Source organism: Ixodes scapularis, unplaced genomic scaffold, assembly GCF_016920785.2.
Source record: "Ixodes scapularis isolate PalLabHiFi unplaced genomic scaffold, ASM1692078v2 PGA_scaffold12__126_contigs__length_90152505, whole genome shotgun sequence".
Lineage (NCBI taxonomy): Eukaryota > Metazoa > Arthropoda > Arachnida > Ixodida > Ixodidae > Ixodes > Ixodes scapularis.
Genome location: NW_024609838.1, coordinates 18,529,471 through 18,601,559, shown reverse-complemented (window position 1 = coordinate 18,601,559; position 72,089 = coordinate 18,529,471). Strand labels below are relative to the sequence as shown.

General features: G+C 45.3%; 1 protein-coding gene across 1 annotated transcript; it reads right to left on the bottom strand.

Annotated features, from left to right (window-relative positions):
- Window positions 1-50,759: 50,759 nt before the first annotated feature.
- Window positions 50,760-69,549, bottom strand: LOC8040757 (glucoside xylosyltransferase 1). Its single transcript, XM_002401135.4, has 6 exons — window positions 69,133-69,549; window positions 61,382-61,529; window positions 59,592-59,723; window positions 56,312-56,501; window positions 52,290-52,606; window positions 50,760-51,446 (listed from the first exon to the last, which is right to left on the bottom strand). The coding sequence occupies exons 1-6, from the start codon at window positions 69,321-69,323 to the stop codon at window positions 51,273-51,275; spliced, it is 1,152 nt and encodes a 383-aa protein (XP_002401179.3). The 5' UTR covers window positions 69,324-69,549; the 3' UTR covers window positions 50,760-51,272.
- Between the last annotated feature and the right edge of the window lie 2,540 nt (window positions 69,550-72,089).

Sequence of the window (72,089 nt, the reverse complement as noted above, 5' to 3'; positions counted from 1 at the left end):
CTTGTAATCGATTAGCCACAACTGGCACAGAAAATTAAAAAAAATGTACACAAATTTGTCTCAACTGACCTACCACTCAAAAAACCATCCTGCAACGAGGTTATTTTGTGTCGGAAATAAAAGAGCATTCTCGTGTAGATGACAAGCTCGAAAACGTTCGAAAAGTTTTGATAATTTGTAACAAGGGACGCATCGCCGTTTTTTCGAATCGGATAGATGATCGACCTTTTACAAAGAGACAGAAACGTTCTCGAACTAAGAAAAAGTTTTAAAATATGCTCTAGAATCGGAACGAACAATCAATTGCATCCTTTGATAATAAAACTTGGGCTAAGCGCCACTGGAAAACTTCGGGTTCAGCTTTCTAACCGCTTCGGCTATTTCAGCTGAATCAACACGCACATAAGACAAAAGGTTATGACAGTATGTGAAACCGTCACCAGCCTGAAAAATTAGTTACCGACAGAAAGGTTTTTTTTTAAGAATCCGCTAACATATTTGCAGCCTCAGCGGGTGCAGATGGATAGCAAGGAGCATTATCTGACACATCACGCAGGCAGAAATTGCGTCGAGCCTCACAGTATGGTGTTTCAGAAACTTCCAAATCATTTTCTGTTGACAAATTACATTGTTTTCTATGCTGTCATAGTGTAGACGTTTATCACGCTTGAACAAGTCTTTCACCAAGGAACGATATTTGCTAAATTTGGTGTGCCAAATATCAGAACCGGTCTTTTTATCAAGTCGGTGAAAATGACCTTTTTTCCTTGGGTTAAGCCTTAGTTCTTTAGAAAAACAATTAGGGAATATCGACAGCTTGTTTTAGCACTTTTGGAATAACTTTGTCGATAACACTTCTGACGACTGTGGTAAGCGTCTCGGTAGCATGATTTACATTTGACATAGAAAGAGCACAACCCCAGTCAAAATGTTCCATAAGTCTCTAGAGACTTAAATAATCACCTTCAGAGAAGCAGTAATTCGATGCGTTATACGGAGCTCTCGGCATTTACGGTAGTGAAAACTCGACAGTAAAAGGTGGATGGAAACCATCAATTTGAACCAAGAGAGTCACAGCACGCTTTAGACTTAAAATTGGCATGTTACAAAGAGCAAGATCTAGAACATTTCCGGCCTTATTTTCGATCGTATTGTGTTGTTCACCACAGAAGTTTATAAAATATAACAAAAAATACGCCGCGGTTGATGTGATCGTATTGCTGTTTACAATTTCTTCAAACCAGTCAATACCTGGTAGATTAAAATCACCATATATTTGAACAAGACACCTTTCGAAATTAATTTGCTTACTAATTGCACCAAACTGCTTAATAAAAACTGTCCGGTCTGAAAGAGGCGGGAAATAATAAGCACCTATGAGGTAATTGAAGCCATCGCTGGCCTTAATTTCGACCAAAACACACTCAGAATAGGATTTGAGGCCAAACCTTCGATGCGAGACAACGGAAAATTCAGCCGCTTGCAGTAAAAACGTCGGTTGTAGCCAGCCATGCAGATAAGATACTGCTGCTTTCCGTAGAAGCGGACAGCAGACGTGCCGGAAACATCTTTCAACGGAGCACATCTTGACTAAAAATATTTATACATTTAGCAATCACTTTTAAAGCTGCAAAAGTGTAAGCACGTTTCAGTCGACTTCAAAGCAAAGAATAAGGGGTGCAGCTCACCTGAGTTCAGCAGCTTATTCTTATCTCAGATCCCTCACACTTTTCAGCATGCCATTCGAACTACGCAAAGAGGAGAATGTGGAACTGTTGAGTATCAATCCCATCTCTTACATGCTAAGCGAGCGCTCCCCCATCTGAGGTGCACACCCCCATTATTTGCTCAAAGCCCTGATACGTATGAGCAAGCAATTGTAACTACGCAAAATATGAAAATTTAAAGGTGTTAGGTATCGATCACAGTGCCTCTCGCACGCTAAGCGAGCGTCCACCATCTGAGCTACACCCCCTCACTCTCAGTTAAAATCCCTGATACTTATGAGCAAGCAATTGTCACTACACAAAATAGCAAAATTTTGAGGTGCTGGGTATCGGTCCCAGTGCCTCTCATATGCTAAATGAGCGCTCTACCATCTGAGCTACACCCCCTGGTTGCGGGTCGAGTTTTCCGCCTCTCCTGAGGATACATTCGACCAAGTACTACTCCAAATTTGCTCTTTTTGCTGCGTATGATGCTGCTTTGCAGACGGGCCAAAAGAATGAAGGTGGTTTGCTTGCATTCCACCACCTCTCGCATGTGAAAGGAGTGCCTAACATTTTACCTCCTCTATTTTTTGTGTGTTTTGTGATACGTATTGTGAAGGACTGGACTTCTTGGCAGTAACGAAATATACGCGAGCAGTATTACGCCCGCATTGAAGTCCTCACGAAGGTCCCAGGAGATTCCGGAACAAGCAATTTCTAAGCTGGTACTACAAAGCTGAGAATAAAGACGATCGCGGTGTTGCAATAGCAAAATCGCCTCAGCTGTTCAAGAGGAGTACTTTTTTTTCTACCGCCTTCTTAATGTGATAAGTTCAATTTAGGGAGTTCCAGCAATCACGCAACATGTTCACTCAACTAAATCGGTTCTTGATTATGACGGCGATTCGGGTGACCTCATGTATTTTACTACAAAGTCGATTTTACTCTCGGTTTTCTTATTAATATTAAAGCTTGGAAGGCTTTTTAAGGAAATCCCTTAATCCTAAATGGGTTTCCATTCATCCGTCCATCTATCCGTCCGTTCATCTTCCTGCTAAATCTAGCGAGGAAATTCACGTCACGGCCTGACATCACGTGACCTATATACCAATTCAACTTCCGCGCTACATTTAGCTAGAAAATTGACGTCTCATTATCCTCAACACCAACTTCGTTTTTTCCGCTAAATTTGGAGACTGAATTGGCGTCACGTGACGTATACACTAATTTATTTTGCTTGCTAAATTTAGCGGGGAGATTGACGTCCCTTGATCTATGTGGCAAGTTAACTTTCTTGCTGAATCTAGCGGTGAGTTTGATCAAATATATATTGTTCTTCAGTCCCTGAAACGGCAGTTTAAGGTCTCCTAAACATAGTGAAACGCTCGTTCCTTCAATTCCTAAATCCAGACATTATATATCTCTAAAATTAAAAGAAACTGCCATTTCTTCCTTTCTTTTGAAAGCTTTTTTTTCTTTCTAGACATCGTTTGGGACACTGGCCCAGTGTCCCAAGTGCCTCATTGCTTAGGTTACGTGTTAAATCATTTCGCTCACGTCATAGCGAAGTTAAATCTTCCCTCCTATTATTATTATTATCATTTTATTTTATTTTGTGACTCGTATGTCGTGCCACCTCGAACCAGTTTCCGCTTCGTGGCCACCGCGCGTCCCCACGGCGAAGACAAACGACGGTTTCGACGTAGACAAGGCGAGACACATTAGCGCAATGCGACTGTCCACTGTCGTTACAAAACCGACCCGAAAGCTTGCTAGCGACGGAACCCTACCACCGAAACACATTCGCGGCGCCAAATAGAGGGTTAGCGAGACGTCGGAATTACACATCTAGAGCAGCCTTCTTGTAGCTAATGTCGTTAAGTCTGTAGCGGCCAGTTTTGGAGGTCATGGTTTCACAAGGACCACATTTTGTGATATGTCTTCGTGTCCAGCAATAAAGGGTGATCAAAAATCGCGACACGCCCCTTTATCTGATGAAAATAGGGGCTTATCGCTATTTTAGTCATGTTTTTATTAGGAAAATGTGCTGTGGATTATATTTTTTTTTATCCGTTGAGCGCGTAGACTGAACTATCACCAGAGCATTCCGAACTAAAAAGAACACACTTTAGTTCCACTTTGGTACTCAGGTTTTGGTATTTCGTCTACTGTAAACGACTCAATTTTCGCGAGGACCTAATTTTCGCGAATTTCGCGAATCACCGACAATAACCGGAAAATAGGTCCCGCGCACAATTGGGATAAAATGTAAGCACATTGGAATCTATATTGAGATCCCACGGTGTCGTGAAAATTAGAACCCGCGAATTATTCCAAAACCAGTTTTCATCTAAATCGCGAAATATTGAGTCCGCAAAAAATAAGTCGTTTACAGTATTTTTTTTTCCTTCGCGAAAGCATCGTAAAATGTGCTTCTATGTATTTATGTTCCGTGGCGCAACAGAAATAATTTGAATGTCTTTCTACATTTCTTATTTTCTCATAACGCTTTAAATGGATGTCATCGCTGGAGGTCGCGAAAATCCGTGCGTTTGTGGTTTCTCTATCAATAAAAAGTTCCGTGCGATAATTTATCCCGAGAGCACATTCAATTCTGTGTTTTTACAAACATATAAGACAGCATATTCGGTCAGTTGGAGCACGTAGTACACGACTGCGAATAAATAGCTCGGTGAACGCGGACAAAGAAAATACGCAACCACGTACAGGACAAAGCTATGGTGCCGTGGTTGTGTCTCCTCTTTTCCGTGCTACCTGAGCTCCTCGTCTGGGTCCTTGTCTTCATGGTTTGCACTTCTTTTCTCCCTTTGACCTGTCTAAATAAATTGACACCGATTACTACTAATCCCGACTGTCCCGCGAGGCATATAAACAATGTGAGTCTATATTCACCGTAATTATCAAATACCGAAAATTTGCCTTTGAATTTTTTGTAAGCTCAAATGTTTGCAAGTTTGAAGTATAGCGCCACAGGTACTGCACAATCTTCACTTGCGATTCACAGCGACCTTCCGCTGTACTCAACTTTTAGGCGGAGTTGGCGTGAAACGATTCCATTATTCGCTTTACACCAAGTCCGAGCACAGCCGAAGCCACGAGTCGATAAAGCCACGCAAGCAGCACAAAATGTGCGTCGTAACGCCCCTTTACGCCTTTGTTGGTCCGGCTAAACCAATCACGGAGAAGACGTGATTGGTCGAGCCAATCACGCGTGATTGCTTATCGACTAAACCGATCACGCAACGACGTGCGCCATGACGGTTTAAGGCTGACCCTAATTGATTTGAACCGCCGTGTTGTAGCGTCGGCTGAACTCCTCACTGTTAAACGGAGTGTGACATTTTTTCCAGTCTATAATCTTTTTTTTTTTTTTTATATTCCATCTTTGCTTCGTTAAAGTAGTGTCTGACGAACCGATTCAGTTCCCGTTTTGAGCGAACTTATATCCGTTGGTGGGTATTGTGCCGTCTTTGCGTCGTGCCGGGCAACGGCGACGTTAAAAGTAACGTCGCGTAAAGCCCAAAACGGCTGCGGGTATCGAGACGCAAAAAGCCGATGTCGGCAGTTGGTGAGAAAGTTTGCCCCAAGGAGACCCCAGAGCCCCGAAACCCTCTCGAGCGAGAAGGAGGTTGACGGCGAACCGCGCGAAAAAGATCTTGCTTCACGGAAGAGCAGACAGTCCGGGGTTCGTCGTCGGCCAAAGCCACCGGGAACAAAGGAACCCCCGTCTATTGTTTGTTTCAACTCGGATCCGCACGCTGTCTTCTAGACTTCCGGTCACAGCACTGCGCAGCAAAGTCGTCGTGGTTTAGGAGGGCGAAAGTCGGGCCTTAACGAGAAGCTATAGTATTTGGTTTTTGGACGAACGACCAACTGTTCTAACCAGACATGTTGTTAAAATAGCGCTTGTCCGTGCTGCCATCTTCGTGCTGTCTTTGTTGTTCGCTTACGAGTTTCGTGATGACCAACTATTGTTTCTGAGAGAGTGGTACGAGTGTTACTGGGGTGCGGCATGGTGAAAACCAGCGCACAAAGGACGGGACGACGGGAGAGAACCACATAGAAAACACGATCGCTGGGTGCACTGGTTAACTGTCCGCGAGGAGGTAAACACATTGCGTCAGTAACTTGACCAGACCAAACTTCCAGCTAACACAACAAGGCTGGAGGGATAGGACGCTGCTAAACCCCAAAACATCACTCATACAGCGATGTCTCTAACGGATCGCCGTATTTTTGGAAAAGAAGTGCGCGGTTAAACACGGCCGACAAGGGCGACGAGGCAAGTCATGTCACGATTCCCATTCCCTCTCCTCTTCGATACGTCCCGTCGAGCTGGTGAACCGAAGCGAAGAGGAGAGAAGCGAAGCCTTTTCCTTTCATTCTCAAATGTTCCAGAACGACAATTACGCCATAGCCCTCGCTTGATCGTGCCCTCCTTTTCCAAAATTGCGGCCTTCAGTTTGAGATATCGGTGTATGAGTTGTTGTGGAGTTCGTAGCATCCCGCTCAACGCTTCTGCGGCCTTATATAGCGAAATAAAAATTTCGATTCAGTATCCCTTTAAGAAGCTTTAAGCTCCATGTAAACACTGGTGACAAAAAGTAGACGGAGTTCACCGACAAATTAAAGTGTGTTGTTTCGGTCTGCAAAAATTACAAAGTTATTACTTGTTCTGTACCAAACAGCAAAAGTTACAGATTGACAGTAAAATATTCGCCAAGCAATTTTCTTCATCCTGATGCCACGTTTGGTTAGTTTGCTGTATTGACCACGCAAACCCTGAGTTCTCATTCGTCGTACCGACTTCAGTGAGTTGTACTGCATCATGTACAATCGACCGTGTTGAGAAGCCCTCTATTAGTATTGTGTAGGGCACATTTTTTAAACTTAATTTCTACTACAGTTGCGATGGGTTATACTCAAGAAACTCGGTTTATGTTTTTTGTTTGGAAGACGGCGTGATCGGAATATTTTGTTTTTGTATAAAGTTATTATGGAATTCTAGACTCGCCTGTCTTTATAATCTCCCTCTGTTTTCACGCCCCATATCGTACCGGCCGTAATAACAGCTTTCTCTACCCGCTTGCGCTTTTTTCTACATCTATCATGAGAATGCAACTTGAATTTAACACGTGTGTTCCCAACTTGAAAATATTTTTTTTTATGTAACAACATTTTGACGTAAGCTTGATGGTATATTACTTACGTAGTTGAATCTCTCTTTGTGTTCTTTTTGTTGTAAGATTTATGAGAACTATGAGTTATGAGTTTAAGAGTATTTAAGTTATGTTATATTTGTTGTATACAACACAGAAGGTTATGAGCTGTCTGAGGTCACGTCGCAATAAATATTATTAGTTATATTATTAGTGTCACGAGTTAATGATGAGTTACACACGTGAAATCGATGATATTTGAGTTAATAAAATTGCTCATATTTTCCGTGTTTATCATTAACGATTTTATAACGCAACTCTCTTCTGCTTTTTCCTCAAAGGCTCTTGCCGCGAAACTGACTTGAGAGAGAGAATCTTGCGAGTTCTACTTTGCGAATTTTGCAGAATATTAGAAGTTAAACAAATGAGGGAAAACCCCTCGTACATATTTAAATAATCGGTGACAAAAGCTAGTCATGTCAATTTCTCCACAAACACTGATTCATTTTCTGTGAAGTGGGGAATTTTGGGACGTGGCTATGAAACAAACCCAGGGGCCTATTATTCTTGTGAACGCTCCACCTGATGAGAAAATAAGACAGGAATTATACACATTTTGTTTGTTATGTACGCAGGAAAAGTAAGGTGGGAGCAGATTGTGCAGTGGCATAGCTGAAAAAACCAAAACGGCTTTGAAAATACATATAGCGCAATTTAGGATGGGAGAAGAACATGCTAGAGAGCACGTTCTGTTTTACGGTTATTCAGCAGAAATATACGTTTGTTTATTAATGTTTAGCCCTTTGCTTCATTTACAGCTCAAACGCCTTAAACTTTCTGCCAATGCTTTTGTTTACTATTTGTGTGTTTTTTTTTTACTTATTCACTATCACGTATAAACAAACTAGTGAATGTTTCCTATAAAAATTCATAACAAAAACAAACAAAAAAACAAACAGAGGTCTTGTGGTTACGCGAAACTCACGTGTGAGTAAGTGCGGGTATTTTACTTACCTCACTTTCTATAACCAATGCCTGGTTATAAAACTTACCATTTGCACGATGAAGTTTGCTTGTCTTTGGACTTAGAAACTTGTCAAGGTCCGAACCTGTGACCTCTTGTCGAGGAAATAGCAAGTAATACGGTGAGACCGCCCGCAAGTGTGTCTACCCAATTTGTAGATGCAGTTCTTATTCAAATTGATTGCTTTTATACGTAAGGGAACTACAAAATGCCAATTCAACTAAAATCATTTTATCTTCGACAACCTGCCTCTCTCCGCTCGCCCTTTCCTCCAAAAAGAAGCCTGATCTTAAAAAAAAACCAATGATAGCATTAAGCCTATTTAATGTATTTTTGACATAATAACGAAAAACGCCATAGCACTCGTCATGCCAAAACGCTCGTTCAGCGACGTCCAAACTCACCATGGAAGTCCCCGCGTTAACAACAAACACAACTGACTATGGAAACCTGTTTTAAACGCATAGCACCCCTTTTGCGCGTCGCGCGCGCAATTCAGTCTGCTTTCCTGACACTCGAGCTCAGCGCCAACACGACCAAACAGTTCGAAGATATTCTCTCTTTTCTACGGCACAATCCGAAACCACCTAAAATATTCTGAAAGAGTTAAGGCCTGCGAACTTCCTCTTCGTTCTCCTTGCAAAGGCATCGCATATTTTGAGTTGGTGTGGTTAGGAATAAGATTAAAAATCGAGCTACGCCTGTCCTTTCCTGCATGAGCACAACAGACTGAAAGATAATTAAAAACAAATTAATAAAGTAGGTGTAAGGACTAAAAAAAAAAAAAAAACACGTTGGCGCAGAGCGCTCGTGTCTAATCTTTGGCTTGGCGCAATCTCACTTTGACGACGTCAAAAATTTTATACACATGGGTTTGACTATACTCTAGGTGGTCTCGTTCAGACATGGTCTATCTCGCTTCTTCGCAAATCTCTTTCCACATTTCGTTTACTCTTTCGTTGTTTCGCCTGAAAAAGGGGAACAGACAAAAAAAGGTAGAGAAAAAAACATAGCTATATACTCGGCTTGACCTTTCGATAAACCGTCACTCACGCTACGGGCCATCCAAGCCAATATGCTACTTCGTGAGTTTCACGTGACGTCACAGCCACACGCGGGCCGCGATTCGGTCACATGACACTTCCGTAGCGCCGTAGGCCTGTGTGCACTAGAATGATGACGTCATCACAGTGACCTCGACCGAAGACACAGGGGGTCTCAAATAGCGTCCAGGCTCTTTAAGTCGACCGCAAATATCGGTTATTTAACCTATTGTGCTAGGATTGGATGCAGCGTTACCCACGGCTGGTGCATTTGTTTTCTCTAAACTTTGCGAAGAGCGAACTTACCCGAAGAAAAAGCAAAAAAAAAAAAAAAAAGAAAGAGCTTTAACTCATATGGCCACCGGTTTTCAAACAGTAAGGGAAAAGACCAATGGCTTCACTGCGTTTCCATAGGAGTTAAGCATTTTTCTTTTTTTTTGCTTTTTCCTCAGGTAAGTTCGCTCTTTGCAAATTTTGTAGAAAAAAATGCACCATCTGTGGGCAACGCTGCACAAAGTCTTACCGCTATAGGTTAAGAAACCGATTTCTGCAGTCAATTTAAAGAGCCTGGCCGCTATTTGAAACACCTTGTAGGTTGTGCAGGCTAGACTTAGCTGGCCGGGACGGCTCGTAAACGTCCGCCGTGGTCCATCGTAACCTGAAACGGAGCACGGCGACGACGTGTTTGGACAGAACGGTGTCCCATTACCCGATAACGCTCGGGCGCACCCCAATGAAGTCACGTTCAATTTAGCTCCTCCTCGGGTCCGGCAACTTGAAGGATCCCCAGCGCGTCGCAGAACGCACGTTGTTGGTCTCCGGGAGACGACGCCATGTTTTCTTTCAAAATGACGCCTGTTTATAGAACGCTGGGTGTGCGGGAGAAGATTAATGACTGTACGGGAATGTGGGTCCTACGACGACGCGACCGTAATTCTAGATGCGTCGCGCGTTCCCCAGCTCCACGCTTCTTCAGGCCCTACTTGTATCTTTTTTTTTTCGTCTTGCCCCGAAGCCTCTTGTTCGGGATGTTGGGTTTGCCTGTTGTAAGACTGAACGTCTCGCTCCGCTGCCTTTCTTCTTTTTTTTTTATATATATTTTCGTTTTGCTTTATATGGCCGCACGAAGTACCGCTAACATAGAGGATCCTCTAATAACTCCTTTGAGGTCGTAGAGAAGGGAGCGCTTACTGGTATTTTTGTGTAGGCTTTTAAGTTTTCCGCGTTTCTTTTAGGGCTAGCTTCGTCAACGTGGTTGTATCGCCAAAGATCCTCGACACACTCGGGTGACCTAATGTGATTCAAACTGAACGACGTGAGAGTTTTGGAATCGTCGTGTATAGTTTTTTATACGATTATAAATCTCGCTAATCATATGTCTAACAAAACGTGAGCCGAGCACGTAAAAGCGTGCGGGTCGCATGTCTTCCAAACCGTGAACAATGTTTTTATTTATTATAGAAATCATACGGCTAGGATCCGCTTGACAAATAAAAATTTCCGAGTGCCGTCACTTTAACCTTTGCGGAGTGCAAGTTCTTCTGCTTCTTGCGCATCTCGTGTGTTTGTTTATCCCCCCCCCCCCCCCAAACACGTCCAGGTGCGTTTGTTTACTCCCGGCTTTAACCGATGACAATGCGAGCTTTTCTGTGTTGTTATCGCGCGTTCTCAACGAGTTCTTTATGTCGCCATTTGATTAGTGTGCCCCTTTTTGCGTTTTGATGCGCCAAATACGCCTTTTGGTATACTTGCTCGCCATATAGTCGTCGTCACGTCGTAGTCTTTAATTTACTAAAGTCAAACCGCTTATCACAACACGTTATTTTGTCAGATCATAGTTTACTGCTATTGAGTAAAAACAAACACTCAATAAATTACAAATCTGAACGCATTGCGGGAAACCAAATTCAGAAATATTGGTAACGTGTTGTATGACCGTCCCCCCGCCCTGCGTTTTCAGAAGTATGATATAATGTACATATATAACATGCACAGATATCGTTTATTGGGAAACTATAAACACACAAATAAGGCATACCACTCCTTTTCGTGCTCAATTTGCATGTTTATAAAAAAAAATAAAAAACTGCTCCATAGTTCTGATTTGTTGCCTCAGCCTGTCTTATTTCTTTCTTTACTTCCTCCAATCTAATCCTTCTCTCTGTCTTTTTTTCTTTCCTCCTCTGACCAACACCTACACTCTCCTGCCCTACTTTCTCTAACCTATCCATCCCCCCCAATCCCGAACACCTGCAGTGGCAGTCGTGGTCTCCTTCATCATCTGCTGGACGCCGTTCCATGCCCAGCGTCTGATCGCGACCTATGCCGACCAGACCGCGGCCATGGTGCTCCTCTTCACCATCCTCACCTACATTTCCGGCGTGACGTACTACCTGAGCGCCACCGTCAACCCGATCCTCTACCAGGTGATGTCGCTCAAGTTCCGTCAAGCCTTCGTGGACACCTTCGGATGCTGCTGGCCGGACGCCAGGAGTGCCAAGTCCAACGCGGACCTGGCGTTCGCAAGCTTCTACAACCACAACAACTCGGCCTCGACGGTACATTCGTCATCAAGGCTGCGTCGCAGACGCAGCATCAGCACGCAGAACTTGGCCACGACGGCCGCTTCGGCTTGTCTGACCACGCCCGATGCCAAGACGATGGTCGGCCAGAACGGAACGAGTAGGAAGATGTCGGCTTCGCTTACCGATGTCAGAAATCCTGGGGGTCCGCTCGGTGAGGACACGTCCTCACCGGAGGTCGTCAGAGTTGCTGAGGTCTGATGTTTAGACCAGGCATCAAGAGCTACTATCTGTGTGTGTGAACATCAGGTGTATACGTGAGCGACAGCCTTTTGCGACCCCGCCTTCAAGGATTTGTGTGTGGACTACAGATCTCTGCGTGTGTGACATCTTTTTTGTGACCCTGTCTTCGGAATTTTTTCGTTGTTTGTGTGTGTGTCGACCTCAAGTGTTTGCGTAAGTTGCAGTGGATGAAGCTGCCCCAATGCCAGGTTGAATGGCATCGGCCATCCGCGCGCCACTGTATATTGCTGCGGTGACCAATTAGCTTAGCGAAGTGACTTTTGAGCATCGAATGTGTGTATTGACTTTTGTGTCCGGTCCTCTTCACAACATTGTTGCGAATGCTGCCTCCTTTGTTATTGAATATGGTTGCATTGTACATGCGGTACACCATGCAGTGCGGCGCTATATAAGAGCTTTATACAATAACATTTCATTTCGTCATGGCATGATTACAAACAGTGCTTCAATCTTAAGTAAATTACAACTATGATGACGGTCTCTGCGCCTATGTTTACGAAGGGAACCTAGTCTATATTACTGGCGAGTGTTTAATATAGTTAAAGATTTGCATATTGATCCAATGGCAATATATTTTGGTCGTTGCGCTATGGCTAGGTCAAACACAATCCTTGAAAGGTTGTACTATCGTTGAAGTATTCCACTTCATTATATCTTACATATAAGAAGCTCATATATGGAATTCCACATGCCACGAAGTTTATGCCATGTTGCAAAAATGAAAAAAAAATGGCTGCATAAATATGCGATATTGCAAAAGCATAAATGACGAAAGTATGTTTAAAATGTTCATTCAACAAAAAAGTCACTATAAAAAGCCCATGCAATTTACCTCCGTTGCGCTAAGAATATTCCTAATATTTAAGAAATGAAAACAGTAGAACCAAACGTCACTATCAACATAAAAAGGTAAATTATTTATAACCTTCATATTCTCACTCTCGCGCCTTTTTTCGGCCCGTCATTTAGCATATCTTCTTGAGTATTTTCCGACACTAAATTGTTTTCGTTACTATCACTTCAATTTGTACTTAAAGTTTACTACTCCTCTCGATAAAGAAAAAAGAAAAAGAAAAAGGTTTCGGTGGCTCGGAAAATTGAGAGGTTTAATCAAAGCCGTCTAGCGAATGTAATTTTATTAGTTTTCAGTTCGGGGTAAAATCTCATTTAATTTTTCACGACCTCTTCAATACATTGAGCATCAATGTTTATTTTCTTCTTCTTTGTTCGTATTACACTTTTGAGAGAATTAGATCTAACGTCGGGAGAACCTCAAGTTTATTATCGGATTACAGCGGGCCTTGCATAGGTGCAATCGAAGCGCTAAATTAAAGGATTAGCCAGATTCGCTATGAAAACTATTTGGCGTCAAACACGTTTTGACGCTATTCACTCGGCGAGGAGGTAATACGCGGTTATCGCTCTTAGAAATAACGCTAGTGGAAAAACTTAAAATTTCGGACGGTTGTTAAAAACAAACATTTGTTTTATAAGATATGTTCAGTATAATCTATATTGACTGGCAGCCTAATAAACACAAGAGCGTCGGGAAACCCAAGTACCTCATTATCACTCCACAACCAATCAGATTGCTGCGTAAGCTTGTAAGGACGAAAAAAAAAAATCACGAAGCAAGATTTGTGAACGTAATCAGTCATGCGCTACGTTTTTTAGACTGTCAGTGACGAAAATCTCTCGATTTTGGTGCCACTTGATGTATGGACCAGAAATTTCAGGAATTATGGACGGATAACGGTTTTTTTTTCTCAAACGAATCTCTACCGGAATTGTTGAAGTTTTTTTGTTTATTCGTTTGTTCTGTAGATTTTACAAATCTACAAATGTAAAGTAGATTTTACAACAATACACTTTAAATGTGAAAATAACCATTAAGTTATTTTAGAATTTAGGATATATTGCTTTTAAGCCGTTATATATTTAATTTATACATTTGATATATGGTAATTTCGTAAAGCAATTGAACGAAACGCGCATAGATCAAAGAAGTTTTTACTTAGTCGGTGTGGTTTGTTAAGCGAGAAGGTTGTGTATAGTACTCCAATCGTATGAGCCTCCGTAGAAACATGTCGACAAAGTTTTGAAGGCTACTCAACCCTATATTTTCGTTGTTTTGGTTTCGAAACTTTTGAAATCTTAATAAGGGAGAGCCCATTATGTCTCTTTCTGAGCACCCGAGTACAAGTCGAGGTAGAATTTAAGAACCACCGGTGTGCTTCCCAAGCTCGGATTTTCGAGCGAATGTGGGCACCATGTAAAGGGTCGAGGCTATGACAACTAAATACATGTAAGGCCTGCTCTCCTGTTGTATTATATTGATAGCCTGGCGAAGTACTACGTAGATAAACTGCCTGTTTTGTGGGGTCTAAAGGGACCAGTAAACAACATCTAGCGGCGAGAAAACGGATTTTCTTTAATTGTTTCGTCGTGATATGACGTCATTAATAATGTTTAGATCGCTTGGTAACATGTGAAGTACCACAAGTGGCTACATAACAAAGTGCGTTTTCTGTTGTATAATTTACTACAAAGATTTCCTTATCCATCGCCCCCCCCCCCACCCCCCCCCCCCCCCACCCCCGCCCTTTTTCTCTTCCTTCCCGGGCAACAGTTACTGACCGAATTATGCGTCAGTCTCCAAGAAAGCATTCTGGTTTGAGTGTTTGCAAACCTCTTTCTCATTGCGCTCTCATTACACATTAACTCAAAGGTTTTGAGAAGACAAAAACATACTTTGGTCTCATTGAAAAAAAAACAAAAAGCAAGCCGGCGATCATGTTGATACTTTGCGTCGTTAATTCTATAGTTTGCTCTTCCAAGCTTTTTCGATCTGTCTTAATTTCATCCGTTTTTGTTTCTGCTTAAACTAATCCGTGTGAACCGATTCTCATAACTGTCTCAAGTATTATGAATGCCAAGAGGTCATTATCGCGTGCAATCAGCTAAATCAAAACATCGTATCACAATCCTCTAAAACCATAACCTTCATTTGGAAGCACTCTCAACGTTTTCTGAAGCGCTAAAATCCTAACTTCTCATTCTGTCTGCACCACCTATCGGTCGTGACTGCGGTAAAAGAGGGATGGGTGGCTCATACCCTAGGAATATCTTATCTGTATGAGAAATTCTTTGGTTCAATAAACACATATGACCATATAAAATCGCATGAGAACATATAAGAACCATACAAGAGTATATAAGAAAATATAGAAAGATGATAACGAGTTTCTTCTTTGTTTCTGATAAGTTTCCTATAACTTCCTATATAATTGCATATTGGACTCATATGTTCTAAAAAAAGTCTTCTATGCTCTTGTATTATACATTATCCGAACACATGTGCTTGTCGGAGCGGAGCATTTCTTATCCTCTACGATTTTTCACTAGGGTAAAGACCGGGGTTTGGTGCAACATGGAGTTGATGATAGAATTTCATCGTCAGTCCCATAGCCACTGACGGCCGAAGGAACGTCAGGGTGCGCCTTATCATGTTCCTTGCTTTGTATTGTGTACTTCAGCGTTCTTATCAGATAATTTCGCAATCCCATTGGACGCGGATCGATAATAAGACGCTTGGGACTTGCCCATATGCCATGCATTTCTTAGGTTATCGGCGACTATAATATGATTGTGCTTCTTGTCCCTGTGGTCTTTTTTTTTGCTTTTGATGATTAGCGAGTGTTTGTGACTTACGTCAGATGTCAGATTCTTTTTGATAAAAGGAGGGTATTTTTTACCACTTATACCTCCAAACTAAGGCCAATAAACAAACGTACTTGTAGTCACTGCCGAGAACTTAAAAAACGGAGGAGGCGTGGCTTCTCTCAGGCATCTTATTATCTTTTAATCGCTCCGCAAACAGTTAAGCTCCCGCACTCGCCGAGACAATTTACGATAAGCGAATCACGTAGCAAAAAGCCTGGACATAGTAGGCCAAGGCTCCGAGATCCTTAAGCCGCCGGTGGCTGTATCGACCAACGCATTGTTTACAAACAGGCCCGCGTTCGCCCACACGGGGTGTGGGCAGCGCACGTGTGCAGAAACCTGAATTGCCAGAGACGACGCATCCGCGCATGCGCAGTGAAGACAGCAGCGCCACCGCAGTGCTGTGACGTCAGAGTGCTGAGTTAGCCCACGTGCATCTATGGGCAAACTAAACCAGAAGCTTCGTACCTACGGAGAAAAGTGGAATTAAAGTTCGTGAAGGCCGACCCATATCCTGAACATATTTACGCGTGTTTCAACGGCCGTAATCACAACATTAAGCGGGTGATTTTTTTTTTTGTTTCTTAGAAGGGAAAGGGGAAAGTTCGTCAAACCACATATGGCGCTTTTCTCCGACGTCTCCTCGGCGTTTAGTGCAGTGTGGCCCGACACGCGCTTTTCGTGAAACGAGGCAAAATGTAGATCAGCTGCTATATTATTGCGTTCTACAAGGGGACATAAATAACTAAATATTAATCAACCACAAAAATCTAATTTTCTGACGCTTGTCTCAGAAGTGTTCCTTGCAATCGCCAAGTTGCCAACAAGTGTAGGCAGGAGAACGGCAGCGATCTCTGCTCAAAACCCTACCTTTTATCATTTTTGCACATATCCCGCAACATAGATGGACGTTTCTTCCGTCTGAGCCGTTCATCGCTTCCTCTAAAGAGATACAGCGATTTCGTAGTCAAGCCAGCCAGCCGGCAGCATAGATAGGCAAGCCGACCCTCGGACAACTTCCGGCTGTCAACTAGCGAGCTGATTGGCCGGCACTGCGCCATACGCTTCCGGATACGCCACGCCGAAGTCCGTTGGTCGTCGGGATGCCGTCCGTCAAAATGCCCGTAAATACGTCAAAAATACGCCCTATGTGGTTTGGCCTTTGGTGAAGATTCGAAGTGGTGATACCGTGGTCCAATTCATGTTCTGCGTTTGCAGGGGCTTCTTCAAATGAAGCGCTATTTTTTTCATAATTGTTTACATTTTTGGATGTGAGATAGACTAATTGACTGACTGAAAAAGTATATAATTGCTTGATTAATATGTTCCAAACTCAGAAAACATGCTAAAAAAACTAGTTTAAATTACACGGCCGCCGCTCCCCACAGTTATTCACAAAGGAGAGAGTGAATGGATGTGTGGACATTTCCAAGAGTCTGTTGCACTGAACTATACCTGATCTGGGTGAACTGCGCCAATCTCAAGATGGCACATGCTTGGGACAAGGCTGAGGTGCTATCACTTCACAATAGACGCGCTCTACCTATGTAAATATATACTACTTCATCATTGCGTGTTAAGGTGTTTGCGTTGATCACTTTTACCAAGTGTCACTTTTACACTCAACGAAAGCCAGGAATTTTATTATTTTTTAAACTGTGTTTAAGCAAATGCGCAGCATGTCATTCTTAATGTTAGTCGAACTACAAACTGTAATATGCTCACAGTTCTGCACTAAGAAGATTGTGAGAACGTTTGTGAAAGGAGGCTTCTGTTGCAAGTTGCAACTCACGAGAATTCAGACTCATATGCAACTAATTATTCTCTTACCGTTGCGTTGGTTTTGAAAAGTAGCAAAAGGTATGTCGCTGTCTTAAATTTATTCAAGTATTACAACGGAATTGTTATCTATCACCTCCGAAATGTTTTTTTTTCTATATGTGTCTTACAGTGTTTTCTTACGGTTATTGTAGAAGAATCGTTAATTCTCAGCGATTGGAATGCTTATGTTGTTTCCATAAACACATTGCACTTGTACGCGTCATCGTAGACAACAACAGACAGAGCATATATTTGCAGTTTGTTAACTTCGCCAATTCCGAATGGTGTTACGCTATTGGCATGCACAGCGAACACTAATCATTGACGCCTGCACCTGCACGGTAGTCACTAGGCTGAGCAATTTCAGTTGCTCTAATCACTCTAATCATTTACAAAACACCTGAGGTTCTAACAGTGAAAAAGGACCCGCGTTGCGATGTTTCATCTAACTCACATTCAAACATCGCTCCCTCAATCCTCCTAATCGAAGTGATCGTGACAGATCATATTTAACCAAAACTCTATTGCATTGAATTCTCAAATACACACGCTCTCACAGGGTGATGAAGTCGAGTCGTGAATCCAAGGATGTTTTGAACGGCAATCCCGTGTGTTTCAGACATGTCAGTAATATCAGCTTGGTTTGTTGATAACACCTCAGTATTGTATTTTTGTCCCCCACGAATGCGTGACTCTGAAGACGTCTGATATTTGTGAATGGGAGAATCCTTCATGGCACTAAGATTGCGCTCAATTTATTACTGTATCATATTACCGAGCTGGCAGTGTTCACTGCATCATCTTGTAATGAAATATGTACGACATTGTCAAATAAAATGTGTGGATATTCGGTGTACGTGTTTCAAAATGCATCGGTCGTTGAAACAAGAGTTCTAGGACCTTAATGCAGGCGAGATAGTACGGGCTCAAAACAAAGACTCTATAAGTAGAAAAAAAAACAAAACATAATAACGAGGACCGACAACATAAACTTCACATTTTGTTTAAAATATTTGTCCCACGAAGATAGTGAGCGCTGGCTTTTGGTGGATATTTTCAGGGTCATATAACCAGATGACCGCGCTCGGCAAAGCCCGGCACGCAATGAACCAGTGGCGCCATCTCTTGAACTCATTACGAATCCTGGAGGCTTTATCGATTTTTCGCTTCGTTCCGCTTTTTCCGATCGGACCCGCAGAGTTGCTGCTTTAACATCTTATATGAAACATGAAGTTGTGGGAGGTCTTGATATGATAAGAGGCTTTAGAAAACTCAGGATAGTTCTTCTATTTTCGTGCTTACAATAAAAGATTGAAAACAGTTGTATAAGTTCTTATGCCCGTCAAAAGTGTCAGAAACAAATATTTTCATCAGAGCTCAAGAGATGGCTCCACCTCCTACCCCAATCTGTTCGCACAATCAGCGCTTAGGTGATTAAGAAACTGAGTTCAATTGATCACGTCCTGCTCCAAACAAACCATTGTGATAGGGGCGTTGTTCAAAACGAATGCATGGGACTGGGTTTTGCTCCAAAAGAACAACCGTTCGAAAATTGGACGAGGTATTTATACGTCTAAGAACAATAGATATAGCAAGCCTAGATGTTACACTTATCACGGCAGAAGTTTGCCGAGAATCGGGTATTTCTGCAATATTTGCGGCAGTAACTTCCGGTCCTCGAGACGTCTCGAGATGCCTGCTGCAGACGAGGAACGCGTACGGAATGATTGAAGTATGCCGTCTGCAGGCAGTTTGAATCGTCTGCATAATTGTAGGATTTTTATATTATATTTATGGGAACATGGCCGATCTAAGAAAGCTCAACACATTTGTAAAAACGAATTGTACTTGCGTGTGGAACGAGATACTGTCTGACAAAATCATCACACGTATGAAGATCTGGTAAACAAATACGACAGATGCACATCTGTTTAGAACATGGTATCCAAGCGGTGTCAGGCCCTCTCTTTTATTTTCTAGCTGACGTGCATTGTAATGAAGGAGTAATTATTGGGACTCTAACGCGATCGGTTCAAAACCCCAAATTTCGTTTGTCATGTTCGTAATACGGGTGTACCTGGTTGGGACGATATCACACTAAGAAATAAACCTGCAGGTTTTCCCGTCTTAGTAAGACACAATTACGAAAAAGCTGGATAGAAGCATCAGGTAAGTTATATATATGTTACGGACAGTTCATTTGTTCACACAAATGTGCACTGAAGCAATTGCTGTACCCACAGAACCCCATGAAACGTGTGCTCACCTGCACTTCGACTCGTCCATACATTTCACGTCGCCGTTGAACGTGAAGGGCTTTACATTGTTTTAAGCAAGGCACGAAACATAGCATGAAACCATTGATACCACCTTTTAGATTTATTACTCGCCCGCATCGTCATGCACGACGCCGTGCGTTTGCATGGTATGTCTCCCAGGAGTTTCGCGTAATTGTCAGGGTGTTGGACACGAAGGATTTTTGCTTATACCTTATCGCCAGAATTCTGGAAACTACTACAGCTTTTCCAGGACTGCGTCTGCAACACCTCTACAGGAATATCAATAACTGTATTGCCGCAGTATGCCCACGATGTTACAATCACAATATATCCACTCGTCATCCATAATACACGCTTGCTTTTCGGCGGGCACGACCGGCGCGATCGTCCATTGTTAGCTTTGTCACAATCACGATATTTCTATTCGCCCTCGAAAACTCACCGCTTGCTGATTGCCGAGCACGAGCAAGAGCGGCACAATTCGTCGCATTCTTAGTGAACCATGTCCAACAATTAGGCATAGCGTAGATTCCCTTTGTCCAGCTTGAGCACTCATGGCGACAACGCACAGTCGAAGAAACCACGCCTGCTGATGCACGCACTCGCTCTCTCGTTCAGACAATAATTAGAAAGGCATCAACTAATTTGCGTTCAACGTCGTGTAAAGTCTGCCGTGTAAATGACCAGGTTTTCAAACGGCTCTCAGGGCCACGTAACTTTCGGCGCGGAGGTCGAATAAGATGAACAGCTCTACTCATGGTGGCTTCGTATAACCTAGGAGCACACATCGATTTCGCGCGTCATCATGGGCGGCCAAACTGCGGCTCTTTGCGGGTCCAAGTATCGAGCGCGGCTACCTGGTAAGCGCGCCCTTCTTTCCCTCCTGTGTCCCCAGGAAGAAAATAGTTATAGAATATAAATAAAAATACTCACAGTTTTGGTTGTCTCCTACTACGACGGAAGCCCTACGTACATACAGCGGTACTGCTTTTTGACACATTGATATGTCCAGTGACTTCCGTGTATTACGTGCGTGTTCGCCATGAATAGCGAACACGACCTATTGAGCCCAAAGAAGGACGGATGTAACTCAAGACACCGAGAGGGGAGAGGCAGGAGGCGAGCCATGGAGAAGCACGGGACGCCTGGAAGCCAAAGACTGGGCGCGGTCGCAGACCAGAAAAGACGCTTCCAGGGGTTTCCCCAGGAATTAAAATCAGGGGGGTGTCTACTTTTTAGGGAGGGGGGGCCATTGACAATAGAGGAGCATCGTTGCGAATGAAGGGGCTGTTTTCAGAAAAACAAGGAAGGGGGGGGGGGGGGGGGGGGGGGTGTCCACGTCCCTTGACGGCGTGCGGGGAAATCACTGGACGCTTCTGATAGCACCAACCTGTTGCAACCTAAAGTAAAATAAATATATCCTTTCATTATCCCAGAAATAACCGGTGCATCACGATGGCAATGAGGTTGGGATTGAAGGATGCATGCGAAGGAAATAAGGAGTGAGACCGAAACTCAACAAGATGTCAATCGCTTGGCGCAAGGGCGGAAACACAAGACGTCACTTCGAAAAAAGGCATGCGAAGGAAATGAAAAATCTTGCACAAGCAGGACAATCTGTCACCATTGCAGCAAAACCAATCACGACCCTGAAAACTGCTTTGCAAGGAACAAGACTTGTAGAATACGCGGAAGAACAGGACACTTCCAAATGGTCTGCCGTGACAGGAAACAAGATCAACAAGATTCAAGGAGGAAGGATAAACTAAACCTCACCAACCATGTCACTACAAATAACTCGGGCTACGAAACTCTGTTTTATTTCACCGACTCAAGTTATCCGAAATCCATCACAGTAACTTTCGAGATTCGCAACAAACATCTTCACATGGGGATCGACGCAAGCTCACACGTGACTGTGATCAACCTGGAGCCTTTTCAAGAAATTCTTCCAGACATCCAGTCATGGGCGTACCAACCGGTGGGGGGGCAAGGGGGGCGCTTGCCCCCCCCCCCCCCCCCTGTTCTCAGAGTGGGGGAGCAAGGCATGTGTTTTGCACCCCCTGAAACAACCGTCACTGGGCAGGGCAAACACTGGATGGCGGAGCCCAAGGGGTACCCAGGGCACTGCCCCCCGGCCCTAGGGGGAGGGGGGGGTCTTGTTTGCCCCAACCCCGCCCCCCCCCCCCCCCCCCCCCCCCCACTCAAAACCCAGTTGGTACGCCACTGCATCCAGTTGAAATTTTCGGGAATAAGGCCGAAGCCGTACACCGGCAAGCCCATTGTTCTTAAGGAAATGGTTCAAGTGGACAACTGGTAACGATCAAATCAAACGTCATAAAATACAAGTGGTGAAGGATGGGGTACCTCCCCTACTGGAAAGGGCATGGGTTTAGGATTTCAAAGTGCACTGAAAGGAAGCACATAAAGTGCGTGCAGAAACCTTGGCTCTCGCAAGTGTGCTACAGAAACACAATTTCACCTTTAAAGGTCCGGGAAAAGTGAAGGACTACGTCGTGAAACACTGCGCAAATAAAGCTGCCCAGCCAAAATTTCTCAGACCAAAGTCGGTTCCATACTCCCTCCGACAAAAGATCGAAGAGGAACTGGATCGTCTTGAAAAGGAGCACATAATCACTCCTGTGATGAAGAGTAAGTGGGCGACTCCAATCGTTCCAGTGATGAAGGCAAATGGACAAGTGTGCATATGCGGGGATTACAAGGTTACACTCAACCCACCTTTGAAGCCACATAGGTACCCACTACCGAAGACTGGAGATGTCTTTGTGAAGATTACCCCTGGGGAGAAGTTCACAACGCTGGATTGCAGACAAGCCTACTTCCAGATCCTGTTAGCGACAGCATCAAGAAATCTCATTGTGATCAACACACACAAAGGGCTCTATCAGGTGAAAAGCGTGCCATTTGGAATAACCCTAGCATCAGCTATCATCCAACGCGTCATCGAAGAACTCGCTGGGAACTTGCCGTACACAGGTGCATTTCAGGATGACATCGGGGTTACCGGTAGGAACGATCGACTTCGCCTGCGGAACCTGGACATCTTACTGCAAAAACTCACGGAAATTGTCCTTCGCTTGGAAATGAAAAATGCTGCTTCATGAAGGACTCCATCGAATACCTAGGACATGTTGTAGACAAAAAAAGAATCCACTCAAATCCAAGAATTAGGGTGAAGATGCCAAAAGACCAAAAAGAGCTCGGAGCTTTTCTGGGTGTGCGAAATACTACGGAAAGTTCATCAGCAACTTAGAGGAAATCCTACATTGGCTACATTAACTACTGCGAAAAGATAAACAAGTGAAGCGGCACGCCTCACGCAACTTTAAAGAACAACACCTACATCAGAACGATCGGGTCTGGGCAAGAGACTGCAGCAACGGCAAGAAAGGGTTCAAAGGCGTCGTCGTCCAAGTTCTATAAAATCGAACGTATGAGATTCGCACCAACGACGAAAATACTTCGGAATGGCACTTTGAACAGCTGGGATATCTACCTAAGGAGGAAGGGAGAATCTGTACGAATCAAGACGAGAGACTCAGGCGCGCAAACACATTCAGAGAAAATCGTACGGGTTCAGGCGACCTGGCGAATATTAACCATATTGAATTACCCTGAGACTTTACCCCAGTCTCGGGATAATTTAACGTGGTTAACATCCAGAAAGTTTTCGCTTTCCCGCAGCATCAGTCAGCGAAACGGCTCGCCGTCTCCGATTTCCAGTGACGATATTCCAACCACGATTCAAGACAGTCAGAACGGTCCTGCAACAATCCAGGCAGGCACTCCAAACTCCCCTGTCGCGCCGTTATATGGCACACGTGACCAAGACATGGAAAGCAGTTGTCCTCAGAAGACCAACACGCACGCGCCAGCCACGGTGCGGCTGCGCCTGCAAAAACGTAGTTTTTGTGTTTTTTTGTCCTTTTATGGGGGGAGATATTGTCACAAATGACAATTGATGAGGCGATGGTAACTGAAGGAACTAAAGGTTTCATGGGGCGAACTTGTGCCCAAAACAAAAAAAGGGAACAGAAGATAACAGTGGAGCGTAACGGACGTCGATGACGGCGTAACAGCAGGATCCTACGCTGGAGCGAGACTGACTTCGGCTTGCCACGCGGAGCGCCTTTTGTAGCCGCACGGGTTTCCAGAACATTCGGCCTAGAAAGTTCGGCGCGCAGAACATTCGGGCCGCGAACAAGCAAGAGGATTCTCGAATTCACCAGTAAACTAAATCCCAATAATAATTAAGAGACGCGTCGCTCGCGGGAATCGAACCCTGGCTTTTCGCCTGGGAAGCGGGCACAATAACCTTTGGGCCACACCACCTGGGCGTCGTCGTTTCCGTCGACAGCTGGTTTGATGGGTATCATCGCGTCCAGCATTGTTGTTATTTTGCGACCATGGACCAGTTGAAAGGGTGTAACCGCGGTGGTTTCTTGTATGGTAGTGTTGTAGGCAAATGTGACGTACGGCAACACATCGTCCCAGTCTTGTGCTCCACGTCGACGTACGTAGAGATCATGTAGGCGATGGTCTTGTTTAGGCGTTTCGTCAGCCCATTAATCTGAGGATGGTACGCATTGGTTCGACGGTGGCCAGTGCCACTGAGACGAACGATCTCCTGCATCAGCTGGGCCATGAACAATGATCCACGGTCTGTAATGAGGACTTGGGGGCGCCGTGCCGGAGGACAATGGACTCGATGAAAAACTTGGCGACAAAAACAGCCGTACCTGACAGAAGCGCATTAGTCTCGGCGTACCGTGTGAGATAATCGGGTTGCGACGATTATCCATCGGTTTCCTTGCGTCGATGGTGGTAATGGTCCAAGTAAATCCATTCCGATTTGCTAGAATGGGGCAGATGGCGGCGCAATAGGCTGAAGAAGTCTTGCCGGACTCGTCGGCGGTTTCTTCTGTCGTTGACATTCATGGCAAAATCGGGTGTAGTGGTGGACTGTCTACGCAAGCTTGGGCCAGTAGTACTTTTCGCGTATCCTGGCAAGAGTCCTGCTGTAGCCAAGGTGTCCCGCTGTCGGGTCATCGTGGCAGGCTTGAAATATTTACTCTCGAAGCGTGGAAGGGATCACCAACAGCCACGCCGTGTGTTGTCACTGAAGTTCTCCTTAAAGAGCCCACCTTGTCGGATGAAGAAAGTTGGCAGTGTTCGTACGAAAACGCGGGGAACGGCGCTTCCTTGTCCCCCTAAGTACTCGATGAGTGCTCGCAGCTCAGGGTCGTGTCGTTGGAGTACTGCCATGTCGCTGACATTTAGGGCGCCGAGGAAACACTCATCGTCGTCGTCTTTGGCGCAGGCAGGACCGGCCTCGACTGGGGCCCTTGACAGGCAGTCGGCATCGTTGTGCTTCCGGCCGGACTTGTACACCAGGTCATGTCGAACTCCTCCAGCCGTATGCTCCACCGGGCGAGGCGTCCGGAGGGGTCCATCAGATTTGCGAGACAGCAGAGCGAGTAATGGTGTGTGACGTCGCGAAAAGGACTTCTATACAAATATGGGCGAAACTTTGTTATTGCTCAGACGACAGCGAGGCACTCCTTTTCAGTCATTGAGTAGTTCCTCTCCGTTTTAGACGACGTCCTACTTGCGTAGGCGATGACTCGCTCTGCCCCGTCCTGCATTTGGATTAGTACCGCACCCAGTCCGGTGTTACTGGCGTCGGTGTGGATCTCTGTTTCAGCAAACTGGTCGAAATGGCCAAAAATCGGGGGCGTCTAGAGTCTTCGTTTGAGCTCGTCGAATGACCGCTGGTGTTCTTCCGTCCATTTCAACTTTACGGTGTCTTTTGCAAAGGTGAATCAGCGGTGCGGACAGCTTGGCGAAGTCTCGAACAAAGCGCCTGTAGTAGGCACAGAGTCCGAGAAATCTTCTCACGGCCTTATTGACAGACGGCGGAGTAAATGGAGCTACGGCGCGGGTCTTCTCGGGGTTAGGGAGAACACCTTTGTTGTTCACGACGTGGCCAAATAACTTTAGTTCCCCATAAGCGAACTGACACTTTGTTGGATTGAGTGACAAGCCAGTGGCCTTGATGGCTTGAAGCACGGCATGACGTTGTCTCAGGTGCTCGTCGAAATCTCGTGGTAAAACCACGACATCGTCCAGGTAGACGAGGCAGCTCTGCTGTTTCAGGCCTACCAGCACGGTGTCCATGACAAGCTGGAAGGTGGCTGGTGCTGTACAAGGTTCGAATGGCATCACATTGAACTCGTACAGTCCGTCGGAAGTGACAAAGGCAGTTTTTTCCCGGTCGCTTTTGTCGACTTCAATCTGTCAGTAACCACTCTTCAAGTCCATCGACGAAAAATATCGGGAGTGGCGCAGCCGGTCTAACGTATAGTCGATGCGGGGGAGCGGATAGACATCCTTCTTCGTCACAGCATTCAGTCGACGATAGCCCACTCAGAACCATAGGGTCCCGTCCTTCTTCTTTACAAGGACGACTGGGGACGCCCACGGACTTCTTGAGGGTTGAATGATGTCGTCGTCGAGCATTTCCTGGACTTGATCTTGAATCACCTTCCTTTCCTCTGAGGAGACACTGTACGGCGACTGGTGAGCAGAGAGCGCATCGTCGTCGGTAACAATGCGATGTTTCGCCGCTGGTGTTTGGCGAGCTTTCGACGACGTGGCTAAACAGTCACTGTATTCGGCAAGGAGATCAACTAGTGGCGGGCGCCCAGGAGCTGGCAGCTCGGGGTCGATGTCGAGCTGCGGCGGCGACGTACTCTTCTGCTGGGACGACGAGGTTTCCTCAGCATTTGCGGTGACCACGGCTAACGCCTGTAGCTCCTCGACGTGGCCCACAGAGGTACCTTTCGTTAGGTGCTGCGGCTCCTTTCGAAAGTTTATCACGAGAACAGTTGTACGTCCTTCTTGCAGATCCGTTACCCCTTGTGCGACGCCAATGTCTTTTTCCAGGAGCAATTGGACGCTACCTTCCAGAGGAGCTTCACCGCGGCGGCAGGTTCACATGGTTGGCCATAACTCGGATCGCGGTTGACGTCGTGTTGGTCTCCACCGGCGGCATAATACGCTTTCGCAGCGTCAACTGGTTTGCCCCGAGGTCGATGACGGCGCCATACCCGGAAACAAAGTCCATTCCGAGGATAACGTCCCTCGAACAGTCTTGCAGAACGACGAACTTGACAGAGAACGTCTGACCGTGGATTTCGACGCGAGCAGTGCATCTCCCGACTGGTGTGATGAGGTGCCCACCGGCGGTTCGTATTTGAGGGACTTCCCACGGCGTTGTTACTTTTCGCAGGCGGCGAGAGCCTCCCACTCAAGACTGAGTAGTCTGCTCCGGTATCCACGGGCGCTGATGCGCCGTTGCCGTCGATAATAACGTTTAGGTTGTTGGACTGAAGTAGGAGCGTTGTTGCGATGCGCAGCGTTCGGAGAGTGGGAGCGCTCCGACGTTCTTGGAGGCTCTTCACTTCGGTCGTATTCGGCAACGCCAACTCCAGGAGTTGCCGCGCTAAGGTTTCTCGCCGACGCAGGAGAGACAGGCTCTCTCGGCGGGGTCGTGGCGCTGGCTCGCTCGTACTGTTGTAGCCAGTCCTCAATGTCTGCATAAGGCTCACCATGGAAGGACGCGGGCGTACGGGCAGCGACGGGCAGGACAACGACGGGCAGAGTGGTCATCACCGCGGTCTTCTATTGTGTCTGAGGCAGGGGTCCGAGTTTCGGAGGGTGGTCTTTGGTACGGCGGGTTGTTCAAACGTCGGCGTCTTGTGAGAAGGGTACCCTTCCGGGGCTGAGCACTTCACCTGGTTGGGATGTCTTCGTAGGGGTACGCTCCACGGGCATAGACAGCGATACCCGGCACCTCCACCAAAATGCCACGACTGAAAATTGATGAGGCGATGGTAACTGAAGGAACTAAATGTTTAATGGGGGCGAACTTGTGTCCAAAACAAAAAAAATGAAACAGAAGATAACAGTAAAGCGTCGCGGGCGTCGATGACGGCGTAACAGCAGGATCGTACGCTGGGCGAGACTGACTTCGGCTTGCCACGCGGAGCGCCTTATTAGGTTCGGCACGTAGTGCAGAGAATTCTCTCGAACAAGCAAGAGAATTCTCGAATTTACCAGAAAACTAAATTTCAACAATAAATAAAAGACGCGTCACTCCCAGGAATCGAACCCTGGCTTTTCGCGTGGGAGGCAGGCACAATACGCATTAGGCCACGCGCGCGCTGCCTACTTGGCCAGCTGCGCGCGCGGCAATATTGTCATGTCTTACGTGCGTGTTCGCCGTGTATAGCTAACACCCCCCCCCCCCCCCCCCCCATTGAGCCAAAACAACTGCGGATGTAACCCGAGAACCGGGATGGGAGAGCGAGGCGGCGAGCCGAAGTCACATACTGGGCGCGGTTGCAGACCGGAAAAGACGCTTCTCATAACACCGGCCGATTGTAACCTAATCTGGTAAAAAATATATCCTCGCACTATCCCAAAATAACGGGCACATTACAGTGACCGTCCTTTTTTTTGGTTTTACAAAGAGTTTTTAACTGTACAGGTACAGCGGGCTTCAGGAGGAGTGGCTGGCTCCCGCACCATGCATTCATATTTGCTTACCGGTTGGGTAAACGCTCTGCTGCCTGGTGTTATTTTTGGTAGCAGTTGTAGTCGTAAATTATATTTTTCTTCTTTGCAAAGGACTGTTCCCTCCATATTGTTTCATGCTAAGAGTAGCCTCCCTCCCCCCCCCCCCCCCCGCACACACACACAAACACATTTTTTCCCTCTTGCGGCTCTCTGAACTTTAGTAGCTTTGTGTGCGGCTGTAACCCCATGTCACTCTGGCCACCCCACATAGAGATCTTCCTTGGGAAGGAGTGGATCGATGAGGTCAGTGCTGTCGTCTTCGTTATCTTCATAAACCGGGAACTTGTCGCGAACACCGTGTCCAGCCGGGAACAAACCAGTCCCTCACTCAAAAAATGAAGCACGCCCTTCAGTTAAACATAAAAAAGAAATAAAAACAAAATGGTCCACGGCCACAGCGGCACAGCTGAAACACTGTCGGGCAGGCTGGCGCCTCTCGAGAAGCAATATTATTTATTAGTTTAGCTCAGACTGAAAGAAAACCTAAGGGACTATTATAGTAGCTCATTACAAAAAAAGAAAAAGTCCGATTATTATGGTCCTTACTGGTAAAAAAACACCAAAACGAAGCGTTTCAAAAATACAATTAATAGTAATGTATTACAAGTAATTACTCGCTTGCTGTGAGGATAGATTTATTATATCGTACGTTAGCTGGCGCAAGTGTTCTACTGCAAATTGTAGCATACAGCCTCCAGCCGAAAATTTACTTCCGGTAATGCATTTCAACAGGGAAAAGCGGGTAGCTTTTTTCTCTGTCCTTGATTATGATACCAAACATTACGAATAATTATAACTTAGTAAATAGCTTGGAACAATTCTCAATCACGTAAATTAAAATATTAATCATTTACAATCTTTTTTTGTTTTTTTTTTTCTGTTTGGGAATATACGGCGGTAAACACAGTGCTAAAACAGCTTCATGCATGCATTTATATGCACTGTCCGGCATTGTTAGCCCGAACAAGGCGTGTGCGCTTTTCTGCATGTGGATGTACGTGCTAAACGAACGGAGGACATCTGGAAGACCAAGAGAGACGTCAAGAAGTACGCAGTAACACTGTATCAGTGACTTCCTGTGCACGTATAGATGATCAAAATATGTGAAGGCCAAGCATTATAATCCGATTTTCGATAAATAAGTGTCACTTTACTCTCTCTGGTCGCTATATGTGCGAAGATGTCTGTTCGGCGTTCAAAACATGACCCGCAGCACACTCGAAAGCTTTCAAAATATGGAGAAGCCAGAGAACTGGTGCCAAATCAAAGCTTCCTGGTATAGAAAACAATAAAAAGAGACATTTCAAAACTCACATACTTATTCTTTACGTTTTGAATATTTTCGCTTGTGAAGATGCACGCACGACGAGGTAATTTTTATATACTGGCAGGACTGGCATATTAACAATATATAAGCGTCGCCGAAACGCTGGTGAACCTTGCACACGCTATATTCCTATCGATTGTTAGTTCGCTTAGACTCGACGCTTGCTTTTACAAATCGAATGTGGAACAGGTGTGGGCCTTAAAAAGCCTCTGACACGCCAAAAAAAAAATTTTTTTTTTCATGCTAGGCGTTGAAATGGCATGTCAGGACATTACAGAAAAATTGTTTCACTATACACCTTTCCAAAAAACGCTCCTAGGCCGGCGCCATGTTGCTGATGCTGATGCGGCTGGTGCGACTCTCGCGCCCTCTATCAGCTAGAAATTTTCTGCCACTCTCTGGGACTGTGAAGACCCGCTCAGCGCGGTTCTCTACCTACGTTTTTGCGGTTTAGCATTCGACGTTTTCTTGCCCCTTTCGAAAGTTTCCACTTAATTTTTTTTTATGCGTGCTGCGTACCCTTTTTGTGTTATCTTCCATTGTGAGAAAGAAGGCTGGTAAGTGCCTGCCATTCAAACTTTTCTGCTCGACATTCACGGGAAGCGAAGGAGGTGAAGGACGTCGAACGACCCTCGACGCGATGTTGCGAACATTGTTCTCCCCCCTCCCATAGATAATCCGCGTAGAATCCTCAGTCATCTCCAAAAATAGTTGTCCGGGTTGGGGTGAGAAACGGGTCAGTCGCGTTTGTTTCTTTGCCTTGGTGCGGTTGTGAAAAAAGAAAGCTCTCCCCAAAACGTGCCCCAAAATGAAGTCGTCTCGGATTCCATCCGATCGTCAAGATGTGACTGTCGTCGACTGTGACTGTGTGATTTGAGATCTTTCTCAAATAAATTCTTTTCGGATAACGCTGCATCGTGTGGTACGTACGATATATTGTTCGAATGTTAACACTTCCTCAATTGTATGTCCGTGTCGTGTCCATCGGTAAACACGTTATTTGTGAGCGTGAAAAATGCACGCCTTTCGGCCCTCTTCTTTTGCAATTTATTTTTGACAGCAAAGCGCTTTGTCGTTTCATTTGCGGCAAATCCCGCGGCGCCGTCAAAACGTATCCTAAGAAAAAAAAAAAAAAAAAAAAAACTACCAGACGCATTCATTCTGTCGCGCGCGTACCCAACAAAAATAGTTTACAGTTTTTTTTTCTTTTTTTTTAGCTTTTTTGTTTTTTCAAATGTGGCACAATGCTTTCTTAATGTCCTCGGGAAAATACATGTACCATGAAACACAAAATATAGCGGGAAATGACGAGAATTTAGCCGCCAGCACTGTTTGAAACTGCGCCTACGCAGGCTGCACCTATTGAAATCATAGTCCACTCGGTTAGGGTTAGGAGGGACGCCGGTGAGAGACTAGCCTCAAACTCAGTGACTGGAATCGAAAACGGTCTGTTGCCCCTGGGGTCGAGTCTTTTTTGGAAAGGTGTATAGAGGTGCGTAGTTTTTTTTTTTTAATAAAAAATAGAAATACGAGGCCCAATTCAAAGTTCCCGCCAGTGCAGTGTGACGTAAAAGTGTACCACAAGGTGTCGGGGCGGTCAGAAGGGAGGCATCGACATACGTCACTAAAAGTGGGTTCGCAGGAAGTCACGTGAATTTCATTCCTCGTGCTCTCCGCGACCGTGCCTACGATTTTTTTTTTATTTTCTGCTCTTTGTACGAGCGATTATAGAACACAAAGTTTCAGTTCCACTAGCTCTTTATCGCTGCACCGTTGGTTAGTTTGCGTGCTGTAAAAGTTGAGGACGAAGAGTCAGTGGATCGACGTGATGGAGGTCAATGATGAAAGCGTTGCGAGTACAAGCCAGTGTACGAGTGCATGCCGTCAGTCCGATAATACAGAGCTATACTGGGCACAAAAAAAAAAGCTATCAAGTTTTGAAAAAAAATTTTTAGGACGCTCGCAGAAATTAGGACTGCTTGCGTACGACACGTCCAATTGCATTGCTGAAGCTTCGGACACCGAGGTCGTCGAATTATCGTATACTCTCCAGGCTCAAGATGCCTACCGTCTCTCGGAAATGCATGCAATGTGATCTCTTCTTCAGTTGCTGAAATACCGGGACAGTCCCTCACACAGCACCTTCTAGGCATTGTAGTTGATCACGTCAATTCACTGACTCCTCTTCTTCTACCTTTACAGCAACATTAAGCGATGAAATGCAAATAAAAGAAACCTTGTCTGTTTGGATATCGCTCGTGAAGGTGCGGAGAATAACGAAAATATTTAAAAAATATTACACGCGCTCGCGGTTAGCACGAGGAGGGATACAACTCACGTGACTTCCGGCGATGCCTCCCTTCTGACCGCCCTGACACCTTGCGGTACACTGTTATGTCACAGTGCACTGGCGGGAACTTTGAATTGGGCCTGGTATTTCTATTTTTGATAAAAAAAAAAACTACGCACCTTTATAGTAAAACAATTTTTTTTGTAATGTCCTGACATGCCATTTCAACGCTTAGCATGAAAAAAAATTTTTTTTTTGGCGTGTCAGAGGCACTTTAATTATACCGAAGTTTACCATCGTTCACTGATGAATAAAAATACTGTGACAAAAATAATTACACTTTTACAATGAAAATAAGGGTACATACTATTCGGTACGAGCGTAGTAACAAAAGTGATCCATGTTACTCTCTAGCGAAAAAACAAAATGAACGCGCGATTCCCCCCCCCCCCCCCCCCCCAAAAAAAAAAAAAAAGAAAATGCACAGGATCACTGCAAAAGTAGATTGTTTGCTGTCTGCTTCAAAATGCATTCCGGAAGCCATGTAAACACTAGCGCCAGTTGAACCTCTAGCGAACATAATAAAAACTCCATGGCTACGAGTAATGTAAAATTCTGAATTTTAGAGAATAGTAAGGGACCTTAGGGAAGGGGGTGTAGATGTTCTTACAGAGGTAGCGCAAACTGCTGTCCGATGCAAAAGGTCCTGGCCTCGAGAGGGCGTGGCGTCTCCTGGCGGTTTCTGGTCACAACGTAGGATTTGGGATCATCTGACGGCGTTCCGTGGGTAGCATGCGGGTTCGGGTGTATCGTTCATAATTCGTAGTTATTTCGCTATTTTGAACGAGTATCTAGGGTTGCTTTTAACCTTACCTATTTGTCGCACTGCTCGTCAAAATTAAACTCAAACAACCCGTCACCAGTGGCGTCGTGGCCTTCGTAGTAGGACCGAGTGACCCAGCTTCGTGTTGTCGTGCTGACCACGACCAAGTCGGTCGTGGTCGTGGCTTCGGTGTCTTCTCAAGTGACGGAACACGTAGATTCTGGGATGGCATGGTCTCCGGGGCGAGTTTATTTAATTTCTTTTCAGTCTGAACGAAACTAATAAACAGAAATCAATATCAAGGACGGTCGTGCACGCTTCAAACTTAACATGGCGATCGCCATTCTTTTTTTAGCATGCTTGCGCCGATTTGAGGCTGCCGTAGCCCGGGAATTCTAATCGAATGTTGAAATTAATGCACGCGCAATATCACCATGGCATTACCTTCTGCTATGCGGAGCGCGAGTTCGTCTGCTTCTTTTGCAGGGGTCGTGGTGATGTCAGAACGCCGAGCTCTGATTGGTTCTTATTGAAGGCTAGCGTGTAGACCTCAAAGCAAGCTGCCTTGAGGTCTGGCCACTATCCTTCAATTAGAGCCAGTCACAGCTAGGCGTTATGACGTCACCACGACCCCTGCAAAAGGAGCAGACGAACTCGCGCTCGGCCTCACTTTTCGGGCTCGAAACTGACGTAACGTTCGGCAGTTGTATCGTTGTTCCGGCATCTTGGCTACCGAGACATGTTCTAGTTCAATTGGTGTTGACGTTTGTACCACCATCACCTTGGAATGTAGGGGCCATACTCAAGAAAATAAAGTGTACGTACCAGATGACGCGAGGAAATATATACCGTGTTATGCTGTACGCCAAAAAAAGCAGCACTTAGAATCGGGGAATGTGTGACTTCGACGAGAGCGGCCGCCACCACCGCACTCCGTACAAATATGACAAAGGGGCAATGAAAGGACGAGACTGGCCTTCGAACCGGAAAATCTAGGTCAAGGTTCAAGCAATTCATACAAAAAGGTCCACTTAAAAAAAATGTCGCCCGGACATTTCTTTTTTTTTTTTTTTTACCAAGACGCATGCAGCCGGTCGTGGGAAGCGAGTGACGCGCCCTTTGGTGGACATTGCGTGTTCAGTACGGCTGCTCAAATTGGTGGGATCGTTTTCGATGTTGCCGGAATCCGTGGATCGAGTGGTCGTCACCGAGCATTGTAGTTTCGAGTACGTATTTCTTTTCGTTTTGCTGCTGCTTGAAGTCAGGAGGCGCGCAAGGCATGCAGCCGCACGCACCACGGTCTCCACAGTGAAGTTATCCGAGCGAAGTTGGGTCGCCATGAAGCTTTCATAGGATTTCATCGTAACCTACAAAAAGCTTGCGATCATTTCGCTTCAAGAACTCGAATGTTTTCCCCGTGCCTAGTCTTCCGCACGCACGTTATTTTTTTTGTTTTTTAATGGGGATCATTTGATTGGTGGCTTACGTTCGAACTAGGGCTTACGTCAGGGCTCGTCCTTGCGGAGCAGAAAGGGGGAGTCCATCAACGCGAACTGCCCTTATCATCTGCGCTTGAGCCACCATAAAAATACCACTCGGACGCAAATAAAGGTTGGATATCAAACTTAGTCACGGTTAAAAGTGTCTATAGACCTTTGCGAAAATTGCCTTCTGCGTGCTGCCATGTTTGTCTGCTGGGCTGTGGAACGCCTTCTGAACATGCGCTGTTGATCTACTGTGCGCCATATTGGACGCTGCGCATGCGCACACAGCTCGGTAACTCAGCATATTTTTTCTCCCGGGTGATAAGCCATGCAAAGGTCTATACTGCTCCTGACAAGGTGGCAAAAATAGGCACTTAAAAAAAAAAAAAAAGAAAAGCGTTGAAAGAGTTTAGGGCAAGTTTGATTCATTTTTCTTTTTTTTCTCTTTGCCTTTGCCCTAAATTAGTAGTCGCCCAGCTTGCCGTTTCGAGAATCCTCTCCCCCTTTCAATCAGACCGCGGTGACACAGGCGCAGATGATAACGGCAATTCGCGTTGATGGGCTCCCTCCTGTCTGCTCCACGTGGATCAGTCCTGACGGCAGCGCTACTTGGAACGCAAACCAAGCGGTCATCAGAAAAAAAAAAAAAAAGGTCCGCGCACTTATTTGTAGTTACTTAGTATCTGCATGACTGCTCTTAGCGAATTTTTTCTGCTGCTACGCTTCAAATCGCAAAACAAAAGCCCAGCAAGGCGGACGAACTAACTGGCCCCTCCACGTGATCCTCGACTTTACGCAACGTTACTAGAACCGCTCAGTTGGAAACTGCCATAGAGCCTGCTCCAAAAAAGGGGCACCGATCCTTATCCCAGTACCGAGCTAATGGCGATCGCAACGCTGCCAATGCTCCCGCAACGGCCACCCCGTGAACTGCAGTACCCCACATATTCGTTCCGTCGAGTTATGGAAGGGCCGGTGGCGTGAGGTGAGGTGAGGTGAGGTAAACTTTATTGGATCCAAGACTGTTAGATCCCCGCGTCAACCGAGTCTCTCTTAGGGAGAGACCTTTGACGAAGCGATCCCCTCGGTCGACAGACGAAACGCGATGTTCCCGGCGGCGTCCGAGGCCAGCTGGACTAGAATTTTCTGAGTCGTGGGGTCAGGATCCCGCAGGAAGGATTCCCAGGCGCCTGGTTGCCTGGCTTGCTTGATGAACTCCTTATTCTTCGAATGAAGAAGCAGCTCCGGACACCCCCAGAGTATATGGTGGAGTGTAGCGATCTCGCCACAGTTCCTGCAAGGCGGGTCGTAGGTATCTGGGTACCACGAGTGCAACTGCGCCGGGTTGAGGAAGGTCTCCGTCTGGACTTGACGGAGGATGGTGGATTCTGCCTTGTTGAGAGTGCTGTGAGCCTCTGGGTAGGCTCGGCGTTCTACTCGGTAGTGGTCCAGCACCCCCTTAAAGGTGTAGAGGTTGTCGTGGTTCCACGTGGCGGAGGTCGAGTGCTCACTTGGTGTGCTAGCCCGGTTGGTAAGAGCGCAGGCTGCACTGTGAGCACTCTCGTTGCCTGGGAGTGACGCATGGGCTGGAGACCACAGTATGCGGACTGGGTGGTCAATCAGACGATGACCAGTGGCGATCTTGAGGGCTTTGTCAGAGATGTGACCACGCATGTACTGGCGGATGGCCATCTGGGAGTCACTGACGATGACTTTCGTGGTGCTGAGGGTGAGGGCCAAGGCGATGGCTGCCTCCTCTGCCTCTGCACTGTTGCTGGTGTACATGCTGCCTGCCGTGAGGATTTGGCCGGAGCGATTCGCAACTGCAAGGGTCATTCGACCCCTGTCAGCTGAGGCTGCGTCGACATAGGTCACCTCGGAGTCGTCGTAGCCTTGCTGTAGAGTGTTCTCCAGAGCCTTCACTCTGGCCATGCGTCTGCCTGCGTCGTGCACTGGATGCATGTGACGAGGCAGAGGCGAAATCTTTAGTTGCTCGCGTAGCTCGTTTGGAAGCCAGCCTCGCGTACTGTGCCCTGTTGGGTGGTAGTTGATGCCCAAAGATGTGAGGATGGTTCTTCCCGCTGTGGTCAGAGATAGCCTTTCGTAGTGGGCTATCCTCTGTGCCTCAATGATTTCCGAGAGGGTGTTGTGAAGCCCAAGCTTCTCGAGTCGCTTGGTCTCTGTTGAAGGTGTTAGGTGAAGCGCTTTCTTGTATACGCAGCGGATGATGCGATCGATGGCATCCCTCTCCGTGAGTGTCAAGTCCAGGAAGGGTGCAACGTAGGCAATCCGGCTAATCACGAAGGCTTTGATAAGGCGAATGACATTCCGCTCTTTCATCCCGTACCGTTTTCCGGCGATTCTTGCTATGAGTCTTCCCACTTGCTGTGCGTGGTTACGGAGGACTCCGATGCTGTATGTGTTCTTGCCATCCTCCTGCAACCACATACCGAGTATCCGAAGTCGCCGGACCCGAGGGACGTCTTTGCCTCCGACCTGCAGTATGATGCCTGAGGGAGTTTTTACCGTGGTGCCGGCCATGAGTAGCAACTCCGACTTTTCCTGACAGCAGGCTAGTCCGCGCTCCTTAGCGTAGGCTTCCACGATGCGTATAGCTTCTTGCAGCGAGTCTTGGATGGCGCCATCGCTTCCTCCTACCACCCACAGAGTGACATCGTCTGCGTATATGCTGTGGTGAAGGTTGGGGATACCTTGTAGTTTCGTCGGTAAATCTTTCATGGCGATATTGAAGAGAAACGGAGAGAGCACTGCTCCTTGCGGTGTTCCGACTCCGCCCAGAGTTTGCAGGTCAGATTGGAAACCGCCGATCGAGACCTGCACCTGCCTACTTGATAGGAAGTTCTGTATGTATTTGAAGATGCGCTCGCCCACATCAATGGAGTTTAGCCCACGGAGGATGGCTGCGTGGCTGACATTGTCGAATGCTTTGGAGATGTCCAGCCCGAGTATGGCTCTGGTGTCCCTTTTTGGGTGCGTATTCCCTTGCCATAATCTGATGATACAGTCGGAGCATCACGTCCTGCGTCGAGAGCTTGGGTCTGAACCCGACCATCGTGTCCGCGAAGACTTTGTTGGCCTCTGCGTACCTGTTAAGGCGATTGAGTGCGACATGCTCCAAAACCTTCCCGAGACAGGACGTGAGCGAAATGGGGCGCAGGGCATCCAGTTGAAGTTTTTTCTCAGGCTTGGGTATAAACACCATCTTCGCAGTCCTCCAGGATTCTGGGATTTCCCCTTTTTGCCAGCAGACGTTGAAGTATGATGTTAGCCGGTCAATCTCTCTGTCATCCAAGTGCCGCAGTAGCTTGTTGGAGACTCCATCAGGTCCTGGAGCGGAGCGGGTCTTGAGCTCTCGGATCGCAGCCATGACTTCGAAGGGTCGGAATTCTTCGTCTAGCGTAAGGTTTGGCTGGCCCGTGTATTCCATCGCAGGTGTTGGCGGAGCTCGTCCGATATACTTGTTTTGTACTTCTTGGACAAGCTCGTTTCCATCTCCCTTGAATGAGTTCAGGATACACTCCATCTGATTTCGGGCTGTGGTTCGGCTTTGTCCGGGGTCGAGGAGATGTCGAAGGATGTTCCACGTCTTTGGAGTGTTGGGAGCTCCTTCGAACTCGTTGCAGGTGTCTTCCCATTGCTTAGTTGTGAGATAGGTGGCGTGACTCTCGATGGTCTTGTACAATGTTGCGATTCGCTTGCGTAGCCGACGATTTCCTTTCTTTCGCCTTAACCGTGCCTCAAGGTTTGTCTTCATTTCCCATAGGTGCAGGAGCCGACTGTCCGCCGCGGTCAGATTTGCTTCCTCGGGAACGTTTCTTGTGGCTGAGGCTTCAACTTCTCTGATGCCTGCGGTCCACTGACCCAGGTCCTTGATCTCTCCGTCTCGGTCCACTTCGTCAAACTCCTGCCTGAAAGTGTCCCACTCGACCACTCGCAGAGGCCTTCCCATGGGCTTCGTAGGGCCGCGTCTCAGGAGGATGTTGAGGATATAGTGGTCACTGCCCAGAGTTTCCAGGGCGTTGTGCCATTCTGCGTCCAAGCAGTGACCGAGTGTGAGGTCTGGTGATGTGTCTTTGTATCCGCCCGTGGCTTTCCGGGTTGGCTGCGTCGGGTCTGTAAGTAGGTCCAGTCCCAGGGTGGCAATGTCCTGCCAAAGCTGCCGACCCTTAGCGCTGTCCCGCGGATAGCCCCATGACATGTGTGGTGCGTTAAAGTCTCCAACGATGAGCAGAGCTTTTCCCTTGGCCATGTCTATGGCGGCGCGCAGGAGCTGGTGAAACGAGTGTCGTGCCTTCGGAGGACTGTATACATTGAGGATGAACGTGCTGCGATGGCTCTTCTTCTTGCCCGCCAAGATTTCGATGAAGGTGTGCTCGATGTTTTCGATGCCGGTTGAATGAAGTTGTGCTGGTAGGTTCCGTCGCACTAGCGTGGTGACTCGTACGACCCCTGATGAGTTGGTGTGATTAAAGGCTTGGTATCCCGGAATGGTGATGGCCTTCCACGTTTCTTGTATGGCCAAAACGTCTGGTCTGCGTTCTGGTGGTAGGGATTGTAGGTACTGGTGAAGGTGTCCCCTCTTCGGAGCCAAGCTTCGACAATTCCACTGCCACACAATGCAACCTTTACTTGTCTTGGCCATTGTTGGGTGGTGGGAGTCTGTCAAGGATGGTCTTCAAGTAGCGCTTTACTTCGCGCATCTCGCCTTCCAGCTGGTCTATGCGTGTGTCTATGTCTTGGTGCAGAGGTCGATCGCGGTTGATATTTCTCCGCACGGGCGACACCAAGTCTTCGGTATCGGCGGTTGTAGACGTCTCCCGCCGAGAAGGCAGGAGCGGGAACTCCTCTGTCCCTCGGAAATGAGGCTGTGATGATTGAGTGTCTGATAGTTGTCGGGCAGTACTAGTATTTTCCTGTGGGGTTCGGTTTTCGTCGGATGTTCCCCTCATTTGTGGATTAGCCTCGAGCAGACTTGAGAGCAGTTCTTTAACCAGTGGAGTGAAGGTGTGATGAAGGATCATTTCCGTCGCTACACACTTTTGGTGGAAGTCATTCAGCACCTCCGCGGAATTCCCCGAGTGTCCGCACATGCACCGCGCTGGTGTCGCATGCCCTCTCGAAAGAGTAGAGAAGAGAGGAGGAGGAGCAGCAGCGTGCGCCTCAGGCGAACTGGGAGGGAGACGGCCGCGATCATTTGGGGAGACCGGGAGCCGAGGCTGGTTGGGGTCGGCTGCCAGAGAAGTATGCGGGAGGGTTGGGTGAGTCCCACTAGCTGTTTTGCAGGGGAGGCTGGTTGGTCCCGTGGGATGCCTACTGCTGTTGTCATTCCCGCTCCGGCTTCTCTCAGACGCGTTGGAGGCGGACCCGTCTGTGTAAGGTCGTTTTTCTTCCCTCTGGTGTTCTTCTTGGAGCAGCGAAAGAAGCGGTGGCCAACTTACTGCCCCCGTCCGTCGCATATCGATGTCACCAAAAGGAGGCTCGCTCCGTGCAGGTCAAAATGCACCGCGGGAGGATGATTCCGGCAAACCAAAGGGCTCGATATGCCGACCTCCAGTCATCGCTCTCCGCAATTGGGACCGCTCACTGGGTGACGGCACGGATCGGCAGCGCATATCTCGTCTGGGCATCCCGCCATCTCCTCGGCTGCACCGCATGAGTGGACGATTGCGGCCGCAGTTTGACGATGATAGGGGCCCCCGAGTATCCATGTCTCCACGGATCCAGGTGCCCCCGTGTCTCGAGGAGGATCTCTCTCCCCTGCGTTGCGACACAGCTGCACCGTGGCACCGAGTGGGGGTGGTGGGTTTTTGGCCCACAGAGAGCTCTGCGTTCCGGCTCGGTGTTTCCCGACCTGCATGGAGTACACGCGCAAAGGTAGGTCTGCCTCTCCATGGGTTGTTTTCTGCTTGTGGCGGTTCCGATATTGATGTTGATGTGAGTGGGGGCATCTCCATGGAGGTCTGCCGGTCGTGATGGCGATCCCTTTGAGTCGTTTTTTGTTCTTTAGCCGGATAAACCCTGTACCACCGCGGGCCCAGAGTCACGTGGTCAGGCATACTTGGGCCCTCAAAAAAGACGAAGATTGATGTGTCTTGTCCCTTACGGGCGATGTCCAGGATGGTCCCTTTTGCCTCCACCATAGTCCGAATCACCTGTAGAGAGTGTTCGCCGGCCATGCCACGCACTGTTCCCACGGAGGCGTTTGTCGGCGTAGCTGGGAAAGAGCGCACGGGAATTCGGACCAGGTTGCGGACGAGCAGAAGCCTGTCTCTGGTTTCAATGTAGGGTGTGTCAACCGCTAGGATGTTTTTAGAAGGATTTAGTCGGATGTTTGTGACGGCCGTCTTGCTGAAAGCGCTTCTGATTTCTTTAGAAATTTTGCTCCGTTGTGTTGCTTCGAATGGGCGACTTTCTAGCGAGGGATGAAAAAGCACGGTGTAGAGTTTATCGATTTGGTCTGTTGGCTTTTTGAGTTTTTTCTCCGATCGGTATGTGACCAGCGTGTAGCCATCCTGGGTGAGGAATTCGGCAGGCGCAACCCCGCATGGACGGCGCTCACCTGGCGAATCATGACTGGTCGGTGCTGCTGTTCCGACGCTAGGCTCCCCGTCAGGATTGTTCCCCCTAAGGCACTCGAAGCTGTTCGATGTCGGCACGTTCACCCCCGTTGTTTCGCCGCTGGTGTCTCGTTCATTACCCTCTCCACGGGCATGGGGATGGGGCGCGAGACGGAAGAAGCCTCTCGCTGAGTCGAGGACGCTCCCGGTGAGTCCGGGGCACGGCCGGGGGGTGAAGGGGGAACCGCAGGAGGCGCGTATTCTCTCTCTCCGTCTTCCGAAATGGGTGACGTTGGCCGAGTCGGGGGCGCGTGGGCGTGGCCTCCCTCCAGGCACCCCGGGAGGCCGGCAATGGTCCCGGCTTGAATCTCGTCGACCGTTGGGGCCGTCCTGACCGCCGGCGCTCCCGATTCAATGCTTTCAATGACGGGATGCCGATGGTTGGTGGTCTTGAGCTCGGTAGCCTCCCCTGAACCATTCCGTTTTGTATCCATGGGAGTCGCTGGAGCGTGGGCGCCTCGAAGACGCAGCGGTCGGGGGCGAAGGCGTCTTGGGCTCTCTGGAGCATCACGTCGATGGGGGGCCATGTTGGATTTGGCCGGCGTCTTAAGTTTCCCTTCTAAACCATCCCCGGGTCCCCAATTCGCGACCGGGTCTTAAAATTTATCTCGTGTTTTTTTTTGCGTCATCTCGCGGGGCCATCTTAGCCATGTAAAGCACTTTTCATGTTTCAACTCGTCGCTAAAGGGTGGCGCTGTTATCGTATTTAGCTCGGTCTCGGTGGACGCCAGCAGCCCACGTTTCAACGACAAGTTTCCCAACTGAATGTTATTAGTAAGGTTGACTTTACGTCAGGATTGAGCGATCGCAGCACCCAAATTGGTCCCGCCCGGAGATAATGGTGAGAACGAAACATTCGTCTATATAGTCATTGATAACTAAAGAAACACAGGGAAAGGCGTGTTTCATGATGCCCTCTTCTGCGTTCTTTTCGGCTAATACTGCAGTCTCACTGGTCACTGAGGATAGATGGACGGATGAAAGCTAACAACTGAACCCTTTATGGCGGTTAGTAACTTGCACCACCTATAGCCCAGAAATTTTAAAAAAAGTACGATTTAGCAATAATAGGACGCCGTCCACTCGCCACGCCCCCCGTGTCTGAAGCTGTCAGCAACCACACCGGATAAAAGTATTACGCAATATTTATTTTTTTATGACTCCCTCTTTATAGATGACAACTCCAGACAATAACTATGTGCAACTCTGAAACGGTTTCCGGTATATTCTTCTTTTTTTCTGTGTGTAAATAAAAAAAATCTTTAGTAGCATTAAAAAAAAAAGAGTATGTCGTGTGAAACGAAGCTGTTTAGCTAGCTCAAACGTAACTCTGCATCTGTGATATCTTTTGTTCACAATGAACGGAGTTTTGATTTTTTTAGATGGGCCGTTACACTTATCTTCTAGTTCTAAAGGCGACTTTAAATTTCTCAGTCACGGAAATACATTGAGCGGCTGGCTGGTTTCGCTCGAGAGTCAATCTTGTCTACAGAGTCAACAAACTTGCGGTGTTTGTCGTTAAAAACACACAAGAACGAATCACGAAGAAAGAGGCTCGAAAATAATAAGCTATGTTTATACCTACACAAGCATTCAGCAAGTCATATCTCAAACGCTCTCGGGGAATCCTGGTTGGCGCCTACCCGTTACAGCCGCAGCGCAAGCTACACCGTTAAGCTGCAATCACATTTTCGTTATCGAATAGATGTGAAGTGGTCGCTTTGGCTGTCACTTCGTCTTGCACCGTTAAGACAAAGGAGCTCGTGAAACGATAGAATCACCACATAGACGCGCAGTCCTAGAGCTGGCGTTGGACATTACTCCTACCTGTCAAGCCAAGACTAGCACTGATTTGCTGCGAGATCTTTATCGGGCGATCTTCTTAATTCAATGCACTGTTGTTGTTTTTTTTTGTTTTTTTTTTAAATCTTTGTTTAGAGCGCAGCTATTAGGCGTTTTCCCTTACAAAAATCTGTAGTTAAATTCTTTTGAATTTTCGTTGAAAATATTCTGGAGTCTTATTGCATTTCTTCTTACACTTTTTTGATGTTTTCTAGACTTTGTTTTGACAACTTATTTAACTCCTAGTTAAAATTGGCCACTTGAATTTTTTAGAATTCTTTCTTACATACATTCTTTTGAATTCCTTCTTACATAAATTTTGTTGAATTCCTTTTGACAAAACCGCAAATTAACGTTTAAAAACACTAAATTTTTTAATATATTTTTTAATTTCGTTAGGAAATAGTGTCTTTTTGATACATACACATGCCATAAATAAGCAATGTAAACAAACACAAACACCATCAAAGCACTCAACACCAGAAACACAGTCCTGTTGTCAGCAGCGGAGCTTTATATAGCCTACATATTGAAGGTAATCATTTGGCCGGTGACCACCTCAGCACTTACTAAGTTTCCAAGTCTCCGGTCTCCTTCTCAAAAGTCTGTCAAAGGAAAGACAGTGTTTTGAAGTTCGTGGATTCTATCTCTTACTAAAAAGCATTGGTACAACTAATAATAATTTAGTGTAGTCGCTAAAACAACATCCACAAAAACGGCTCATAGAACAAATGTTTATCGCTTCTCTGCATCGCACCACTCGGGACGAAGCCAGTCAAGGCGGTTGCTCCACTTTAAAATACCCTAGTTATTTTGCTCTTCTTTACTAGTTGATTAGGGTCAATAATGCAACGATAGTCATTTACAAAGCGATAACGGCAGGGCGTGTTTTTCGAACGCCTGGCCTCTAGCACGCGTCCCATGCCTTCCGTCGTGCTTTTACTGCGCAGTCGAGCTCGAGGGGCGCGAGACGTCGAAGAGTTGTCAAGGATAGAAGTCTCGCGCTGGAGGCAGGAGAACGGAAGCTCCTCCCTATGGTTCTCAACTTGTCAGTGACTATTGAGAAACTTAGTGACTTTTGACATTTAGTCAAGATGTATTATGTTCAATAAAAAGTCAACAGAAAGTCTGTAGCTTTTCTTTTGACACTGGCTACAGAAAGTCAACTGAATAATTTAAACACGAAGTAAATAGAACGTCCGCAGTATTTCTGACAACACTTTCAAGAGGAAGTCAACAGAAAAAGATCCAACGTAGAGTTAATAGAAAATCAATAGAAAATCATAAAAAAGTTGCAACACAAAATCAACAAACTTTTTGTTGACCATGTCAACAGGAAGTCAGTCGAAATAAAGTAATCAAAGTGAACAAGAAGTCAACACATTTTCAATAAAAAGTAAAAAAAAAACAAAAAAAAACATCCGTCATATCGGACCCCGCACACGACCGCAGACCAAATAAAATAATAAAAAAAATGTATCTTTTTATAAAATATTATAAAGAAATAATGCCAATACGTTTTATTTTTATTTTTTAGAAAATAACCTACAAAAAACGTTGTTACAACTGTTTTTTTTTATTTTTTTATAAATAAGCCTACAAAACAAAATGTATTGTTTTTCCTTTTGAATTTTTTTAGGAAATAATCTACAGAAAAACGTCTTTACAAGTTCTTTTTAATTTTTTTATAAATAAGTCTACAAAACAAAATCTATTGTTTTCCTTTTGAAGTTTTTTAGAAAATATCCTATAAAAAACGTCTTTACAAGTTCTTTTTAATTTTTTTATAAACAAGTCTACACAAAAAAGTCAATATTTTTTTCTTTTGAAAGTTTTTGACAATAGTCAAAACAAAGTGCGTTTATAAAGGAATTCAGTAGGATCGCGGAAGGTCAATAAGAAGTCTTAAAAAATTAAAAAGAATGTTGAGACCCGTTTTTGTGAGGGTGTTTCCGTGTTCCGCGGCGTAGGTGTCGGCGTCGGCGTTAACCGCGCTAAATTTAGCTGGAAAATTGACGTCGCGTGACCTCAACACCAATTCCATTCCCCGCTACGTGACCTTAACACCAATTAAATTCCCCGCTAAATTTAGTGGGGAAATTCAGTTTCTCCGCTAGATTTAGCAGACAAATTCAGTTTCTCCGCTAGATTTAGCAGACAAATTCAGTTTTTACTCTAGATTTATCGGAAAAATTGACGTCACATGACCTCATCGGGAATCGAATTGGTGTTGAGGTCATGTGACGTCAATTTTCCAGCTAAATCTAGCGGAAAAACTGAATTGGGGGAGTAGGGGAGAGGAGGGCACACAGGAGGAGGAGGAGGACACGCATACCCTCCCGTCTTTGCCCTTCCCTCTCCCTCCTCAAGAGCTGCGTTCTAATTTAGCATTAGAGATTTGTAAACCACGTTCTTTTCTAAATTTTTATTAAGGTTCTCGCAAAAAAAAAAAAAAAAAACTTTATTGTAGTTATTGTGAGCATATCGGTCAACTGTTGAGCAAAACGAGATACCGGAAAGTCGGACGTAAACAAATGCGACGCGTGACTTCGGAGGCGACACTGCGAATAGTTCAGCCTATCGGCGTGGCGCTTCGTCCGCCTGAAACATCAGCCAGCGAGCGGTTGCTTGAAACTGGTCGCACTTCAATCGCGTCTGTCCCTCGGTGACTGACACTCTCTCGTGCGACTCCTACGACTTGCAAATGTGAACGTGCCTGTAATGTCTTCGCTTTCAAAATACAGTTACCAAAAAAAAACAAAAAAAAAACGTGCTGAAAATAATCTATAAACACCACCTTGAAATAAAAAAAAACAAAAAACATGCAGCATACTGTTTCCACGTTTTCGGTAAATACCTGTAGACTCAGAAAATTAACCATCGATATTTGTTGTATCAAAATCGAGAACGAAGCGCAAAAACCTTGAGCAAAGAAAGCTATAAAAAAAAAAAAAACTTTATTGTAGTTATTGTGAGCATATCGGTCAACTGTTGAGCAAAACGAGATACCGGAAAGTCGGACGTAAACAAATGCGACGCGTGACTTCGGAGGCGATACTGCGAATAGTTCAGCCTATCGGCGTGGCGCTTCGTCCGCCTGAAACATCAGCCAGCGAGCGGTTGCTTGAAACTGGTCGCACTTCAATCGCGTCTGTCCCTCGGTGACTGACACTCTCTCGTGCGACTCCTACGACTTGCAAATGTGAACGTGCCTGTAATGTCTTCGCTTTCAAAATAGTTACCAAAAAAAAAAAAAAAAAGCGTGCTGAAAATAATCTATAAACACCACCTTGAAACAAAAAAAAAAACAAAAAAACATGCAGCATACTGTTTCCACGTTTTCGGTAAATACCTGTAGACTCAGAAAATTAACCATCGATATTTGTTGTATCAAAATCGAGAACGAAGCGCAAAAACCTTAAGGAAAGAAAGCTATAAAAAAAAAAAAAACTTTCCGGAAAAAAGAAAAGGTCATCTACACCTTTATTTTGTTTTAAACGAGAACACCGCTCACGCTGAAGTTACTGTCCGCGAAGCTGCTTTTTTCTTCGAAACCACCCGGACATTTTCAGAGTAATTGGGTCATGCGTCCGCCGGAAATTGAAACCCCAGAACACCAAAGCTGTGAAAAAAAAAAAAAAGAATATATATATATATATAATAAACCCCGCGAACACTGAACTCCACCCGTACGCCACCGACAGCTTAATATACATACGGTGGGGCAAGTTACGCTGCACACTTCTTACGACACGATTTGCTCCCTGGCGCTATTACCATGCATAGCCTGGGGAGCGATAAGTTTGTGACCTACACGCACGACGTGGTAGGAACGAAAATCAGAAGTCGGTATGCAGAATACAGAGGTATAGAGGTTCCTAATTTTGATTATAAATTAATTTTTTTTTTGTCGTGACATTGGGGAGTTTTGCATTGGCCTAAACTGCTCGTAAAGAGGCTCCAGTTGCTGACTGTTGGTTATTTCCCTCGTGATGGAACGTTATTTCCTCAGTGCGTTTGTCTCGACCTTCGAAAATTTGCGGGTTGTGTTCCACTACGGTGCCGAGTACGCGTGCTGGATTTGTATGTTTTTATTTGTTTTTTTCTTTCTCGTCCTATCCCGCCCATGTATCAAAAAGTGGTCCCAATCAGCGGCAACAAATGATGTCACAAAAGCCGGTGTTCTATGTTGTTGGATGTGGTGATCCTGGGGGGGTGGTTGTTGCTCGAAGTGCAGGGAACGCGAGTGTTGTTACCCTCGCCGCGTCCCAACTCTCGACTGAAGAAACTTTTGTGGACGGCCAGGTCGGACGGGGACCTGCAGCAGATCAGGATTCTGCCGCATCCACCCCTGCTGCTGTGTCACCGCCCGGATCGTGACTGGAGACCACATGATGCTTCTACGACGTCTTCAAGTAAGAGGGACCAAACTTCGTGACGCGGTGAACACACCAGATGGAGACACGTTACGCAGGCCCCGTAGTTTTAGCGCTCGGAACTCAATTTTGCGGTGTCTATGCCGTGTTTGGGTCTCAGAAAATAAAGACTAGCTCCATTGAAAATAACAATGAAAAACATTTACAAATCTCTGTAATGCGAAATTAGAGCGCAGCTCTTGAGGAGGAGGAGGGGAGGGTAGGATCCTTCTCCTCCTTTGTACCCTCTCCTCCTCCCCTCTTCCCCCCCGCCTCCTCCTCTCCCCCTCCTTCATACCCTCCCCTCCTCCTACAGTTCCCCGCTAAATTTAACTGAAAAATTGACTGCACGGGACCAGTTCAAAGTCAAATTTGGGAGTTTTACGTGCCAAACCAACGAAGGGCATCTGGCACGCCCCAACGGAAGACTCAGGATTAATTTCGACCACCTGGGGGGATCTTTTGACGTGCAACGTCAAAAGATCCTCTCAGGTGGTCGAAATAACACGGCGTCTTCTCCGCAATAAGCCTCCGTCAGATTCCGCGCACCTCGGCCGAGATTCGAACCCGCCACATGGAAATCCGGGGGCCGGCGCTCTCGCCTCGGAGCCACCGAGGCGGCTAAACATCAATTCAGCTTCCCCTTAAATTTAGCGGGGTAAAAGACGTAACATAACTTGGTGTCACGTCACCTATGAACAAATTCAGTTTCTCCGCTAGATTTAGCGGAAAAATTGACGTCACGTGACCTCAACTCCAATTTAATTCCCCGCTAAATTTAGCGGGGAATGGAATTGTGTCACGTGATTACAATTGCCCGCTAAATCTAACAGAGAAACTGAATTTCTCGCTGAATCTAGCGGAGAAACTGAATTTGTCAGCTAAATCTAACGGAAAAACGGAATTTCTCCGCTAAATTTAGCGGGGAATTGAATTGGTGTTGACTGTTGAGGTCACGTGACGTCAAGTCTTCTGTTAAATTTAGCCCGGTTACGCCGACACTGACGTCGCGAAACCTGTGAACGGGAGCTTAATGGCTGCGCTCTAAAAAAGTGTGACAGGATCAACCTTTTCAGTGTCATCAACTTTGATATCCTTATGACTGTTTTATGAATATATGTGAAAAAGGAACTGGTTCCAGTTACAGGTAAAAAAATGGAACGTATCGTTACATATACGTTACATTTGTATTTTGCTGATTACAAAACTTTAATAGATCGAGGAAAGTTTTTTTTTAAGTCTTTCTCTTTAAAGGGGAACATGCGATTTTGAATGAGTTTTTTTTTAGGGAGCCAGGAGAAGAAAACAAGAGGAATCAGGGTTTCATTTGTTAATACATTCACCTTTCAAAATCTCAGCTTTGAGCTTTATACATGTTTGTATAATATACTGTTACCACACATTGCACGAGCGTTTGACAACAACCTCACACGTTTCAATCTAAGAAAGTCCCTTATTCGAACCTAACGGCAGTTGCTTCTCGGTGTTGCTGTCCGCAACACGAGCAAGTGAAGAAGAGGGTAGGGCTTTTGGAAGATCAGTCTTGAAAACCACAAGTCCTTCTTCGTGAGGGTCAGATTCGTTGTTCAGCTTGAAATTTGCGTACAAGGGGTGAAGTAATAAAGGTAATTTTTGTGTTTCTTCTAAGTGACCGTCGTTCATGACACACGACGGGTGTGTTCGATGTCTGGTAACTTGTTTTCTGGCAACTGTAGGTCTCTTTGTGGAAGTTCACTGATGCTGTAGTCGGCCTTAGATTTCTGGGTGTATGAGGATTCATCTAAGCAGATAACGTAGCTGAGTTTGAAACGTCCATCTTTCTGTGTCTTTTCCATCGACTAAAAGTTTTGCTTTTTGTACCGCAGTCTCGGGCACTGAAAAAATATTCGATGTCCACTGGCTCTCCCGCACCCGGGTGCTACTCAGGGAGGACCACACAAAACAAACCTTAAGATAAGTAAACAAAATGTTAACGAGATCCTGCTCTTCGTAAAGATATGGTTTTTGTACTTTTAGGAGTTCCCTCTTAGAAATAAAACAAAAATTACCCCGCTGGACAAAAAAAAAAGAAAAAGGAAAGCCGTTCCTTTTTCCGTTCCAGTAAAAATGCAACGAGTTCCCGTTCCAGTTCCGCCGATGCAAAATGGAACGGCGGCATTCCTTCGTTCCTCCTAAAAGGAACGCGTTTCAGGAACGCCGTTCTTGGAACGCCGCTCCGTACAACACTAATCTGTACCGACCATATGGAGCGAGTTCGTTTGCTGACAACTTCCACTAGCAGACATAGGCGCAACATTGCGAGCTGACTCGATAGGTAAGATGATACTCCGTCTCGGTTTGCCCGGAGTTGCCGAGCGATTGAGCACATTGTTACACAGACGAAGCTTGATAGACCTTCATTCACGCACACTCCTGGTCTGTTTACATTTGTGAATTCCCGGGCGGCGGATTTTGGAGCGGCGGGGTGGAGATTTACACTCGTCATTGGCAAAAAATCTGGATCGGTCAGCGACCCGTGTCCAAATTTTTTCCCCCGCCGCAAATTCACAAGTGTAAACGTACCATTAGGGCTATGTCTGCATCACATTTCAAACAATACAGGTTTCGTTTCATGACCTGGAAGGCCTGCGGCGAGAATGAAGGCAGTAAATGCCATTGACATACGTTGCCGTAATAGAACACTTTTCATAACTGCGCGCTCCACCTAGTACCTGTAGCGCCCATTTATCCGTGTTCGCCGTTGTTTGAGGAGGTGATATGAGTCTGTAATGGACACGAGGGCTGCGCTCGCATTCGGCGTAAACTTGGCGCAGTTGGTATACAAACCGAATGCTGCATCACCTTCGGACCAAACTCGGGTCCAATCACGAGCTTTCAGCCCAGACAGGGCGACCCGCAAACTGGCTCGATGTAGTTTTTAAAAAGGTGTATTAAAACCTCCATTTTTATTAAAAAAATGAATTATTTATTAAACTTTTAAGGTATTGCGTATCTTTAAGTGAACTGCTTCTTGGCAAGGAAAACGAGGCGTTCTATAAGTGACAAAGAACAGCAAAATAAACTTGACACTATGGGGCTATCTTCATTTCAATATCGATATATAGCATTTCTGAAGTATTTGTGAGTAAATAAACCGGATGTGGAGATAGGTAACAGCTAAAAACACAACATCCGGGGCAGAACCGGGTTTCTCTCCTGGATGCTCATGTGCTTACAGTCCTCCACTCTGCCGTGTCGTTCAGCAGTGTCCATTTTCCGTAAGTCAATAAGTCCGTAAGTCCACCGAATTATGTTATTTTGCAATTTTGACAGTTGAATTTGACTAAATTTTTCTGCGCTGTGAGATTATAACTGTGATTAATTAAGCAGAGGCAATCATTTTAATCATAGTTTATTAGCCCGAACTCCGAGTACAAACGTTTTGACCCATATGATTTAAATGAATGTGTTAAAATACCGCATGAACGGTTTTCTACATTCAATACATCATAAAACAAGATCTCTATGAAGATGAAAGGGCCGCAACAAGGTGGTTATAAAGTTTGTATATAAAAATTGTGATACTGCATCGATGATGTTGTCACAGTGTTGAAGTCTCATTAACACGCACCAATGAAACGCAAAATAAACAATGAAGAAATGCAGGAATAAATAAATCGTTTAATTCGAAATTAGGACTACTTAAAACGAAGTGAAAGCAATTTGCATTGTTGCATTGTTTTAGACAGCCCTATGAACTGCGATAACTAAAAGTAAGGAATATATTTTCTCTGGCGTATCATGCAGAACATTTACATTTCATATTTGAGTGCCTGACGCTCATGAGTGTTTTTCCCCATGATACTAGTTTCATTCAATTCCAGAGAAATATAACTTTATTATCGCCGATTATACTAGGAATTCCTGAAAGGGAAGCTGCGGTGTTCACCTCGACTTGTCCACGGATTCCTACAACGGTCAGCTGCAAGTGTGGGAATCTTTAACCTTTTGATAGTAGTGTAGGTAGTCTAATACTGGGAAAATTCAACCTAACGAGAGTAAACAGGGAGCCTAACATTTTCATATGCAACCTCTTGAAAGTAGTTTAGGTTGCCTAACGTAATATCCTTATGTCTTTTTGAAGTGGTCTCCGTATTTTAAACGCTTTTTTTATTGTATGTTTTTGGCACTAGTATGTTCACGCACGCTTCAACAGGTTGTCGTGCAGTTCCAGCCACGTTCAAAATCCAGCTCCCTTGCCAGGCCCCGCCAGTCTTCTAGAAATTCTAGGAACTTGGTCACACAAGCAGTTTTTCGGGTGCTCCTTAGCCTCTTCTGGAGTTTGTCGATGAAGTTGGCCTCCAGGCTTGTGCCAAGTTGATACTGCATGAGAAATCAGGATTACACGTGACCTAAAAAATCCTCGAGCAATTACTCTCCGGCAAAGTACTCATGATGTCAAGTCACGTGACATTATGACGGTTCATGGCACAATGACGTCATCCGAGTTACAGTGGCACGTGACGCTGTGGCGGTTTTATATATGCACAAAACCCTCGCAACGTGCCCTTGAATGGTTCTTTTACCGTGCCAGCAAAAGGAGGACCCCGAAGTGGGCCTGTAAATGCTAAGCATCACCTTCTATCACAGTACGGTGGGCCAAAATTTGGTGTTTGCCTCGGAAATTGGTTAATTAAAAATCTCGGTGAAATCAAGGAAGTGCCAAACTTGACCTTCCTTGGCCACGGGCTGGGTATCTTGGCACTAATTCTCCAAACAAGTTAGGCTTCAGTGAAAGTAGGTTGTCTCTCATCTGGCATCTTTGGACCTAAACCGCCAAATAAGTGTCAGTGACAGACTTCCCTTCTGGTTGTTTCGTTTTCGTGCGGCAACTTTTGGTCTAAACTGTAAAACAAGCTCTAAATTTAGGCTTCACCGGTGGTTTTTTGCTTCATACGCGACATCTTTGGTTCAAGTCTGGCACTTTGGTAGTTACGTGGCGAGCCAGAAAAAAGCAATAGAAGCGCCAAAAGAAAAGTAATATGGCACTAACTTAACCTTTTGGAGCAAAGCCATATTAGGTGCAAGTTAGGCTCATACGATTGCCAAGCGTGCGCCAAGCTAGTCGTTTTGCTCGTGTCCTACCTGGGATTAGATCGCCTTTGGGAAATTCCAAAGAGACGGGCGATTATTTTACACGGTGTAATGACTGCTTGTGCTATTTACCTCCTTCATGGCCAAGAATGCAGCCCTGTAGGCGGGTCCCTTATCGGTTTTCACAAATACGTATCGACTCCCGTGCAGAAGGGCAGCCGTCTCTCCCCGACAAGAAGAATCGTGTTTGCAGTTGTCCGTGCGGTAGTTCCACCGACAGGAGAGCAAGTGCAGCTTCAATGGGTCGTTGTGAAAAGCGATATTCAGGAGGTCCTGGTCGGGTAAAATGAGATTTTTCTCGTGCTTTTTCATTAGGTCTTCTACTATGGACTCCAGCCGGTACTCCCGCATCCTCGTCAGGTTCATGGCCATCACACCGGAGTTGACACCTGTGGCAAATATGCGTGATTGCGTTGCAGCATTGCCGCTCTAGTCATCCAATATATCGTACATAGTGAGGTAGAATAGCACGAACACTAAGATAAGAAGAAGAAAAGGGGCAGGAAAAAGCGCTAACTCGCAACCCTTTCACCTCAGTATCTTGAGTGAATACCTACTTGCACAGCTCTCAACATTATTACTCTAACACAGCACTTGTTCCTAACCTCTTCAGATCTCACGTAAATTGTACATTGCTACCTTCAAACAATTGTGATTGCAGTTGAGTATATGATAAAATAAAATTAGGAAACATAATTACAACTGCAAGCCTTTTTTATATTAGGGTGTGCATTTTATGGCGAATTATCGTAAAAAATTGCATGTATTTATTCATTTATTTATTGATTCCTAATACATTTCTAGGTGGAGATTGTTTTTGTGGCGGGAAAAAACCTAGCACAGGCAAATAACATAACAAATAACAATGTCAGCAGGTAGAAGAGGATATACGTATAAAATTGCTTCAGCAAAACCTCGTTGTCGATTTTTAGAATATACTGGTAGTACTTTACCATTAACGATATCGCGGAACGCTCACATGCACCTCATAAGCCGCGAATGCACAAATATAGCATTTATGAATAATAATGAGAAAGTTCATGTGAGAAGTATCGTAGCCAGTCATTGTAACAAGGACACTTGGCAGTGAATTCCAGTCAACAAAGGAAAAAAATTAAATGGGCGCCATATAACATATTGGCGCGTGTTTAGCGGTAGCCCAGTGGGCACCGCGCCTGACTGTTACGCATTATCTGCCGGTCCAGGGTTTGAATCCTGGGACTGGCAGATGTTTTTATTTACTCCTAAGATAATGCTTCTAGAAAATGCGAAAAGATCGTGGTTAGTTCTAGAACAGAGTGGTCTAGTACGAAATGTTCGACTACAGAATGTTCTAGAAAGGAGGGTGCTATAAAAAGAGCTCCTCGTGGCGTTATATAGTCCGTTATCGCTTGCGCTCAACCCTGTTGTCTCGCCGACATTCAACGCCTCCGACGTGCTGTTATTTCCCTTTAATTTGGGCACAAGGTCACTCCATTAAAAATTTATTTTGTTCAGTTTTACATCGCCTCGTCACCTATTTTTCGTGACAATATTTAATTCTGTTATAACCCTTCAACATGTTTTGAATTGTTTGAAGTCACAAACAATGGGCAACCCAAGAAAATGCCCTAAAATTCATTAGGCTCATACAGTCAGTACGCAGGCGAGATGCTGGAAGTTCACCATAATGGTGAAAGTTAACCACTGAGGCAGAAAAAGGAACATGGACAGACAAAGTATCCACTATGCCCCTTTCCAGGACTTCCCTGCCTTCTACTCCAGTCTCGGGTTGAAGTCATCATGGAGCATCCGATTGGGCGCCATCACCATTTATGAGGTTAAATGGGGCGTCTCTAAGCCAAGCATACCCCCGTAAAGCTGTCCCCAGATCGTAACACAACCTCAATGTACACTATGATTATCTTTTGGCGTCAGCTTGGGGAACTCCCTCGTATTTCTATAACGTATTGAAAAGGAATGTGCATAATAATGTACGCGGCGTCTGACAGAGCTAGAATCTTATTTACAAATTGGCGCTTGAGTTTGAACGACCACTATTCAACCGCTTGTAATCGCTTACGCACTGACACACTGGCGCCGTCTATTAGGAATTTTTTAAACCCTTCCAATTTCTGCATAACTAAAATGAAGGTTCCTAACTATTTGCGAGATTATCAAATCTACGCGGTGTCAAAATTATTTCAAGCAAATGGTAAAAGAATGATGCGTACAATACACACAGATCGGAAATGTTCCAGGCCTACCCAAAGGCCCCACGTGGCGCCAGTGTATTCTCTCGTCGCAAATGGTTGATTGCGGTAGCACCGCAGTCGATCTCACTCAAGACAGAAGACTGTGAACTAGCCTTAACGGTGACGTTATCAAATTCTGGCGTATTTGGGTACAGCAATGAAAGAAACGATTTCGTCAAGATAAGACTAAAACAAGTGGTCACGGGAAAGAAATGTTACAGTAGAAACCCCTTCAGTTCTAAACTAAAGGGCCCCTGAAAAGAAAAAGAAAAAGAAAGTCCTTTTTAAAATTTCTGATTGGGACACGCGTGTAAAAAAAGTTAAGCAAAACAAAGATTTAGAGCAATATTGACAACGAGAGATTCATTTGAAATTCTTCACGCGAAGTCCATGACGTCACGGGTTATTTCGGAAAGACTATCTCGATCGTGAAGGCGAAGCCGATCCACCTCTTCTCCACGCGCCCGAAATGCCCAGAGAGAAAACAAGTGGAAAGTAGGTAACTGCCGACTAAATCGCGTCTCGCGCCGTCGATCCTGCTCTAAATTTTTTTTCGCTTAAAATTAATTTTATGATACGCGAGTCCCAATCAGACTCTTAAAAATGTTGCAAAAAAACATTTTGTTTCTTTTCAGGGGCCCTTTAACCTTCCGATCAGCATACAGATATAATTTTTCTCTAACCCGGTGTAGCCGTTATTCAACATAATAATGAAGTTTCTTCGTTACTTCTTTTTCGAACGATTTCCTTCTTGTGTTTTCTTTCGTCTATTAAAATAATGCATGTTATGTACCATCGCTCTGGTTGAAAGGGTGGCCTGACCCCATCAGGCGTTAAATATGCCTTTGGCTATGTCACCCAAGGCATTGCTGTAAACAAAATTGTCTCGAGTCAATGCAACAAGCAAACAAGTAAACAAAAAAAAAACATAGTTGCGGAAAGTAACGAAAAATGTCTAAGGTGGGCTTAAATGCTCCTGTTACGCGAAGGGTTTTTTTTTTCAGGTAGGAATAAGCCTCTGCAGGAAACTATAAGTATGCCGCACAAAATAATGACTGAGTGTCGTGTAACCTCAATTTTGTTTTTGTTGCTTTCGGAATGGAGTTAGCACGCGCGAGATTTGGCATACCTCTTTCTTATTTATGATAACCAAAAAAGCGTGCTTATTTCGCACAATGAATGTACTTGGAATGTTTGAAGCTCCTATCAAATCATCCGCATTTTGTTTCTTACAGAGGGGTACCTACAATGCTTGACGACAATGTGGGAACATTCATATTAAACAAGCTAACTTTCTGTAGGAGTACAAACAATTTGGTAAATTAACTGCAGTCCTTCTAATTGTACACCATTTCACGCCTTAAGGTTCGCATTTTGAACATTAGCTTTCAGTCGTACTTGTCCTGGTGCTTTTCTATCTCTAGTTTTCTGTAGAACTCTTGGCAACTGACAAATACAGACGTTCGCGTTCTATTTCTTTCTGAGAAAGAACCCAACTCCATGTCAGCCTATGAAATGCACGCAGTGGCAAAGTCTAAGCATCTTATGATTGCTACGCAGCCACTGATACTGCGGCAGTATTCATTAAGAACGCCAAATCTTTGACTCTAGGACTGTGAAACAAGACGTTCGTTCTCAAAAAAAAAAGTATAATGTTGTTTTATAAAAAAAAATATTGTTAATTATTTATTACATTCGGTGCTTTAGTGCCGTTGAAATCAGGGCACTCGTACCGAAATGTGGTAAGTGAAACAAAAGATTGAGGCCACCAATGGCTAAGTTCAGCTTCAATCTACCGAACAAAGACTCCATGCTGAGGCATTATGATTGACGGTCATAAATCATGCAACGCGAACCTACCATATGTCCCATAATAGGGTGTTCTTCCGTATTTCTGATACCAGTTGCCTTGCTCCTCGGTTTCGAACGACATTGCTGCAATCTGTGAGCTGTTCATTTCTCCAAAAATGTCCCACAAGTCCTCCGCCGGGCCGACGAACATGGTGTCCGCGTCAACGTATAGCACTGCGTCCTCGTCTGGCAACAAGCTCTGCGATACACAAAAGAAACGCTCGGTTAGTTTGTGTTAAAAATATATACGTAGATCGAACACTCATTTCGTACTAAAGATAAAAATTACACTTGAAGTATATTTTTCGGGATACTTCCAATATCTCAGCACACTTTTATCATATACTTTTAGTCTATTTGTTATTTTAGCTGTGCGGTTTGCACGTCGATATCGACTGGTAACGAAGGAGTACGTAATAAAAGTATATATTTAATATAATAATCGTAAACTAGAAAATAGCATTCGAATGTCTCTTTTCCCTAAAATTCATCACCATGTTTCTTACCTCAAAACACAAATGATAATTCCCCGATGCTTTATTTCAGCACGCCTTGATCATCCTCACAATAATGGTGTACCATTTTGTCACTCTAAAGTTTACTAGGCTTATTTTAATTCAAAAACTTCTAATGATTTGAACCGCTTACCTGCATCTCTTACATCAATTACTGACCACGCTCTTTTTGTACTTCTAGTGCCAACCTCATGTTCCCTATTTTTTTAGTTTTTTGTTCATTGTTCATTTTGTGTTGCTATTACTATTATTTCCAACTCTCCTCTGTAATGCCCTTGTGCCCTGAGAGTAAAATAAATAAATAAATAAATAAATAACTAAATAAGCCAGAGCACTACATATATCAAATTTTGTTTTCTGGTAGGCCGTTCGAGTTTTTTTTTTTTATATCGACTAACGAAGTATACAAAAAGTAGAAGCAACAACATTGAAGAAACTACAAATCTCAATTATCACAGCAGTTTGGAGTCATACATGTTCCTATAATGTATTTATGCAGATAATAAGAAAGAATTTTTTTTTCGGTAGTCAATGAAGTCTTTATTGGATGAGGAATTCGAACTTTGTTGTTTCCTTGTAAGTTTGTGGGGAGTGGCGGCTGATGGGGGTAATGGATTAGAAACATTTCGAAACTTTCACTGGCTGAATGTATTTCATAAACACGTGTTTTCTTTTATGAGCATAGGTAATCCGGTATGGTGTATCTACCCTTCAGGGTCAGATACCACTTGTTTGAATAGTAAGAGCGCCTGCCTTCCGGGGTCTTTTTATATTGAAAACCTGCGACAAGACTGTGGCATCACAGTCTGGTGCCTGGCAGAAGCATTTAGCATGAACATTGCCTGTAGCAGACGACCGTGGTTTCTAACAAAAGTCAGCGTACTTAAGCTCATCACTATACAAAACGTTCGGGCCACAGTCGGAGCCTAAAGGTTTTACGCAAGACCTCGAAATTAGGAAAACATCCCCTCCGCGCGCTGGTGCAAATAGCCGCGATGATCTCAAGCCAATTACTTCTACTCGATCTGTGCCAGTGAGTGAACAGCGTCCTGATAATAAATAGAGCGAGAAAGAAAAAAGAAAGATACTTATCATGTATATTTCATCATTGAATAAAAGGTTAAAAAGCCGAACAAACGGGGACAATAAATAAACACGGACGACAGGACGCTGTCGTCCTGTCGTCCGTGTTTCTTTATTGTCCCCATTTGTTCGCGCTTTTTAACCTTTTATTCAATCATGGACCAACTAGACCAAACCCAAGTTTTAATGTAATATATTTCATCACTTTGTGACACTCGTGAATGTCTTCCTGCAGTGATTTCCGGACCGTGAAACACACAAACGCTTCGTAAAGGGATGTTCGAGCTCAGATAAAGGGGGAAAAACATGGCGGTGTGGTGCAGTCGTCGCCGCTTACAATTTTGGGTGACATGATTAAATTCGAGTTTCGAGCAACTCCTGCGAGTCGCATGACGTGAGAAAACACTACAGAGCAAACTTTGAATATGGCTACGTTTTCGAATGTCAAGGTGCCAAACCTTGACGCCGGGTCGAGATCAAGAAACGCCGCCGCGACAAGGCGCAGACGGGGGCCAAAAGAGGCTGCATGGGTTAAGGTCTCAGCGAGCAGACGTAACGCGGACGCTGTCGCTTGTGTAGTTGCCAAGGCGGATTGCTGCGCCCTTTTATGTGTGGTACGCTACCAATAGTCAGTCAAAGCTGGCGAAACTCGTGGAGTGGCTAATTGTGTTCAGGCTTCTTGCCTTGTCATTCGTTCTTTAGGCGTCCTCATTGGCTCACACCACAATCTAATTGACCACGAAATAATAATGAAATACGCAAGACCATAGCCTCCTCTATACTCACAAAGCCTGGCAGTTCGACGACGGAACCATAGAGTGCCCGGTCACGGATTCGGAGCTCGAGGATCTGGTAGCACAGAGCATCAAAGAGCCATTCTTCGGGGAAGCTGGACATCAGCGCACAGCTTTTGCAGCGGCGAGGACCCAAAACACACTTGTTCGCTAGGGAGAAGTGTGCTTCGGCGTCTCGCCGCAGCGGGACGCCAGTCACCTGGCTCTTTTCTCATCCGTTGTCTGCTGCTCCACCTTTTCCATTTCGGCGGCCACTTCTCGTGGCGATCTGCTAGGCTTTGTCAGTATATACGAGGCTATGGCCGGACTCAGCGCCTCCTGTGTTTCTTGAAGGCTAAATTTTGGTACATTCTGATTTGCCTTACAATTTGTTCACTGGCATTAATAGATACAATTAGACTTGTTACCCAAATTGCCAGCCAAAATGTTTGCTATTTTAAATTTAGAGACTGGGGAAGGAAAAACCTGGGTATTCCAAAAATGTGCTTAGTTCGGATCGCATCAAAACGGTGCAATCTATCTAAATACTGGTTCACACATTTGCCTCGGCCGTGTTGCTTCGTGCAGCAGAGCGTCTCCCCATTGACTCGTCGTGTAAATGTTGTCAAAGCAACAGCTCGTCGCAAGCAGCATTAATGAGACGCAAGTGGTTGCAGTCGCATTCCAACGCAACTGTGTGAACAAGACCCAAATAACAAGAACCAGAATTGGTGCTTGTTACTCGCTGGTTTGCAGACCGGTAAACAATACGTTATTGCAGCGAAATAACGTTAAAACTTTCACAGGCCCGTTCTGCATTTTGTTTCGTGGCACTCTAGAATATATTCAGTACCGCGTAATTTGCAATACTTCTGGTGGGGACATCCATCTGTTTGCAAAGGAGTAGGATTTGCGTACAGGGAAGAAGAGCCGCTGCGAAGCACAAGGCCCGAAGAGTGCCTTCCACTTCTCCGGGTCTTTCACCGGGAACCGAGCCAGGCGCAGGTCATAGGTAAACCTCGTGTATACGCTGGTTGGCCACCGTGAAATCTGAGGGAAAAAAAAAAAAGAAATCACGAAAAGGCTACAGTAAATTATTTACAAGGATGCGTCTGTGCTCAAAACACATAAAAGAACCAACATATTTCTTGTTTTTATAAAATAAAAGAAACCAAAAGATTGTCACCGCGAGCCTGCTGGTCGGCACTATGAATACGAGCTTAGCCCGACTTTGCGCCGAACGCTGACGACACAGCCCTCGTGTCCGATGCAACGTTATAGTACGTGAACAATGCTCGACGACTTTGAGATTATATGTAGATGGCGCACGCTTATTACGGGTATGTATTAGGACATAGTAAGCTTAATAAATGCGCCCTCATTAGATGGTTTGGGTATGGGTGTTTGTATTTGCATATCTTGAAGCCCCAGTCACCTTGCTCTCCTACATCATAGCAAAGACACGGTGCAACCTGCAGACACGATGACATCATTATCTGCGGGCACGCGTCAAGCATCTTCCGAAACATGTTTGCTTCGTACATGGATGTATGCTTGGAGTATTTCTGCAGACACAGTTTTTGTACGCCCCATGCGGCAGGGCCGTTCTACAAGAGGAAGAAACGCCGAATCGGGCCTTGTCTACAAACTGTCTAAGCACGATGCACGAGCTGTGTCTCTTAGTCGTTGACTACAAGCGTTCTTGCTCGTGGCGAAGAAAGAAAGTATGTAGCATAGTATACCGTGCGACGACCTGCTGTATAATGCTAAGCAGCTGTACGCTCAGCAAAGAGCAGCTAGAAAAATGTACGATTATTCTATTTGTCACCTAAAAGAGCTTAAGAATTGCAGGGCGTGGCTTACGGCTCATGGAGCCCATTGAATTACGGCATTAGCCGCGAAGCTCGCGGCAGACCAGTCACGAAGGGGCATGAAGAGCGAACATAAGGAAGCAACGGCCGTGCGCTTCTCAAGCTCTCGGGGACTCTAACGAGTCGATTAGCGCACACACTGCTCAAAAACAGTCAGCGCGAAACAAGGGGACAAGTAAAAGACTAGATAGGAAGAGCGCTGCTACCAACTGATGATTTATTTAAAGTATAAAAAAAGACAAGGAAAAAGGTTAAAAATTAAAACTGAAAAAATACGATGAAAAATGTGAAAGCCTTTGGCGATTTGTGGACGTACTAAGCTGAGAGAGCAAGAGCTTTCCCTGAATGCTACCCGCCGGGACATCTCACCGCGCCTCGTTGTTTGATAACACAGAGATCCTAAGACGGCATGACGCTAAGAAAACGGGCCAAATATACGAAGCTCCGGCCGTTAATTGTAACGAAAGGAGATGCTGGCATCAGTGCTCCGTCGGTAACCTTATCAAAGCAGCTACTGACCCGCAATATTTTTTCTAAGCATTTTTTTTTTGTTTTATATATATTTCTAATTGCATTAGTCTCTTTATTTTTTATATTTAATATATTAAACAACCATCTATAAAAACTCCATCTTTAATTGGATCAGCTAAACTTCTAAATTTTCGCCATTTTATTTTCAGTTTTAGGTTTCAACTTTTCTTTCTTCTCTTTTCATCACCACGACATCTCAAAGTTTCGTTTGTCCTGCCCAGTTTTTTACTTGCGCTTGTCTTTCGCGCCAACTGTTTTTGTAGATGTCTAACCAACAATAGGCCATCAACTTATAATATGGCGTACACTGTCCTGAATCGACTGGATGTTCTTGGCGTCGGCAAAGACGAGCAGGCGCAGAGGGGCCCTGGAGAATGCGACCAGCGACTTGATGCTATTCACAGTCTCGACCAGTCGCCCCGAGCAGCTGACCAAGGCGACTGTCACGGGAGGCCTGAGTTAATGACAAATTGTATGTCAATTGTAATCGGGGCAGCAGGTACGAGTAAACTCAGCAAAAATGTGAACAACCCTAATGGCTCCATAGCATGGGACGAAGAAAGGCTTCTCAAACTTTATAGTCACTGAAACTTAAGAAACGCAGGTCGTGGCTTTAAGCTCCTTTCTTTGTGATTTGTTTTTTGTCGTTCCTATTGACTATTGCCGCGATCTGATTGGCTGCTTCCAACTCACCCTGCTTTTCGGAACTTGTCGGTTTCTATGCATTGTTTGCATTGACGTCTCATCAGCAGCCATTACTCCGTACCACGCTCTTGTGCCCGTATATCTTCTACGGCATACATTTGTCACATTCGAATTTCTTCTTCTCGGCAAGGATTTCCCAAGCAGAAGATATTCGATGGTACGAAATGTATGCTGCGCAAGGTACGGGCACAAGAGCGTGGTACGGAGGGACGGCGGTTGGTACGGTGCCAGGTGACGCCACGTGCAAGGTGTGTATACAACTGAACGCCACGGAAACAACGCAAAACGCTTTGATACGCCACAATTATTTTCTTAAAAAGAACGGTGTTACGGATAAGCCAACGAGGATATCTCTAATTGTTGGCGCATGTAATTATATGTTTGTTTCCGGCATTGAATCGCGGGAATCATCAGGAAGGAGCAACAACTGTCCACATGCACTCTAAGAAATGCCGAGCGACTTGTCTTCAACAAAACACTCGGGTAAATCACGCTGAGCCCCCGCAGCGTGATTCGCTGCGGGGGCTCAGCGAATCACGAGGCGGATAGTATGGTTTGGCACATTAAAAAAAGAAAAGTGCGCTAGGGCACTGAACATGGTGGTACATCATAATCACTACCATGTTTTTTTTTTTTGTTTTTTTTTACGCTTTGGGCGTGATAACGTGCACCTCTAATCTAACAAGCTAAGAACAGGCACGAATTTTGAAAATCCGGTGGCATCTTTTTTTACTGCACGAAATTCGAAATGCACCGGTGCCTTCTCTGAGCTAGGGACTGCTTTCAGTCGTTCAAGGTAAGGTATAGCGCTACAAATTCCAAATGTTGTTCATAGCAGTCTTAAAAAAAAAAAAGAAGTGCATAGAGACATTTGTTTAGACCTTATTTTTCTGATTTTGTGTGTTTTAAAACCATGCCAAGGTTCTATACGTCTTCAGTATTTCAAGTAAACGTTTCGTACATCTTAGAGTTAAACAGATGATCCTTGACGAAGTCTTTCCGTAGATTGTGGCGATTGGATCTCTTAAGTGCGTTGCGAGAGTGTAGTTGATCCACATCTTGCATGAAGTGCAGAGGAACGTACGCAGGGCGACGAAAAAAGTTCAGCGGAGAAACGCTCACCGGAGATGAGCTCACCGGAGAAAAGCTTACCGGAGAGAAGCTCACCGCAGAACCATCATTTGCAGAAAGATGGTTACCGACAGATCTGGAGAAAGGCTCACCTACGAATCTGTGAACCGGGCCTTTTCACTCAACTGAAGTAATTGACTCAACTCAGGTATTGGGCAGGAGATCGAACTATTGGGGGCGCTCTAACCCATTTGTTTCCCCACACATCGGTGTTCACTCAACACAAGGCCTGTGCACATGCCCACAGGCCTCATGGGCATGTCCATGCCATCTTCTACAATAGAACGTGGAGCACAGCGTAATGTAAAAAATACAAACAATCGACGAAGTGATATTAAGTGCCGGATCTACCCCGAAAGCAGTCGTCAGAGATTGCGAGCTTGACCCACTTCGGCTTTTGTGCTGAGCTGAGCACAATGCATGCTGCATTGTTCACGCAGGCCGAAGTGGTAACAAAAAAGCCCCTCCTCCCCCTCACCGGAGAACACGAACTGCAGCCGAACGCTGACGCCGCGTTCGGTTATGTCGGCCGAGCGCTGAGTCATTGTATTTGTTGTCCCCATCCGTGTAGTTCTTAAGTTAACCGCTTGGGGCGTCACGGTCAGTCCTCCCCAATGTTTGGATGTCATGTGTGCATGAGTTAATTCCAGCCGATAAATATACATTTTTAATGAATACAATAAATCCCTTGGGTGACACGACAAAAAAAAATTAAGTATTCCTATCGAACGGCAAATGAAGGATTGCCTGGAAAAATGAAACATGAGTAGTAGGCCGCACAGCATGAGTTGTTCCTGAATCGTTCTAGATTAAATTACCTTATACGTAGTAGCCACCAATAAACAAATAAATAGAATAAATGAAAGTCTCAACTCTTAATATTTCACGATTTGTTTAGGAAGGTATGCTCTTTCGGTATTAAGTTGTTTCGATCGGCAAAATCAAGATATTTGATATTTTATCCATCCAGGTCTCGCCAGAATTTAATATGGAAAGAGTCAGACGAAAACAGTCTACATGAAAGCGGAGCCCCGAGAGCTGAAACAGAGCTCGCTCTTTGAAGTTTCTGCTTGGGACGTACGGGCATGTAGATTTTTTACTGCTCTAAAATGTTCCATCTGATCCTAGAATGTGAAACTCAACTCTTCTCAACATAAAATAAATATTGAATCGATAACGACCACCTCGCATAAAAATTGTAGTTAAAGCAAGCTTTTCTCCGTTACCGTCCAAGCATTTTCTCCGCACCCCCGCAAAAGTAGGCGAGCTTTTTTCCGATGATGTTCACTCTGGCGAGCTTATTCCCGGTAAGTTTTCTCCGGTAAGCCTTTTCTACGGGATTCAGCAACGCTATACTCTGCTTCACACTAAGTAGTAGCGTAGCCAACCTTACAATCTGATAGGGTTAATCAAGCGGCTCTCAAGGTGCACCGTCATGGTTGTCGTCTTTGTGCGTTTGCTATTTCAATTAACTACGTTAAAAAAATTGTATCCCCAATTTTCCTGTAAATAGAGAGTTTTACGTAGACCGCGTTTCAAACTCCGCTAAGCCCTCCACAACAAAGAAGTTGCTTTAGCGCCTGCGCGCTAATGGCTTTGACTACGAATTCCGGGTATTGTACCGGGTTGGCGCAGGGCGTTGCAGGATGGCGGAAATCATCTACGGAAACTCCCTAGTGCGCTGTTACGAGGAATCAGGGATGGGCAAAATACATGCAAATATGTATCGAAAAACAAATACAAAATACTTTGTCAAAAATTATTTTATTACAAATTTAATTACATTTCCAAAAAAGCATTTAAGTACAAGATACAAATACAACCAAATGTAATTGTTCTCCTCCAAATACTTTTCCCAATACATTCCTCAAAATCTGCGTCAGCGACATGAGGGCACCTGCAACGGGTTTCTGGGTATCTCATTTTAATTTTGCATCGCACACTCGGGAGTTAGTGCGCGAGGCTCTAGTAGCGTAATAGAAATATAATCACAAAAAACTGTATTCAGCTTGGACGTAATAGGTAAAAAAAAAATACAGAGCTTCAAGCATTTTTTGTTTTGTCGATTACATTTCGGTATAGACCAACAAAGAACCGAGACGACCAAGACGTACGCGCAGCACTATAGCTAGAGATTTTTTTATTGTTGCAACCCGCACCAGTTACGACAATCTGGACGACCCGCGCATTTAGAATGTTCCAGGCAAAAATATGTATGGAAATAAGGCTGGAAAGTATCACAATGTGCGGGGTGTATGCTCTGCTGAGGCACCTATCATGTTGGTGTCGGAGTGCGTCATCCCACCGCTGCCACCAATTGTGAAGACTCTGGTTAGGAGCTGCACACACACCATCGTCGGGGCCCGACGTCGAGGAGAGGCTTGCTCTAGGAGGAGCAGCAGCCGAGTTGTGAGACAACTCCTCCAAGAGTGCCAGCATGATGAAATCGTTTGATCTCTCCTCGTCAGAATCCACTCGAACAGGGGAGCAAAGAATAGTTCATGCTAATCGCCTTAAGCGATATGGTGCCGGAGGCGGTGACCGGGGTGACATTGGGCCTTTTCAAGGGCTGGGCATGCCGAATGATGTTGGGACTCCTACTGCCATGCCCGCCGTTCCAAATCCACCCGGCCCGTGTCCAGCGGATGAGAACAGAGTGGATTCTGACGAGGAGAGATCAAACGATTTCATCATGCTGGCACTCTTGGAGGAGTTGTCTCACAACTCGGCTGCTGCTCCTTCTAGAGCACGCCAACCCGCGTGGGGACACCGCTATACTTTGAGAAAATACGGACCAGTTGATCGACCTTAATGGACGCACGTTCGAGAAACCTGCGCGGCCCACCGGGTGGTCTGTAATCTGCGGGAACTTTCTTAGTGTGCTCCTTATTGTTTTGGGTTCAATGTGTTGTCCCGTTCTGTTCACTGTTCTTAGCGACCACTTGATGGTGTATTCTGGGCACTTTACCCAGTGTTTCGATAGGTATGCCGTAGTGATTTCATTACGGTCTGAAAACTAAGTGTCTTTATGAACCTGAACATGAACATCCCTTTAAGTTTTGTCAGGTGAATTTTGTGTAAGAGAAAATTCCTTTTTCTGTGTGTGTGTGGGCGACTGTGACGGTGTGTATTCCCGACTCATTTGGTGCTATGCGTGCGGGCACGTGTGTGTGTGCATGTGTGTGTGTGTCCCACCGGTAGCGTTCGCACCGGATTACGAAGAATCCTCGCCTCGCGGGCAGCGAAAAAAAAAAGAGTACAAAGAAGGGCAGCAAAAAAGGGCGATTAGCCATCGCAAGCCTTCGGACGGAAAAAGTCTTAGCAGTTGTCTGTGCCGCGAGCTCAAGCCGAGTTTAGATAAAGTTATATGTGCCGGAACTAGAGCTGGGTACTGTCTCTCCTCGACGTAGGGCGCCGACGATGGTGTGTGTGCAGCTCCTAAACCAGAGTCTTCACAACGAGTTGTCACAGGCACTTATTCAGCCAGTCTGCCTGTGAACGTCGATTTCGTCACTATTCTTGCCCCTGGACTAGCACCGTAATCACAAAGTCACTAAAGGCTTGGGCTTGATTGAGAGACACTGCATTCGGTGCAGAACATAGTTTTCTTCCTGCTCTGGACAGTGCCTTTAAAATAAAGCCGGAGGAGAAAAAGAAAAAAGCCCCAAGGCCGAATAAAGGATGAAGACAATATCTTACAACCACATGCCTAAAAACAAGAATTTTAACTTTGGCAATAACATTTATTTAACGTAATAGTGGCAAGTGCACCATTAAAGTGGAGACCTTCTCAGCGCAGTGTAATTTTGGTGCGTGCTAATCTGTGAAATTTCGACTAGTACGACTTCAGCAGCAGAAGCTTTTCGAACAAAGTGTCGCTAAGACGACGCGTGTTGGGGCACAGAATAAGGCTGCCAAGGGAAAATAGGCGCTCTAGCGAACTGCCGCAGGACTGGTGTATGAAGAGAGGAAGAGTTTCTCGGTTTGTTGTTGCCGTTGGAGTTGAGATGAAGAAAGAGCAGCTTTGGACACGTTTTAGGATGAGCAAAATGAGTCGTGATAATAAATTTGAGGGATGTATTTTCGCCCACAAAATTGTTTTGAATTACAATTGTATTTGAAATACCCACGTTTTAGTATTTAAATACACACGTCAAATACCTTACCGAATTTGTAATAAATACAAATGCAAAATACACAAAGTATTTGAAATACGTATTTCAAATACTTGTATTTGAAATATTGCCCATCCCTGCGTGGAATGTTCTTTGTTTAGCGCTAAGAACGCCCTGGCATTTCTTCTCGAGCTGTGCCTCCAAGTCTCGCCACTCCTCTTGACCCCATTCACTGAATTTATGTGTTGGTCGAGTGACGTCAGTTTTCCCGCTGAATCTAGCGGGGAAACTGAATTGACGTTCAGGTCACTTGACGTCAATTTTTTAGCCAAGTCTAGCGGGAAACTGAGCTTGTGCATAGGTCGCGTGACCATGTCACGTGACGTCAATTCAGCGCTAAATTTAGCGGGGAAAGTAAACTTGTGTATGGGTCATGTGACACGAAGCCATGTGACGTCATTTTCTCAGCTAAACTGACCGGAGAAATTCGCGGTCGCGCTTTTTGAGGCTTCAACCCACCTGAAAGCGTAACCTATAAACTTTTCACGTGAAAAAAAGCAAAAAACAAAGCGCAGGGTTACGACGCATGCACCGTTTGTGATAGGTTCAGCCAATCATAATAAGCGCACAAAGACGCCGAACGCCGCGAGGACGACTGTTTTGCGCCGCTTGATTGTTTCCTGCATCGTATCCTAGCGTCGGATACGTTCAGCGTTAGTGTAAAATGAATCATATAGTCTCAGTTCTAGTATAAGTATATGCATGCAAATTCTTCAAGCTATATTTAGAACCAGGGGGAGTTTTCTCGCTATTACCTCGTGATGACCTGAACTTTTTTTTTTTAATATAAAATCTTTATATGTGTTTGTTTCTTCATATCTAAGTTATATCAAACGTGACTACCGACAGCAGTTACTTAAACAAACACTAGGCGGGCACGTTCATAAAGGATTTCTTTAAACTTGTCTGACAATTGTAATAGCCTAGAATCTCCGACAGCTTTTTTTTCAGACTCTCGATTGTTCGTACAATGTGCCGACACTGTATAGCCGCGTTTTATACATTTTTGAACATTGTTGACTGAGGTTTGGCGAGTGGAGCGTTATAAACGTGGAGATATCATAAATTGCGACAATAGTCATCAATTCTGGAAACAATCGAGGGTAAAGTTTGCGCTCGGATATTCCTGAGCTTCAAATTACATGGCTATGTAAACCAAACAATGCCCCCCCCCCCCCCTCCCAAAAAAAAAAAAGTTTACAGTGTTTTTTTTTTAGCGCAAAATTAAACTACGCCTCACCGAAGCCCTCAATCTTGGCCCAAATGTGTACCCCTAGCTTTCCGAACCGGATTCAAAAGTTTCACAACTTACCGTTATCTTTTTTCAAGGTTATAAGCGATTTTCTGACATTTCCAATGAGATAACGGCGGCTGATGGGCACAGTCGAATACACGGAGCCGAATGACGCCAGTTACCAAAAACGGGCGTAAACGTGCCCCATTTTCCAATTGATTTCTTTACAATATCACCCTCAACCTTTCACTGAGACACCGGTTATAGTTCTGAAACTTTGGCATTTGGTTTGGGCCACTAGAGCTACATTTAAACGGAGAATGAGCGTCCAGCAAAACGTACTTTATTTTTGCAAAAAAAAAGTTACCTATTCTTTTCTTTTTTTTTTTTGGGGGGGGGGGGGGGAGACGTTGTATTGTGTTAAACTATAAGCACAACCTTAGTTGACGCTACGATCATGGAGCCAATTAATCAGCACCAAAAGTGTATCGCCGCGAAACTCATCGTCCTGGTGCGTTTTCTATCACCGACTAACCAATCACTCACATAGAAAATCCGAAAGAACCGTGCGTTTTTTTTCTTTTCTCTTTGCGCGTGATTGGTTTGGCCAGTGATAGCAAATCCACGAAGACAATGAGCGCCGTGATGATGCCCTTTTGACTCATCACGACTGGCCCATCAGATCGTAGCGTCGGCAGCGTTTGGGCTTAAGGCTAACCTTAGTATAACCTATGCAACTTAGATGACCAGCGTCATGACACCATTTGCACGATGGCTCGCCACCACCTTGGAATTCAGATGTGAAAACTTACCGTTTTCCCGTTGAATTATGTAGATCGAGATGGCCAGCAGCTTTGTTTTGAACGCAATCGCAGTCGGTGGTGCACTCGGTCAATCTAGACCTGGTGACGTGTCTCGCAGAATAGTAAACTATGCTCAGAAGAACAATGGCAACGAAGACCACCGCCCCGAAATATCGGGCGTACCGCAACGATGCACTCATAGCTTACCCGATTCCACACAATGCATTCACGGATCTACGACGCGGGCGCCATTCTTTTTTCCTGCGGGCACGGGGGCAGTCCGACGGCTAGACAGTATAGAAACCTGAAACGTAGAAAGGTGAGATATTTTGCGGTATCCTTTCGCGGTGTAGGCGGCGGGCAGTCAGCCATCGCTTACTCCCTCGCCGCGTTCACTCGGCAAACTCTGCACGCGACGGTATCATTATTCAAAGCAGAACATTGGAGCGTATCGGGCTGCCGTCTATCTTATCGCCGCCTTTCAGAAATGGCAGAGAGCACCTGATAAAGACACGACGTGGTACTACTTTGCACCCGGGACGACGGCCTTGGTGTCAGATGAAAGGTAGAGGAAGACACGAGAGCACGCGGGAACGTCAGAATGTCGAGCTCTGGTTGTACCAATAGTTGGTAGTCCTAAAACTAGCTGTCTTTGTTTCCACTGCACTCGTCGAACAGGTAAGAACGCGGGACTCGAGTGTGTGGCGTTTGGCCCTCGCATTCAAGCATGTTCGACGACTGCAGTGAAAGGGAGCTAGCTTTAGGCTTACCCACTAACCATTCAAATCAGAGCTCGCGTTCTGACGTCCCTGAGCGCTTTCGTCTCCTCTCCTCCCTCAATTTCGCTGCGCTTGATTTCTTCAAGAGGAAATATAATAAAAACGTTCGGGCGTTCAATTCTGAACGCAGAAGAATCGAAGGACGACACGGCCGGTCCCCGACTCAACGAACAAAGCGCATTCCGTGTCCAGCGCGCAGACCTATTTTTAGACACAAACTCTCTACTTGCATAGCCTCCTATATACTGACAAAGTCTGGCAGATCGCCACGAGAAACCTGCCGCCGAAATGGAAAAGGTGGAGCGGCAGACAGCGGATGAGAGGAGAACCACGTGACTGGCGCCCCGCTGCGGCGAGCGGACGAAACGCACTTCTTCCGAGCGAACAAGTGTGTTTCGAATCTTCGCCGCTGCAAAAAAGCTGTGCGCTGATGTCCAGGGCCGGTTTGCTCATCTTGCGGCTCCGGCCGCGGCCGCGGCCAAGAGGGATTTTTACGTCACGTGACCAGCTCCATAGGGACAAGGAAGTACCTAGCGTCCCTGCCTAATGGCGGAGAGACCCGCATCGTTTCAAGCACAAAAGCCTAATATCGCTCGCAAAAACTGATTGCAGGGACTTGCAACTGGAGTCCAATTGACCGCCCCTTTATACTGTAGGAGCGGCAGGTATACGGCCAGGGAGGGTAAATAGGAGCCAAAATAAAGAAAAAACCACACGAGGTAAAAGCGGTAGCACTAAATTTATATACCTCCGCCGGCGCGTGCGTCCCGCGCCGTCTGCTATGGTCGAGAGGTTAAAGCGCCGGTACTTGTTGTCCCGGCGTGAAAGTTCCGGTTTCAAATCGCGCTAGGGACTTTTTTTTTTCTTTTTTAATTTTTCACGTGTGTTACTTTTTAACTGTGATCCTTTTCAGGAAATCATCCACTTGCGCTACTGCGCCTTATACGGTTTTTACTGTTAGTCCCACCTGTTCAATCGAAACACGGGAAGAAAAAAAAGATCATCGAAAGTTAACGCGCTAATACAATCATTTCATAATGTTCATTAAAAGGAAACCAAGGTAACAGCATCGGTACTGCTTTCACACAAACGGAGTCGAAACAAGCATCCTTTCCTCAGCAACTACAATTTTATCTGTATTTAAATAACGCTCTTGCTACGATTCCTTTCGATAACAAGAGACGCCTATTTAGGACTAATAAAAACTGCATTTGGGACAATTAAGAAGAAACAAACAAAAAAAAAGCAAAAAGCATAAAAAAAGACTAGCAACTGTAGATACATTGATTGAGCGAAATCCTACAGGCAAGGCAGCAAGTCAAACGTCTGAGAAAGTAGTAAAACCGAAATAAAAGAGATCATACTTTTACTTGCATGGAATGTGATAAAAAGTATATTTATACTCTTTACATTTTGTTGTGGCAATCGTTTTGTAATATTAACACATTACGTGTTGAATTTAGTTAGATTAGCAGACGATCACGACCGAATGCAAAAATGAATCAAGTGTCGACATCGCAAACCCTCTCTCTAATGCAAACACCTAAAATGGCTTTGAAAGAACAAATGGAATTCATTATAATTAATTACATTTATGATCCAAAGTCATTTTAGGTCCCTCTCTCTAATTCAAACACCTAAAATGACTTAGGATCAACATATGGAATTAATTATAATTAATTTCATTTCTTGATCCAAAATCATTTTAGGGGTTTGCATTAGAGAGAGGGTTTGCGATGTCGACGCCTTATTCATTTTTGCATTCGGTCGTGATCGTCTGCTATGCTAACTAAAATTCAACAAGTAATGTGTTAATATTACAAAACGATTGCCACAACAAAATTTAAAGAGTTTAAATATACTTTTTATCACATTACATGCAAGTAAAAGTATGATCTCTTTTGTTTCGGGTTTACTACTTTCTCAGACGTTTGACCTGCTGCCTTGACTGTAGGATTTCGCTCAATCAATGTATCCACCGCTGCTAGTCTTTTTTTTTTTTTGTTGCGTGTTTTTTAAAGTTTTTTTTTTAATTGTCACAACTGCAGTTTTTATTAGTCCTAAATAGGCGTCTCTTGTTATAGAAAGTAATCGTAGCAAGAGCATTATTTAAAAACAGATAAAATTGCAGTTGCTGAGGAAAGGATGCATGTTTCGGCTCCGTTTGTGTGAAAGCCATACCGATGC

What these genes read in the sequence shown, in the direction of transcription:
- LOC8040757 (XM_002401135.4), bottom strand. Translation starts at nt 69,323, where the DNA reads ATGAGTGCATCGTTGCGGTACGCCCGATATTTCGGGGCGGTGGTCTTC. An exon ending in CATAATTCAACGGGAAAACG is followed by an intron (nt 61,530 to 69,132) that starts GTAAGTTTTCAC and finishes TCATTAACTCAG; the next exon opens with GCCTCCCGTGACAGTCGCCT. An exon ending in ACCCTATTATGGGACATATG is followed by an intron (nt 52,607 to 56,311) that starts GTAGGTTCGCGT and finishes TATTTGCCACAG; the next exon opens with GTGTCAACTCCGGTGTGATG.